The sequence below is a fragment of the Ambystoma mexicanum genome, chromosome 2q (assembly GCF_040938575.1).
Source record: "Ambystoma mexicanum isolate Mex_15411 chromosome 2q, UKY_AmexF1_1, whole genome shotgun sequence".
Classification (NCBI taxonomy): domain Eukaryota; kingdom Metazoa; phylum Chordata; class Amphibia; order Caudata; family Ambystomatidae; genus Ambystoma; species Ambystoma mexicanum.
In genome coordinates, this window is record NC_090924.1 from 1,214,819,889 (window position 1) to 1,214,891,977 (window position 72,089).

The following is a 72,089-nucleotide window of genomic DNA, read 5'->3' on the forward strand; positions in this document are numbered from 1 at the left end:
GAAAAGTCTCGCCTCTCCTATCTTAACCTCATAGGGGTCAGGGCACTGATTATGTAAGTTAACCTTGATTAACTTTGATTTTCCCTCTATAATCAGGATCTACCATCCCTGCTGCTACATCCAGGGAATATCGCCAGAAAAATTCAGGTTTGAGAGGTGTGCAAACTGTAAATGAAAGTGAACATTATAAATCTGACAGCAGTCTGCCACCATGGTCAATAAAGTGTTGCTGGGAGGGATGTTTGCCTGTAATGTGAGAAGGAGTTTTAGCTGGTGTATGATGGACAGCCTGGTTTCTGAACATTGAATGAACCTGTGAATTGAATATAAGTGTAAACTATAAAATCTGTGGCAGGTCTTGCGAGGAGAGACAGCTTTTGGGGACTGCGAAAAACATCTTTAACTCGAGGTATCTGGAAGCTATACTCATAGCAGGAATGGTCAGCACTGAATGCTTAGACGAGTGGAGTGTGTTGGGCTCCTAGTGATATACTGGCCTTTTTTGGTGCCACTTCTACCTACGGCATTCGAGGAGAAACATAAGGACATAGCTCCTGTATAGACATCACTGACTGTGATGTAGGGATGGAATACATCATCGTGCTGTGGGAGGGGCATTATTTCGGCACCTCTTGCTGGGTATTGAGGAAGCCTAAACATCTTTTGTACATGCTTTATCTGCACAATATTTCTCCATTATATTGTATGCACTGGACCTAAAACAATCAGTGCAGGTTTTCATCGTGACATGCTTTAGTTGAATGCTTTTGGGTCCCATGTGTTTTCACAGTACCTGCCTCCATTCATTTTCCCCCTTTCATTGGTTTCTTCCTCTTCTGCTGCCGCCCACCTTGTGCTTTGTCCAAAGCCATAGCCTGCGACCGCTGGCACAGAACACCCTTTGGTCTGCTGTGAAATACTCACATTTTATTTTCTCAAAACACAGGTGATTACTAATTACATTTCCTTTTTGCTGAAAAGTTTATTTCATTTTTTTGAGGGCTAGAAATGTATTTATGAATGCTTTGTTTTCCTCTAAATGTACTTTATCTTTAATAAACTTCAGCACATGTGGTTATGTTTCTTTTGCGTTCTACTAACTGTACTTTATCCAGTATTGAAGTTATTGTACACACATTTCCATCCAGGACACACATTCCTACATCTATACCATTTCAGAGAGTTCATGTATATTTGTTTGTCTGTAAAGCTCAGTGAAATGTGGACACTACAGACCTTCTAGAAAGTGCAAGTTTCTTTTTCATTCAAATTATTCACCAGCCACCAAGACATGGGTAACAGACCCCAAGCATCAGCAGACTCCCTTCCTCTGCTGATCCTAACCACTCTCTGGAATGATCTCTCCTAGTTTGTATCCAAACATCACCTCACACATAAACTCAGGGTCCATTCCAGGTTCTACAGAAGGGATTCTCCCCTGGAACGTGGAATGCACACACATTACAGCATTGTACATGTAACACTTAAGGGCCTGATCACGACTTTGGCGGTAACCCTTAAATCCGGCGGTAGTGCTAATACCGCCGGATTGTTAAGTGACTTCAATTCAGCACTCCAACTAAGTCAATGCCTGGTCTGGGATGCCCAAGGGAAGCCCTTATTTATATATTTTTATGACATGTTCATAGATCTGGATGATAAAACCTTGTATAACGCCTCTCTCTTTGAATCCCCTTCACCTCACTGAGCCAAGAAGTAGGTTTGTTTTGCAAATTAAAAGATTTATTTTACAAATTAAACAATATATATATATTTCACACTTTTATAAATAAATTAGTATTTGAAAGCACACTTATGACTATGACAGTGATCAACAATGGATAATATTACACTAGCACACTTGTATTTAATCACTTAGGAGTTGGTATAGAAAGGATAAGGTAGCTGAGAATACTTTATGGTTTCAACGAAATGCAATGATGGAAAAGAATGCAGCACATGGATAAACTGATATGGTTTCAACAAGAGATAATATAATCACTTTTCCCCTTGTGGCAATTCGCTCCCCCCTATGCAATATAAAGAGATGGAAGGGGAGCACACCATTTTCAGGAATATAATCAAATGCAATACAAATTCTAGTTCCCCCCTAGCAAGCTTAGAGCAACCGGTATGCTTTTAAAACATGCAGAAATACTTGTAATGTGATTTGCAATGAAGTGAAAATATGCTAAAAATGATTTTAATTCCCTATAGGAGATTCAGGGTAGGTGATAGCTACTTAAATTGGTTCAAGTCAACACTAGCAATGATTCATGAGGGATTATCAGGTTGAAAACGAATTTCAGCAATGGAAGCAGAAGACAGCTATTTTTGACAGGTGAAGAAGTTGAGTCAAATTGCAATTCGCGGCTTAGGTTCTTAGCTTTAAAATGAAAGTTAAATCTCGTTCCTAGCACGTATGGTTCAAAAGATACAGACGATTTAGTGGAGGTAGATTCTCAGAAATAAAGTAAGATTCAAATGACAAATGACACTTTCACAGGTTTGAAATCACAGAATGTACACACGATTTCTATGCAGTTCTAAATAGGTTGAAATGGATGGGATGAGATTATTTTAGACTAAGGTTCTGCACAGTTCTGGCTGGATACTCACACTATAAATTTGAAATAGGCCGTCAAGATCGGGTCAACATGTTTAGACTGGACTTCTAGCGGGTGGTTCTGAAGTCACAGCTATCTGGGTCAGCTCTGCTCTGCTGGTCTGGATCTCTGGTTCTGTCAAAAGTTCTGGCACTGCACAGCGGTCTGGTCTGGGTCTGGTCTGCGGTTTGGTTACAGCTCTGCTTTCTGGGTTCTGGCACAGGGTTCTAGCCAGAATCAAACAACACAGCCCGGCTGTTTTATTCTGATGTGCCCCTTCTGACTCATCACGCTCGCACTGGTGGGTGGCAGGTCAGGCGACCATTTTGGTGTGCACAAAAACTGCGCGGTTTTCCTGGATTCTAGCGCAAATGTGGGCTTTTCAGCCATCTTGGATTATCTAAGCCCACAGCACCAAATGTTGCAGCATAATAACTTGAACGTGGGTCGATACACCTGACAGGATTTAAGGGTCCGCTAAATCAGGACTTCGGCAGATTTCGCCCCAGCTCCTAGCTGGGGCGAAATCCGCCTAAAATTCACGCTATTACCGCTCAATGGGGAATGGGGAATTACATTACCGCCGAACTCATGATCCGGCGCTATTAGCGCCGGGGAGTTCGGGGGTAGGGCTAATACTGCCAGCGGTACCGCCAAAGTTGTGATCAGGCCCTTAATCTTATGCAGCTTTAACATTCCACATGCCTTATCAATTCAGACTTTGGGCCTGATCACGACTTTGGCGGTAATGTAAAAGTGGTATTAGCCCTACCACCGAACTCGCTGAGTTCAGCGGTAATGTAATTCCCCATTCCCCATTGAGCCCATTTGGGAATGCCCATTTGGGAATGCCCCATTCCCCATTGGGCTCAATGGGGAAAATCTGCGCTCTTACCGCCGGAGGATTTCCCGGAGAATTTCCCACGAATTTTCGGCGGATTTCCCCCCCAGCTAAGAGCTGGGGGGCGAAATCTGCCGAAGTCCTGATTTGGCAGACCCTTAAATCCGGCAGTATTAGCGCTACCGCCGGATTTAAGGGTTACTGCAAAAGTCGTGATCAGGCCCTTTCTGTAACCGAAAGGCTTTTTGTTGCAGTAACAGAGAACGCTATCCCCTATCGTGAGGCCTGTCAATGAGAATTTGAAATCCTGGGGGGAAAGGTTCTGATCATTAGATAACCCTCCCTATTTCATGAGACTCTCTAGAGGGTTGTAGCTACTTGTGCCCAGTCATTCAGTTTATGCCAAGTACACAACCAGTAGGAACTGAGGCAGAGCCAGAGTGGGGTAGGGGTCTAGGTCACCTCTACTGGCTCCACGCTGGTGCCCAATATGCCCCCTCCATGCTGCCCTCAGGGCTGGCGCTCAGTCAGGACTGGCACTGATTGAGCACCAGCCCTGATTAAAAAAGACCCTGTCTGTGACACGCTGAGGTGTGCAGCACAGCACGCCACTCATTTTTTTTTTAAATATCAGGGCTGGCATCCAGTCAGTTGCTGCACAGCCCCGGTGCATCCTGGGGATTCAAGTCGTTCCAGGGAGCATCAGAGCCATGTGCCTGCATTTGCCTGGTTGTACCCCTGCCCCCCTGAAGAGAAGATCTAAGGAAAGCGTGTGCGTGTGTATGTACCTATGTCTGCATGTGTGTTTGAATGTAATGTATTGTATGTGTGTGCATGTGCATGAATGACTAGTTGAGTGAGTCTGTAGCTGTGCATGTGTATATGCATGTGTATGTTTGGATCAGAGTGTGTCTGCGCATGTGCGGATGCATGTGTTTGTATCATCTCTGCGAGGGACCCTATAAGTGTGTCAGAAATGTGATTAAGCAAGCAAAAGAACATGGCCTTTGATACTAAAATATCAATTTGAAATGTATTAAAATCAAGTCAATTATATTGTAATTTTGTTGGATTTTGCCATGTTTTCCAAAGAAGCACTTGTTTGCTGCACATGAAGAAATGGCGAAAAAGCAGATTCTAAACTTTGTAGCAGGGAAACTATGTTTACAAAATTATATGATATTTAATTTAAAGGGACGATTGTGGATGTATTAAGAGTTACACATACATTATTGTCATATTTACAAGACACATTATGGTTTGTACTGCCTTGGACAACATTTGTTGTCTTCTAAGCCCTATAGTGAGCTTGACAAAATAGCTGAACAAGATTTCAACACAGGGTGGCAGGGTGGTTGTTGATGGGGGAAGGCTCATATATCACATTACAAAGATCCATCAAAACTGATGAACAAAGAGTCACCTAAAACAGGCTTTGGGAGTCGGGGGTTGAGAAGGGGACCAGACCTACACTCATTAGCCTAGTTTAAGGATACATACCTGAAAATACATTTATTTGAATTCCAGCAAACCTAAATTCTGAATGGCCCACATGTGATACACTTACAGTGTCACCTTTCAACTGTCTCCCCATAAACCATACAGGATGGTCATCCTAGTGGAAGGAGAAAAAATGACCCCTGTCATATTACTCAAATCAATCATTGACGCAAGGCAGTAGAGTGAAATGTTTACATAACCCATGTGTTGAACACAAGGTCCCATGCCCACAGTTCACAGTTCAGACTGAGGGCATTATTTAAATATTCCTTTATTTGGTGCAATTCATAAATGGTTTTTAAGATAAATTCCCAATGATGTTTATTTATTTATTTATTACATTTGTATAGCGTACATACAGCCCAAAGGCATTGTGGCACTGTTACTTGTGGCATATGTAGTTACATAAAGGTTACATACATGTCCTGGAGGAAGGTTACAGATAATCAGATAACGGGTACATTAAGAATTTGTTGTATATTGATAATTTGTTAAACAGTCATTCAGAAATGAGCTATGTTTAGGGCATGTTGATGTGTTCCAGGTGAGGGTAGGGTATAGGTTAGGTTTAGTTGAAGAGCATGGTTTTCATCGCTTTTCGGAATGCTAGGTGAGAAACTTCTGCTCGCAGGGGTGGAGGTAGGGCATTCCATTGTAGTGCAGCTAGGTGTGGGAAGCTGGTATCACAAGGTTCCGAAATGTCCTCTTCCTCTGAGGAAAACTCTGTCTCCCCTTCTTCCCCTTCCTCCTCACCTTTAATCTGTGGCTTGGGATCTCTCTTCTTCTTTCCTCTCAGGGTTGGTTTCTCCTTTTTTTTAAGAACGTAAGGACAGCCACGGAAGGATGCCACAGTGCCACTAGAACAGTGGGCTGTGGTTGATTCCCCGTGACTGTCAGGAATGGGGAAAAAGCCAGAGGCATAAAAAACCCCAACCACAAGGATGGAAGACCGCTGTTGATCGACTCCACGGAAGGCAGAATGGTATGAAGGATCCAATGGCGGGAAGCACTCAGAACGGGAGGTAACAGCAAATGATGGAACAATAAGTGCACCAGCAGACAGGCGGGAAGAAGCACGGAAAAAAAAAAGAAGTCTGGAGGACCGAAGAAGAAGGAGGAGCCAGGCGGCAGACAAGAGCAGGAGTATCGGAGGTAAGCGGGGAAGAATCCACACGAAAGCAGCTGAAGACAGAAAGCGGGCGTGTATCGCAAGGGAAAACTCACAGAGCGTAACAACAAAGGGAAACCAAAAGCTGCAACGCGTCTGAAACCCGGAAGAGATGGGCTAAATACTTCCGGCAGGACGCGAAGACGAACAACTGGACCGGCAAAGCACGTAGGGAAAACACGTGCTGGCACAACTTAATGGCGGCCCCGTTTCTAGCGATCCCATATCCTCCAGGGCATGACAGCTAGTCCCACCTGCTCTGGCTCTCTTGACTCTGGGGGTCGTGAGCAAGTTTGTGTATGGAGTTCTGGTAGGCCTGGTGGATCTGGTAAGGTGCATCCTATCAGGGAGATAGGGTGGGCAAGTGAGATGGATGCATTTGTGGGTGATGGCAAGTGCTTTAAATACAACTCTTTCTCTTACTGGGAGCCAGTGTGCCTATTTTCGAGCCTGAGTGATGTGCTCTTTCTTGGGTATTCCAGTGGCTGCTCTGAGAGCGCTGTTTTGTATCGTTTGAAGTTCAGATATGTTCTTGGAAGAAGTGCCCAGGAACAGAGCATTACAATAGTCACAATAGTCAAGTCTTGACAATGCTATGGCTCTGGCAATTGTGATGCAATTATCCTTCAATAGAAAGGGTCTGGCTGCTGTGAGGAGTTTGGCATGATAGGCTGCTGTTGAGGCAATGACGTTTACTTGTCTGGTCATTGTTAGATTTGAGTCTAGATAGACACCTAGTGTCTTTACTGCGTTTGCCACTGGGATTTTTATGCTGTCAATTGTAAAGTGAGTGAATTGGGAATCAAGGTTCTTGAGTGTCTCTTTAGAGCCCACTATGAGAAGTTCAGTTTTGTCTGAATTGAGGCATAAGCCATTGGCTGCCATACATGCTTGAATTATGTTATAGATGTAGTTAAGGGTCTTTGAGTCGGTATCTTTTTTTTAATTATTGATTTAGTTGAATTTAATCAACCTTACAATATCATAAAAAATATACAAATTCATAATCTAAAACAAAGAATTTCAAATATAATATTCCAAACAAAGACATTAATTATCTTATAAACAAATTCATTATTTTATAACCATGTGTACATGTACACTTTTTTACAATGTCAATTAACCATTAGTGATTCACAATTCGCCATCTCCGGCCCCCTCATTCTATAGCATGAGACTAAATGTGAAATCCATATTAATGCATTTCTAAGGTGGACCTCACTGGTTGCTAATGTCAGTTACAGAGACGGTATTACATCAGAGACAGCAGACATTGTATGACAACATATTCCGACATACTATGTACTAGAGTCTGTCACCAGTTGTAGACTTGTTAAAAAAATCACTATAACTAATTGAATCTTCAATTGTGAACAGTTCAAAATGGTAGACCAACATGTTTACATGTTTGAAAAATGGGTTAGCAGAGGTTTTAATGTCTCTGGTACCCCTCTTATGGTACAACAGCGACAGAAATGATCGATAGGTGACATTAAATGCCATTTAGTTAGCACCTCTCATGTGTGCCATAGATTAAATCGTAAATGTATAATAGCTGATCAATAAGCTGGTGTAGGGGCTCTCAACATGTAAGGGGGACAAATTCACATTTTTTTGGTGGAAATCTGACATTATCACCACCTTGATATTGCATGCATTTATCACAAGTGTTAATCCAGTCAGCCCGGTATAACTTCTCTTTGATTTTATCTGGGTTTGAAACCAACAATTCGATAGTTAGATCAGCCATGTCCATAATTTGACAGACCTTGTTTACCCAGGTTGTGATGAACCTATCTTTTGTACTAAACATGTAATCCGACACTGATTGTAAAGTGACATCATCATTAGAAGACAAAAGACATTTCCTAAGCAAAGAAAAAAGTCTCCAATTATGGAGTGCTTGAAGTGCTTGAAGGGAAACAAGACCCAGATCATACCTAATCCAGGCAGGCGGAACACATACTGGCAGAAATAAAATATTTTTCCAGAATTTGGCTTCCCAACAATTGAATTGAAACAGGGTGGTACTTGGAAGAGTTTCTAACCCATATAACATTGCCGGAACCGCCTTCTGGTTCCAGTAGACCCAGGCTGGCTTAATGGAAAACTTTCCATATTTAGACATGATTAACTTTGTTTGTGCTATTTCTGAGTCAAATTTCCTCTCCACCCACTCCACCTGGGTACTCACATGATTCACACCCTCAAAGCACATTCCCAGATAAGTATAGTATGACACTCTTTGTAATTCGACATGATTAATTGACCAAAGAAATTGTTTGGAACTGCCCTTGTTGGAGAGTATATGACAATCTGCGTTTTCTTGGTTGTGACTCTGAGTTGATTCAGATGGATATAGGTCTCAAAGGCTGTCAGGAGATTTTGAAGGCCCATTTGAGTCTTCGAGATCAGCACCAGATCATCGGCATACATCAAAGCCTTGATAGTATGCATACCCAACTTCGGTGAGTCTGAAACAGTCTTTACAAACACATTCTTCAGATCATAAATTAAGTAGTTAAAAATCAATGAAGCCAACAAACATCCCTTTTTGAGTCCGCAAGCTGTTTTAATCGCGGTAGACAACATTCCACCTAAAGATAAACAAACACGGATAAATGTGTCTGAATTTAATGCATGGATAATTTTAAATAGTGTGGATGGGCACTGATCTCTGACTATTTTTTCCAATAATAGCACTCTTGAGATGGAATCAAATGCGGGTGTAAGTCAACGAAAGCAAAGTAAGCTGGTTGTTTCATAGCATGGCACTGAGCTTTAATGGAATTCAGGCAAAACAAGTTGATGTGTGTTCCGATACCCGGGACAAAGCCCGTTTGACATGGGTCACGTAAATGGTTTGCCTTGGTCCATGAATGAAAGTCCTGCAGCACAAGTTTAGTAAAAATCTTGCCTGGGGCGTCCAGTAAAGCAATGGGCCTATAGTTTTGAGGCTGGGTACGATCCCCCTTTTTGAAGATGGGGATGATGATTGAGGTTTTCCACAATGCCGGTACCTTGCACGTTCTCATTATTAATTGGAAAATCTGATCTAATATGATCACCCATTCATGGATATTTGATTTAAGTGTCATATTGGTGATACCATCGGGACCAGCCACTCTGGAGGTGCTTGCTTGTTGGATCAGTACTTCAATGCTTGATGGCAAAAACTCTTAAGGACCAGCCTGCTGCACTAGGACAGACTGGTTGCATTTCCACAAAGTCCTGATCCCCATACAGATCAGCAAAATACTCAACCCATTTGTCCTCTCGGACAGCTATTAATTGTTCATCAGCTTGTGAAGATCCAGCATGATTATTCCGCATCAACCACATTTGGGCTGAGTTTTTATTTGCCATCGCGACGGCCATATGTTCGCTATCATGTTGGTACATTGTATGTTTCCTTGACTTAACCCAATTTTTGTACACACATTTGGCATGCTTCAGATCTTTCTGACATGATGCAGTACCTGATGCTAAGATAAGTTTTCTTTCCTTCCGATATGCCGCACATACAGATTGCATATCACCGTCAAAAACATGCTGGTGCTTTATACGTGATTTAGGGGGCCCACAGAATGTATTAATAAACAGTTTCAATAGCTCTGTGTAATGTAATGGAGCAGCTGTTCTTGCATTATTTACCACAGAGGTTCTGTATGCCACCACCCTTGTATCAGACCATTTCAATCGAGTCTTTGTAGCATTAATGGCCACTGGTTGATGTACATATAGGGCCTCATTACGACCCAGGCGGTAACCATGACGCTATTTGCGCCATGGTTGCCTCCAAAACCTTACCGATTCCGCCATAGTGAATGGAGCAATTATCGCCCTATTCCAAGTTTGGCGGGGGCGGTGATTCCCCATTCACCATGGCCCTTCCCCATTCCCATTTGAGCCCACGTAGGGCTCAATGGGAATGGGGAATGCGCTAATAACGGTACTGCTAATTGCGGTACTGTTTTAGCTCCAAAGTCCCTTTGCGGGTCCTGTAAGGGAGGACCAGCAAAGGGACCTCGGAATAGGGCGGTAAGGGATTACCGGCACCAGTGCCCTTACCGGTACCAGTATTCCCTTACTGCCCGGGTCGTAATGAGGCCCATAGTCTTTTATCCAGGATGCAATTTCCTGTTATAGTTAGTGACAACAGTTTATGGTCACTGTTTGATGTTTCATAAAGCATCAAACTCTTGACCTGCTGAAAGAGTCGAGAGTTTACATAGATATAGTCAATCGTGCTAGTACTATTGTTTCTGAACCAGGTGGTGTGTGCAGGAACATCGGCATTTACAGCTCCATTAACCATCAGAAATTGTCTTTCTTTCATGAAGGACATCCATTTACGGACGTCTTTAGTTTGACGGTTCAGAGCCCAGCAGTCTAGGTTTAGATCTCTTAGGATGATCGTGTATGGTATATTATTTGTGGTGTTAATTAGATGGAAAATTCCATTTAAAGCCTTATAGAAAACTTCATCTGACATTGCCATTGGGTTCCGATATAAATTAACCAAAGCTATGTTCTAGACTCCAACTTTGATTTTTACCAGCTGTACAGAAGCACCTTCTGAGGCCCATTCATGGATAGTCAATCCCAGTTTCAAGTTCACTGCGACCAACAAACCTGATGAAGGGTAACCTCCTGAAAACAAAGCAGGGAGCAAGATGATATCAAAACCATCCCAAATTCGGGTCGAGGCCAACCAGGTTTCTTGAAGCGCAATGATATGAAAAGCCACCGGAAACTGTTGAAGAGAGAATTGCAAATGAGAGTGACCTCTGGAGTTCCAGCTTGCAAGGTTTAAGGTCTGAGGGACTTGCTATGTTTGTGGTTAATTTTGACCCCCCATTTGGTGCCACACCTCATTACGAACAATATTATGAGTACTTTGGTAGATGTTGGGTTTCTGGACTGCTCTTTGGGGATCATTGGTCATTTGCTCGGGATCTTCAGCCAGTACGAAGCCCATATCAAACAATCTCATTTTTTCTTGCCAGATTAAATTAGCCGCTAATCCTGATGGAATCCATAATCTTATGACTGAATTAGTAAACTCAGAAATAAATTCAATCTGTTCAATGTCATTCGATGATACATCTTGGAGAGTACTCACGTAGCTAAAGATGTTCAACACGCTTTTTCAGTTCAACACATAGGACGGAAAAAAATCTCCTTGTCGACATTTCATAATAAAGCAGTGTGAATTACCTCTATTTTGGTGTCGTGACTTTGGAGCGAGCAGGAATGAGGCAGTTTAAGGGGTGTTATGCACAGACGGTAGATGCATATGAGGCACCCTCAGGTGGTGCAAATTTTCATGGGTGGTTGTACCAGCAACCAGTGGAAGCGAGAGCTGTGTATTAGCGTCCTTCTTCCCTTGTTTTGGAATATTATCTCGCTCCACTTGGGAAAGGTGTGTCATATTCGCAGCTGCACGGTCATATAGATACATGTCTATCATATGTTTGATGGAGGCAGCCATGGTCTGAGGTTGGGTATCGCTGAGATTTGGAATCGCGTTGGATTCTGCCTGCTTCACAGCCGGAACATTAGACAACGAAGCACTTGATGAAGTCTGTTTATCAAGTTTTACCAACCTCAGCAAGTCCACAAGTTGATTCAGGGGCGAGTGAGCTGGAGGGCAGACAAAAGGGACAGCTGTCTTCCCTAAGGTATTATCAACCTTGTTGGGCATGCTGTAATCTTTCTCCCCAGGCATATATAGATCTGAATCAATTGTACCAGTTTGAGTTGGTGCTATGGATGAAGATGGAGGAGGGATAGTGCCACCAATGGCCTGAAAAAAGGCGCTCAAAGTATGCTTCGGTCCCTTAATGTTTGGCATATTTTTTGATTTCTTTGCAATGGCTCTTGGCCCTTTCAGTTTCGTACACTTAATATTTTTCTTTTGAGAAATATTGCTCGACTGTTGGTTAGGTCCAGTCGGGGGCACATTAGCTCAATTTCATCTGACGAGAGATCAATGTAGGAGGAATCCTTAGCTCAGTCACTACAGAAATCCCCATGGGTCGTATGATATCTGCTATGACCGGCAGAGCCGGGACATGCACCTCATCTTGTACAACAATGTCTGCAACGTCCCTGCTTAGGACATAGGCCAAGTTAGGCTCCACACTGCCCGTGTGACAGCAAACCACATGAAAGTTCTTCCAAGAGCAAAGCATGTTTGCCAAGCCTATTGTCTAAGGTTTCAAAAAGTCTAAAGAGACTTTGAACAGAAGTGTTGATTGCAGACAAAGCCAATTCCATCATGGCGGCATTAGGTGAGGGATTAGGTTGATTTTCACTAAACTGTGACATAATCCGATGCACCCTAGGAGTGGGTTGTACAAATGACGCGGAGAGGGACCGCGATAGCGAAATAGAAGAAATGGATTCTATCACGCTCCTGCAAGCCTCAATCTCCTCCATGATGGAAATGGGAGACTCACATTGGGAGGCATACATTGAAATAGCAGAGCTATTGCTCACATCAATTGGAAATGGTATTGGTGACAGGACAGTTGGTGTACCGTGAGTATTAGGCACACGATCTAGCTTGACCGATGCTAAGATTGTTTGGTTAGATAGAGGACCACTCTTGTGAGACTTTATACCTAAGATCCCTTTATTCTGAGCAGAATTATCTTGAGGAAGGGCTCGTTGGCTGTATCCAGCGAGTTCCGGGAGCCACATTGTGGGAAATTGACAAATGTACTAGCGAGGGTCGCCCCCGCCGCCCTAGCTACGGGTCTCCTGTTGTTGTATGGGGTAAGCATGATTGCTGTATGGGACGAGTGCGATGGGAGTGTTAAGACAGCTTCAGCCATCCTTAAGGGACGGGAGAATGGCAACAGCATATCTGTTTTCAAAGTATACATTTGCATACTATAAAGGGACAAATACGCAATACCGCACTCAGACTTAAACAGTACAAAGATAGATCTGCCCCTTTTCAAAAGGAGCACTCAGGTTGAAAACAACAACAACAAATCAAACCTCCAAACTGTGACTTCCACCTTATAATCGGGCCCTGCAAGCCCTGAGGCCACAAGCCGCAAACGCTGTGGCGAATCGGGAATCCAGTACTTGTGCCGGTACTTGTGCGCTGTGCGCGTGAGCTGTGTGCGAGCATGCACAATATATTGCCAGAGTCGGAGGTGAGGCAGAAGCTAATCCCTGCTGTACCAAGGCGGGACAAAGCAAATGTCACTCACAATGTCTCTCTAGATGAAAAGGGAAGGAGAAAGCACGGCGTCAGTAGGCCTCAGCAGCTGCTCCAGTCAGTCAAACAAACACACGCAGAGTCGGCCTTGCAATAAAGATAGCCTTCAGAGTCACCTTTTCCTTCAATTTGCAGGCAGCCAATCCAATTCTGCACCTAGCAATACAGCAGCAAAATGCAGTGGGATGCAGTGGGAAAGTGGTACTTGTGCCGGTACTTGCGTGCTGTGTGCGAGCATGCACAATATATGGGCAGAGTCGGAGGTGAGGCAGGAGCCAATCCCTGCTGATCCAAGGCAGGAAAAAGCAAATGTCACTCACAATGTCTCGCTTTTCCTTCAATTTGCAGGCAGCCAATCCAATTCTGCACGTAGCAAGACATGTAGCAGGACAGCAGCGAAATGCAGCGGGATGCAGCGAGAGAGCGGTACTTGTGCTGATACTTGCCCGTGTGCGCCGGTATCATAGTCTCCTGTTAGGGTGAGGATTATCTGGGTATCATCAGCGTAGTTCATGTATGAGATACCCAGGGAGTCGAGGATGAGGAATGAGGGTCGAGTGAAAATGTTGTAGAGGGTGGGCGAGATGCATGAGCCTTGCGGAACACCACATAAAATAATACTGGGCGAGGCTGAGGCAAGGTCTGAGAAAACTTGTATGGTCCTCCCGTGTAGGAAGGAGGCGATCCATGCTGTGGCATTGGGGGAGAGGTTGGCTGTAGTGGAGAGGTGGTGGCATAGAACATGGTGGTCGATGAGGTCAAAAGCTGCCGATAGATCTAGGAGGAGGAAGAGAGCAGGTTTCCCTTTGTCTCTTGCGTCGTCCATTTGGTTGTTTAGGTCAAGTAATGCTGACTCAGTCCCATGACCTGGGCAGAAACATGATTGGCGTAGTCCAAGAAGTCTGTTTTCCTCAATGAATTGTTGTACCTGTATGTATGCCGCCTTGTCCAATATTTTAAGAAGGAAAGAAGGCTGTGGTAATATGTCGGTAGTTGTTAGGTATGCGTGGGTCGAGGGAAGGTTTCTTTATGAGAGGGCGGATCTAGGCTTCCTTCAGGCAAGAAGAGACTTAGCTTGTGGCAAAGGAGGCCTTTACAAAGGCTGTGAGGAAGGGGGCGAGATCGCTGGTGCAGTCCTTGATGAGTGTAGCTGGGCATATGTCTCCTTTGCAAATAGATGGTTTGATGGTTTTCATATTGCTGATTAGATAAGATTCTTTGATTTCCTTAAAGGAGTAGGAATTTGATGCCATAGGTGGAGGTGGCGGTGTGATGTTGGAGGTCGGGATGTTGAGTGTTTGCCTGGTTGTTTGAATTTTAGCTTGGAGGGTATTGAGCTTACTGTTCACAGCTGATTGGATTTCATCGCACCAAGTTTTATCCTTGGTGAAGTTCTGTGGTGTTGGTGTGGGAGTCTCTAGGTCTCTGAAAATCAAAAAGATTTCTTTGGTATTGGATTGTGGCTCTAGGATTCTAGCTTAGAAGGAAATGGCTTTAGCCGTGATTACAGCTTTTTTTACACTCTTTTATTTTCGATTTGAAATTGAGTTTTGCTTCATCTGTGCACGTGGTTTGCCAGAGGGTCAATGCTGACCGCTTCTCCGAGCGGAGTACGAGAAGGTCTGGGGTAAACCATGCATTGGTGTGGCTTGTGGGTTTGCCTTGCGTGATTTAAGTGGTACAATGGCCGTGACAGCTGCCTTGATGGCTGTGTTGTAGGATCTAGCTAGGACCTCAGGATCAGCTGAGAAAGGGGGTCTGAATGCCGGCCCGGCTAGGAATGGGATAAGGTTATCCTTGGTGAGATGCCTAGAGATTCTGGTGAGTGCTTTGGGCAAAGGTGGCTCAGGTGTTTTGTTGTTCCTGGTAGTGGGGATGTTGAAGTGAATAGCATGGTGGTCTGACCATGGGATGGGCGTGTTAGCAGTATGGGCGTGTTAGCAGTGATGGAGATAGGACAGTTATGCTGAGCTATCCAGTCTAGGGATCGACCTTGTATGTGCGTGGGTGTGGTGATGGTGTTTGTAAACCCGAGGGTTTCGAGTGCTGCGTTGAGTGTTTTGGCTGCATGATCGTTGGCATCATTGAGACCTAGGTTGACGTCGCCTAGTAATATGGCTTTGGTGGGGTGTTTCAGGTTATCGGAGAGGAGGTCAGTGAGGGTGGTCTGGAAATCACCTATGGGACAAGGTGGTCGGTAGACGAGGTGCAGTGCGATGGTGCAGTGGTCTGATAGTTTAGTGAGCAGGTAGTCACTGTTTTCGATGTTGCCTTTGTCTATTTTTTCTGATTGCAAGGGAGTTTTTGGTTATAATAGCTACTCCATCGCCTAGGGTGGTGCAATCTTGTCTGATGATGGTGTATCCTGGTGGTAGGGCTAGAGATAGTGCAGTGCCTGAGGCTTCATGAAGCCATGATTCAGTTCTCATGAGGATATCAAGGACTTGTGTAGATATGAGGTTGTGGATGTCTAGGGCATGGGCATTAATGGAGTGTGTGTTAATCAGTGAGCATTTAAGGTGTGTGCTGTTGGGTGGATTCTTGGTTTTGGAGATCGCAGAGGGTATCTGTGAAGCCTCTGTAGTATTGGAGTCTTGGCGTTTGCTGGCTGCAGTGCATGCCTTATAACTGGGTTCCTGTATGGTGTGCGCGACAGAAGGAGTGTGGGCAGAATGAGCAACATTCGTAATATCATGGGGATGGCTAGGTTTGCTGACAGTGGTACAAATATCAACATTGGGGTAACATGTGGTAGTATCAGCAGTGCATACAGCAGTACTAGTTTGCTGGCAGTGGTACAGATATCAACATTGGGGTAAAAAGAAGCATTATCAGTGGTACAAATATAAACATTGGGGTAAAAAGCGGCATTATCAGCAGTGCATACAGCAGTACTAGGTTTGCTGGCAGTGGTACAGATATCAACATTGGGGTAAAATGCGGCAGTATCAGCAGTGCATACAATAATATTGGGTGGCATTATAGAATGAACAGGAGCAGTCGAGTCATGGGATTGACTTACTTTCGTGGGAGCGACTTCTGAGGTAGTACTCAGCAGGACTGTGGCTCTAGTTGCCGCGTGACTGGTAGCGGGGGGGGAGCACCCATAGTGTGTCTCCTTGTGAGTCTTGGGCTGATAGGTCATGCTGGATATTTAGTTGGGGTGGTAGGAAGTCCTGGTGCCTATATGCCCATTGCGGTATGATAAGGAGGCGGGAATGCTAGTTTGTAATATGGAATAGCAGCGCGATATTAGGCACTTATGCCTGGTGTCTAGGGATGGCTGATATACACGTGGGCGCTCACCTTGGTATTGATTCTCAGGATCAGCTATGAATAGTAGGCTGGGGTAGGACATTTCGCTGGCAGAATGTAGTCAACTCGAGTACCGGAGCGAACAGGGGCAAACGATTCCATGTGATAAAATCGCGGCAAAAAATGCTGTGGTAACAAAATATTGCGTCAAAAATGCCGCTGTTTTTGCGCCGCAATCCATGTTAAAGATGCGGGGGACACCCCTGCGACCCCCGCTCCCCTTAAATGGTATAATGGGGCACACTTTTTCCGGGTCAAACCACAGCATTTTTGCCGTGATATTTTTTTACTGCAACATTTTTGCCGCAATATTATTACCTCATACCGGGCAAACAGGGGGCGATGGCCTTTATCCTGGCCTTGTTCCGCTGCCGGCTTCTGCCTTTAGAAACAAATGAAAAATGGTGTTATGACCTTGACGACCCCCTTTAATAAATGAATCAAAGCATGATATTTTTAGGTTTATTGATAAAATGATACATATAACTAACTTAATGAAAATGTATCCTGCAAATTCATGCCATATATCCAGACATCCATCTAGACTAGGAGATCCCAGAAATCCTTACTTCATCAAGGTTGCATTTTGCTATGAGGAAATAGGAATAAGAATTATTTCTGCATTCAAACATATAGGACCAAGCAGCCCCCACCTTCTGCTTTCTTTCACATGTATAGCAATTATGATCAACCTATAAGAATTGGGATGTGTATGCTGTAGGAGTGTCTGACTATGAAGCAAGCCAAAGGAAATATTTGACCAATCAAAAAGTGCGACATATGCCTGGAAATTTGATCCATAAGAACACAAGAAACACACTGGAAATGGGGATCTGATACTGGGATCAAAAGCTACACAAAAGGGATACCACCTGTTCCAAATGGATGAGTGTTGAACCTGGATGTTATCTGTAGAATTGGGCCTTATCCATGAGGAGTATATTACCTAGAGAGGAACTGTTTTCCAAAAGGGAGGAGAGGCTGACGGAGAGTTCTTCGAAAAACTATGTGGGCACATTCTGATCAAGTGTTTTAAGGAAGTTTTCAAGGAGAGGATGAAGCAATTAGAAAAGTCCTCTGTAATCATTGCCCTGCTATGTCCTTGAGTCGGGGAAGGGCGATTGGGGAGGTGATTTCCACTAGGGGGCACTCATTCTAAACAGAATATCTTTGTACATTTGTATGAAATGCAACATTGTTTTCTCACTATATTTAAGGCCAAGTGAGATAAGAAACGTGTAGAAACAGAATTTTTGAGCGCACAGAGAATAGGGACTGATGAATTGTTATACACAGGATGAGCATAGGACATTGTAGTAAGTTAGTGTGAAATATATTGTGCTTTCATTATACTAAAACTGAGGGAGATAACATTTAACTAAGAACCAACATGCTTTTCCTGTGCTGAATGCACTGTGTAAAACACAGAACACCTACAGTGCAACATTTTCTAAATGATAGTTAAAATAAACTAACTCCTTTGGTATTTACAGGTATATTCAAACACTTTGGGTGATGAATCGGTGGCCACACTTCATAGCCTATATACAGAATTGCTTGACAATTTTCAACCTGTGAAAGACATAGGGCATCATTACAAGGTTGGCAGTCCGGTAATAACGATGCCGGTAAGGGAACACCGGCATCGTTTACCGGACTGGATAATTACGACCCTGTAGGGAGTCGTTACCGGCACCGGCACTGGCCCCTTCGTGAGCGGCATCCCTGATACCAGCAGGAGCCTTGACAGACGCCTGCCGTGCCCTTGACACCGGCATGTCGTATAGCAGTGCACATTCCGAGGTGGACGGACATGCAAATACCGGCATGGACATACCGGTAATAAGGCCACACATGATGCCTTAAATACCGGCATCGCGGGACTGGCGTTAACAGGGATTAGGTGAGCAGAAACTAGCCACAGGAGCACATAATCAGCACAGGTGGACACCATTGAAACCTAGGCACTGCATAAAGGCAGCACACCCACACACCACACCCCTCTCAAAGGAAAATGCTACCACTAGCACTGCTGGAGCAGGAGTACATGCAGGAACAGCTACTCTATGAGAAGGCAGTGGGGCAGGCCATGCAACAAAAGCGCAGGAGACGGATGGCAAGAAGGGCACAGCACATGCCCAATGTGCAGGCCATTGTGCCCTGCAGGCAGCCAACAATACCCCGGCAACGTGTGAGCCCATTTACCCTAACCCCAGCACAAATCCACACCCTCTACCGGCTGGACAGGGACAGCATCATGGCAATAGTGGACCTCATACACGATGACCTCATGAGTGTCATCAACATACGCACAGCCATCCCCCCCTTGCTGAAGGTAGTGTGTGTGCTCCACTTTTTGGTGACAGGAAGCTATCAGCATACAGTGGGCCAACTGCACGGGATATCACAGCCCTGCTTCTCCCGTGTGCTGATGCAGGTACTTCAGGCACTCCTCAAACATGTACTTGACCACATCAGCATGCCACGGACTGCAGCAGAGGTAAACGCTACCAAAGTTGCATTCCATGCGATAGTAGGCATGCCGAACGTAATTGGTGTGATAGACTGCACACATGTGGAGCTAGTTGTGCGGCATGCCGTTGAGGCCGTATACCGCAAAAGGAAGAAGTACCATTCGCTAAACGTCCAGAAGGTGTGTGATTCCAGCCAAATAATAACACACTGCTGTGCCAGGTACCCAGGCTCCACACATGACGCAATAGTCCTGCGGAACTCAACGCTGCCCCTCTACATGGAACAACATGCTGGACCCCATACCTGGCTGTTGGGTGAGCCTGACCACAGTGCCACAAGCATTGACGAGGGGGGTATTTTTCCAGTGCTGGGAACCTGCCTGCTGGGTGGGCCATGTGGGGGTAATGATTGGGGGGGGGGTTTGTTGCCAGTGCTGAGAACCTGCCTGCTGGGTGGGCCATGTGGGGTAATGATTGGGGGGGTATGTTACCAGTGCTGGGTTACCGCCTGCTGGGTGGGCCATGTGGGGTAATGATTGGGGGGTATGTTGCCAGTGCTGGGAACCTGCCTGCTGGGTGGGCCATGTGGGGTAATGATTGGGGGGGTATGTTGCCAGTGCTGGGAACCTGCCTGCTGGGTGGGCCATGTGGGGTAATGATTGGGAGGTTGTGTTGCCAGAGCTGGGAACCTGCCTGCTAGGTGGGCCATGTTGGGCATGTCTACATATCGCATCATTGCACCATCCTGGGGTACAGGTGCACACTGCACAATTGGAAACCCTGTGCATCCTGGCAATACACAATTGTCACAACCATGTTGGTCAAAAGATGCAAACCATCACAGCTACCCTTTCTCATGCCAACATGCAGGTGATGCTGGGTATCCACTGATGTAACAAAAGGGATAGCCTGTGGTCGGACAAGACGGAAAGGCTCGACTAATATCTTGTACAGAGCGGTGGTCCTGTCCTCAAACATTTAGACTATAACTGATTAATGTAGTAACAATTCTGACATCTTCAAATTAGTGTAAATACATCTACAACAGTATGCGTCATTGGAGGAAAGTTCAGATCCAAGTACTGGGAAAGCAATTGTAGTGTCCTTTATTAATTAGGCCACATGTAAGCACATTGGTAATTGAATGTCGGAAACTGAAAGTTTATTTACACCTCTGAACTATCCTGTGCAGATGGAGATATTGACAGCTTCCTTGATTCTCATGTTCTCTCTCATCTGACGGCGGATGAGGCGGCAGGTTTGGAAGGGAAAGTGGAAATGGATGATGTTCAACATGCAATTTCAAGAATGTCAGTGGGTAAATCACCTGGCACTGATGGTCTCCCTAATGAATTTTATAAAGCCCTCCCTGATTCCGCACTACAGCTTCTGTGTGATGTTCTTAATGATGCCTTTGAGTCTGGTTCACTACCAGATACAATGAGACATGCATTGATTACGGTGCTGAGAAAGAAAGACAGATCTGCTACAAGGTGCGAGAATTATCGGCCGATCAGTCTGATCAAATGTGACTGCAAAATATTGGCCAAAATCCTGGCTGTTCGCCTGAATAAGGTCATTTCAACTCTGGTGCATGGGAACCAGGTAGGTTTTGTCTCTGGTAGGGCAGTGGCGGATAACATGAGACGCCTGCTATTGACAATTGAGAAGGGCCATAGTCAACCAGTTGCCAGTGCGGTCATCTCCCTAGATGCTGAAAACGCATTTGATCGTGTTGAATGGAACTTTTTGTTCGCATGCTTGGGGAAAATGAACTTTGGACACGATTTCCAGCGTTGGGTTAAACTGTTATACAATAATACCTCTGCAAGTGTGCTGACGAATGGACTTATCTCTGATCCATTTGAGCTTCATCGTGGTACAAGGCAGGGTTGCCCTCTTTCACCTCTCTTATTTATTTTATCTATGGAACCACTTGCAGTGAGCTTGCGGGCAGACGTACGTCTTCTACCTGTTATTGGAAATGGTCGGGATAATTTGGTTTGGTTGTATGCTGACGATTTGCTGATTGCCCTGCAAGACCCAGCTGTTGGTATTTCGTATTTAATGCAAGATATTCAATCCTTTTCCTTGGTGTCAGGATATAAGATTAATTGGAGCAAATCAGAGATCTTGCCTGTCAATGGGTTGTGTCAAAGACATACATGTGTTCAGTTTCAATTGAGGTGGTGTGCTGAAAAGTTGAAGTATCTTGGAATATGGATTGGAGCGGATATAGTGAAGTTGCCAGCCATTAATTTTTCTTGGATCCTTCCGATTCTTAGATCGGATTTGGTAAGGTGGAGTCTTTTGAAATTGTCGACCTGGGGCAGAATCAACTGTTTGAAAATGAACCTGGCACCTCGGATAAATTATTTGTTAAGCATGCTCCCAATTAAGATACCTGGAAACATCTTTAAAGAGATCAATAGGATTATGCAGAACTTTATTTGGAATCGGAAACCTCCGAGGCTCGCAATTTGAAAGCTTCAACTTCCATTGAAATTGGGTGGAATGAACTTGCCTAATTTCTCAGACTACCATTTGTCGTTTTCCACTCGTCATTTGTGCAGAGTTATTGACTCTGGAGATGTACAGTCTGAACATTCTGACCTCTTATCCTGGGAATGCAGTGCTGTTTCCCAATTGAACCCGAAAGCGTTGCTGACTACTCAGAAGAACAAATCAAAAAAAGTCAGCTCTCTTACTTCTACTTCATTCTTGCGAGACTGCTGGTGTGAGCTTTCGAATCGTGTGAGTGCTGACCCATATTTACACCCAGATGCCTCCATATGGAATAATCCAGCCTTGAAATATCAGGGTAAACCTCTGTTTTGGGTGGAATGGTTTGTGGCTGGCATCAAATATATTGGAGATTTGTTTGAGGGGGACAACTGGTTGACGTACGCTCAGCTTGGCCAGATGTATGACATGTCAGAATGCTCGTTTGCTGAATATAGGTAACTGAAGATTATTATTTCAGCTTGTGTTGAGATGCCACAATTGACTGGTCAGAGTCCTGCTTGGACAGCTCTATCTGTATGCTTGAGTGCCTCACACCCTTCTCCTACCATGTATGGAATTATAAAAGCTACTCGGAAGGGTGATCCGAGATTGCCTGCAATTTGGGCGGAGGAATTGGGGGAAGATGTTAACTTCAGATGTTGGCGGATGTTCTGTGAAAACACTCGTTTGGTAAGTTTGGATTGGTCCCTCAGAGCTTCTCAAACTAAGTTGTTGTTCAGGGCCTATTGGACGCCGGAGAAACTATTCAGGAGACGACTTTTAGACAACAATCTTTGCTGGAAGTGTAAATGTTCGAGAGGATCTCTGAGTCATTTGATTTGGTCCTGTCCCAAGACGATGCAATTCTGGGATAAGGTTCGGGAGAGGTTGAGTCTGGTCTTAGATGTCACAATCCCCATGAATGCTTCATTACTGATTTTGGGTGATGACTCTTCTCTGGAGGAAATTGACTTTGGTAAGAGAGTTTGGTTGCTTCGTGCATGCATGGTTGCTAAAAAATTCATATTGAGGTCATGGAAATCAAGTACTTCATTTAACATTGATGACTGGGTGGAGGAGCTACTTACTGTTTCAACATATGAAAAAGCCATTTACAAACTCACTGGTGACATTGAAAAATTTTGGGACATTTGGAGCTGCTTTCTTGATGCATATGGATAAACCTGATCTTTGATCTGGGGTATTATGTACTTACCCTTGAACACTCATAATCTGTATAATACCTATAGTTTGTGTGATGGTTTTTGTAATGCCCTTTTGTCTGAGGTATAGTATTTTGCATTGAAATTTTTGGTTTATGTCTTCTACTCCTACGCTCTTATTCTCTTTCTTCCTTATCTTTTTCTTTTTCTTCTTTTCCTTTCTTCCTTCTTGTTCTATTTTTGATGTTTATATGTTTGGATTGTTTATGGCGAATTGATTACTTTGCTTTCACTTGGTTGATATGTGTGAATTTCATGGACTGCTGTTCATTTATTTATGCTTGCTTACTGTGAAAATAAAAATTTAAATTTAAAAAGAATTGTTACTACATTAATCAGTTGCAGTCTAAATGTTTGAGGACAGGACCACCCCTCTGTACATGGTATCCACTGATGGGCTGGCTGCTGACCCCAATCAGGCGTCCACGTAACCGACATGAAGAGGCATACAATCGAACCCATACAAAGACTTGCGTGACTATAGAACAGACATTTGGATTACTGAGGAGTCGTTTCCGCTGCTTAAGCAGTTCTGGGGGTGCACTCATATATGGTCCCGAGAGGGTGGGCCATATCGTGATGGTCTGTGCAATGTTGCACAACATGTGCATCCGTCGCAATGTACCCTTGCCACCCCTGAAAATGGACATGTTGCCACAGGATGATGATGATGATGATGAGGATGCTGGGGTCCCTGCACATCACCATGGCCATGATGGACAGGCTACACGACAAGCATTGGTTGCAAATTATTTCTGATGAATTCATCACACATGGAAATGGAGGTGGTCACACTGGGTGATGTGCACTGTGTAACATTACATACTTCAACACTCCAGAAAAGAATGGCCAGACAACTGTATTTTTTTGCCTACACAAGTGTATTCATGTAAAGTGAACTATGTACATTATGAAACAAGTTGAACATGCACATCTGTCCAATCGTGACCAGGTGAACTACCAACACTAAAAGGACCTCTCAATTTCCCCAAAACACCCTTTCCCTGTGTAACACATTTGCACCCACACACCCACACACCCTATATACTACACCCCACAGTCCAACTCACAAACAAACATTGCCCCAACATCCCTTCCCCAGCAGATTCCCCCCACACACTGTAGACCAAGGCCTACTTCCACCCCCTCTTTTTCGCAGGTGGATGGGCCCCCATTTGACGTTTCAACCTAAGTGAGCGCCGCACGGGGCTCCCATGTGTAAATGGGCTAGCTGTGGCACTGGCAGAATATACCGAGGCGTGATGATGTGCCTTTGTTCTGAGATGGCAGTCCGAAGGAGGTTTATTGATTCGGCCATGGAGGACATGACCTTGTATCTCTCACGCACCCCCCTAGCCAGTTGATAGACTGCCTCAGTTGCCCGCCCTAGCATCCGTGATGTGTTCCTGGTGATGTCCTGCATGGTCTGCCTCGTTTGTTCTGCCACGGTGGTGTATCGCTCTAGTAGGGCATGCGTCGCCTCCTTGCGCTGCTCGGTGCGGGTGAGGCGGGCCTCAATTTCAAGGATGTGCCGTATTCCGGCAAGGGGCATGGGTGGTGGGCTGCAGGGGCCAGGTGGGGTGAATACAGGGTCCGGTTCCTGGTGGTCATCTGCATCATCTGCGTGAGCAGTGTTCTCTGCGGTGCCACGTTCAGATGTTGCATGCTCTGTACTCCACCTGTCTGGAGTATGTGTGGGTGTATCTGATTCCTCCAGCTCAGGCATCCTATGTATTGGCGATAGTGGGTCGGGGGCATGCTTACTGATGGTGATTGTGGCAGATCCGCAATGTCCATTTGCAGTGATGCCACTTCAGCGTCTTCTGTCGCTTGCCCCATGCATGGTGTACTGGCCCCGCATAGCAGGTCTGCCACTGAAGTATGGCCGTGCTGCTGGCACTTGCCTGCAGGTGTTGTGCCTTCTTCTTGAAGCTGGCAGGTGTGCGGGAGTGGATGGGGGTACGTGATGTGGGGGCCTTGGACCCATGTCTGCTGTCGCTGTGTCCAGGTTCCTGGATGCTGGGGGTCTTCTTCTGGGTGTTGCGCCATGCAGTGGTGGTTGGTGTAGTGGCAAGCTCGCTCTCGCTGTCTGATGCGGTACCTGTGGGCGACAATGCAGGGGTACATTATTGTTGAGTCATCAGCCATGTGATGGCCATCGCACTATGTACAATTTTCTATCATGTTCATCTTCATGCTCATGGTGGGGCCCCTATCCTGTGGCACACATGTGTGGGGGGAAGCAGAGTTGGTACATCCTGATGTGTGTGCACGTTGTGGGATGTGCATGTCGGTTGTGTAGCAATTGGGTTTTGCAATGGATGTCATGTATATGCTGCCCTGGATTGTGGACGTGTGTGGGCTGCCTGTGAGGGGGAAGTGGTATGCTTGTGTAGGTGTGGTAATTGGTGTGTTGTCAGCGGGAAGGAGTAAGGGGGGGCCTTTGTGGATGGTGGCAATGGTACATGGTTCTTGCACTGGTGTTGATTGTCCCATGCACAGGGGACATGTGGGACTCGCTGATGTTTGTTGACGCATGCTGATGGTGTGTCTGTCTGCATTGCACGGGACATGCGGTGTGTACCTTTGTCGATTGTTGGCATTCTTCATGGTAGGAATTGGTTTCTGTTGGAGGGTCAGGTCGGTGTGTTGCAGGGCGGCAGGTGTCTGGGGACAGTCATGCAAGAGGCACTATTGGCCATGAGGGGACAAATGGAGTACATGGGATGTTAGTTATGGTCACTCACCTGCTTCTCCAGAGGTTGTGGCACCATGCTCTGCATCTCCAACACCCTCTATGCTGTCCATGTTTATGATGGAGGCACATTTTTATTCCCATGTGTGCAGTTTCAGTGTTGAACATCGTCAGGCTCAGGTGGCCTGTGCCTGGCTGCGCTCTGCTGACAATAGGTTGGAAACTCTGAGACGCAGGTCATCCCATTGTTTCTGACAGTCCCTCACAGTCCTCAGTGTCGTGCCCACTGCTGAGACTTTGTTGGCCACTTCAGTCCATATGTCTTGCGCATGTCCCCTCCAAAGACTTCCTCCGCATTTTCCACAAGACTATCGGCGAGCATGTTTAGTTCAGGCTCACTGAACTTTGGTTTGCACCATCGGATGTTTCCACGTGCTGCAGACATGTTTCTTGGTGCTCCTTCACTGGACAACTCCTGTGTGTGGAGGATGGCAATGGATTGTGTTTTTAAAGATGGCCGCCGGTGAGTTTCCCGTTCCGGCATGATGACGTTATTTCTGGTTCCGGTGTTGACGGTACCGTTGTTTACAGGTTGTTGATGCTGGTGTTGTTGTTAACGGCATCGATGGTGCCGTTAAGTGGGTTTCTGGCAGCTTTACCGGTATGCCGATGCTACCGTTACCGGCATGCCGATTTGTGCAGCATTGCATGCTCTGAATGACCCGTCGTATCCACACACAGAGCATGCCGGTATCGGTGGCTACGGCATACCGGTATTTTTGGATTTTTACCGGCAATCTCGTAATGAGGCCCATAAATATAAAATGGTACCAATATAAATATATCTTCCTTTCTCTTGAAATTGCCCATTAGGGGAAAGGCTCTGCAATTGTAGGACTTTGTGTGTGAAGTCGAGTGGGAGGGGTACTCATCCTTGTATTAGGAAATCATAACACCATATTGCTATATTGGGTGGGTGAACCAAGATCCTGTAACGCTCACCTGATTCCCGTAGAGGCGCCGGTCTTGACTGGGCGTATACCGTATCTTCAAAGGTGATGTGTAACACACGGCTGGCTCTTTGGGCTGGACCTCTGTGCACTGTATGTCTGACTCGAAGGGTAAGATGTCTGCAGATAGAAAATATGGGATTAAGGAACTGGGTTATTGAATGTCTCTCTCTTCTTCCCTTTCTCTTCTCCTGTAGAACCCCAAAGGTTAACGCTCTCACCTTAGGTAAGTGAACGCTGTGCTCTCCATCTGCCTCGGGGCAGGGTGCTGTAACCAGTTTCTTCACTGGATAAGGGGAGCAGGCCTCTTGACTTCAGAGGACTGCTGTCCGTCGTTTACTGCACGAACGGTAAGTTTCGAGTAATTCTAATGTCTTTAAAGTCTTTAGTAATGATGTTTCTTGTTTTGCAGGGTTCCGGCGATGGCGGATGACGGGCTGAAGTGAGTTGAAGATGGAGCCCGTGTGATGAATAGAAGCACCTGGAAGCACGTAAGTAAGCGCTTGTTGCCTGCTTCACGATGCGCTCTAACTGTCTTTTTATTTTGCAGGTACAAGTTCGGAGCGGCTGCAGGGTGCCGGAATACCCACTGGGTTAGATGTGGAAAGGAGTAATGGCACGTGAGTATTAAAGTTCCCCAATGTCTTTAAACGCACCTTGTTTTGTCTTTCAGATGCGGGATGCAGCGCCGAAGGCCTCCGGAGCGTGCAAAGAGTTGGTAAGCTTTTGTCTTTCAGATGCCCGAATGCAGTGTGAAGACCTCCAGAGCGCACGAGGAGTAGGTAAGCCTTTGTCTTTCAGATGCCGGAATGCAGCGCGAGGCGTTGGTGACAGCCGATGGACCAGGTAATTGAAGAGCTGTCACTGAAGACCGTAATGCTAACCTGTTCTTTCTTGTCTTTATAGGTGTTGCTGAAGACTGGATTCAGGATGGTAAGCCTTTTTCCTTAGGCCCAGGATCAGATGCAGAAGACACGATGAGCGTTCTGCTGCAGAGGATGCAGAATAACGCAAAGCAAGATTCATCCATCGGGTGTGGTTTAAATAGCCTCCTGTAGTGCTTAGGTGTCTCCTTCCACAGCCACGCCTAGGTAAGAAAAGAGTTCCTGCTTTCCAGAAGAGTTCCAGTGTTCTGAATCTAGGGAGTGGCTCCTGCCCCACCCAACAGGAAAAGTAGTTCCAAACAAAAGAGGATCAGAGGCTCAACTGGCAGGCAAGTAAGCAGCATGGTCTGCTGCAGGTAAGTCCACCCAAGCATTATGAGCCCGGCGCTTCCAGCGCTGGGACTGGGCATATTTATGAGCCTGGTGCCACTGGCGCCAGGACTGGGTCCAAAAGGTCCCAATTGGGACTGGTTGGCACTCGGAACCTGGGTTATGGATCTGCTTCCAAGGGAGTTGGGAAAACCCTGACCTTTTGGAAGCAGAGATCATGACAGTACCCCCCCTCAAGGCCCCTCCCAAACCGGGCTTCTCCGGGGGTTTTGGCTTGTCAGGAAATGTTCGGTGAAATCTTTTGATTAGGCGAGGAGCGTGGACATATTCAGCAGGTTCCCAGGATCTCTCTTGGGGGCTGTAGCCTTTCCAGTCAATTAGGTAAAATAGTTTAGATTTGGAGATCTTGGAGTCCAGAATGCTTTTGACTTCAAACTCGAGTTCTCCATCAACTAGGATAGGTTTTGGAGATTTAGTTAGTCGGGTTTGAGGTTGCACGGGTTTTAATAGAGAGACGTGGAAGACCGGATGTATCTTCATGTGCGGGGGCAAGTCCAACTTGACCGCTACTGGGTTTACTATGGTAGTGATGGAATAGGGACCAAGGTATCTTGGGTTGAATGTGCATGGCCCTTTTAGAGGTAGATATTTGGTGGATAACCAGACTTGATCCCCTACTTGATATTGAGGGGCTTCCTTCCGATGTTGATCTGCTCCTTTCTTGTATTGTTCTTTAGCCCTTTGAAGGTGAGAAACAGCTTCCTTAAAGGCTTGGGTGATTGTAGAATGCAGGTAGTCTATGGTGTTTCAAGATCTTGGAGGGGATCCAACTCCGAGGTTCGAGGGTGACTGCCGTACAAAAGAAAAAACGGGATTTTCCCAGTTCCCGAATGGACAAAGTTATTGTAGGCATATTCGGCTATCCAAAGGATGTCTTTCCAAGTTTTTTCAGTTTGTTGCAGCATGCAGGGTAAATACTGTTCCAGAGTTTGATTGGTCCTCTCGGTTTGTCCGTCGGTCTGAGGGTGGTGACTGGTCGATAGTCTCACATCAATTTGAGCCGACCGACAGCAACTTCGCCAAAAATGATAAATAAATTGACTACCTCGATCCGAAATTAGAACCGAAGGAAAACCGTGCAGTCGGACGATGTTTTCGAGAAATTCTCGGGCCAGAGTTGCTGCTGTTGGCAAGCCTTTGAGCGGAATGAAATGCGCCATCTTGGAGAATAAGTCCACGATTACTAGAATCGTATTGTATCCGGAGCATGGAGGTAGATCGGTGATGAAGTCCATAGAAAGCGTATGCCAAGGGCGAGGTGGGATGTCAATAGGGCGTAAGAGGCCTGCTGGTCTTTCCTTTTGACTCTTGTTTTGGGCGCATACTCCACAGGACATTATAAAGTCTCTGATATCTTTTTTCCAAGACGGCCACCAGAAGTAGCGCTTGATCTTTTCTGAGGTCTTGGCCATACCGGGATGTCCTTCCATTAAAGAATCGTGATAACAAGAGATTACTTTTTTCTGTAAATCTGTGCTGGGTAGGTATAATCGTTCTTGGAAATACAATAAGTTGTCCTTTACTGCAAAGTCCTTTCCCTGCAGATGCCAATTCTGCATGTCTGCTGGAGTTACAAGTTGCCTGGCTTTATCCTTAACTTCCTCTATGGATTCTGTGGCGATTACACCCAGAATTCTTTGTTCGGGAATGATTGGTACAGGTTTAGGGTTGATCAAGTGTTCTTCCACTCCCATCCGAGAAAGGGCATCAGCTTTACCGTTCTTTGTACCAGGTCGATAGGTAATTATGAAGTCAAATTCGGCAAAGAATAATGCCCAACGGAGTTGTCTAGAGGATTGGGCTTTTGCGGTTTTCAAATATTGCAGGTTTCGGTGATCCGTAATCACAGTAACGGTGTGTCGGGCCCCCAGCAGATAATGCCGCCAAGCCTTAAAGGCAGACTTGATAGCCAGAAGTTCCTTGTCAGTAATCGTGTAATTGATTTCAGGAGGCGAGAATTTGCGGGACCAAAATGCCACGGGATGCAACTGATTGGTTACCGGGTCCTTTTGTGATACAACTGCCCCCATGGCAAGGCTTGAAGCATCAGTTTCCACGATGTAGGGGAGTTCGGGGCGAGGGTGTTTTAAGATTGGTGCAGAGATAAATTTAGTCTTCAAATCCTGGAAAGCTTGTTCCGCCTCGGTAGACCATTCAAAACGTTTGTTTTTCTTTAACAAGGCAGTGATGGGCTGGACTATTCGAGAGAATTCTGGGATAAACCTGCGGTAAAAGTTAGCGAAGCCTAACATGCTTTGCACACCTTTTACGGAGGATGGTGATGGCCATTTGAGAACTGCATCGACCTTCTTTGAATCCATACGCACTCCGCCAGGTGATAATATGAATCCCAAGAATTCAACTTCAGTCACGTTGAAAACACATTTTTCCAACTTAGCGAAAAGTTTGTGTTGACGCAATCTTTCGAGGACCATTTTCACGTGTTTCCGATGTTCAGATTCCGATGAAGAATAAACGAGGATGTCGTCAATGTAAACAACAACACACACATCTATGAGCTCTCTGAGGACATCGTTCATAAAATATTGAAAGGCGGCCGGGGCATTGCAAAGTCCGAAGGGCATGACCTGATATTCAAATAGCCCATACTTGGTGCGGAAGGCCGTCTTCCATTCATCGCCCTCTTTTACTTGTACCAAGTGGTAAGCTCCTCTAAGATCCAGCTTTGTATATATGCATGCTTTTCTGACTTGGTCCAGGAGTTCAGGGATCAAAGGTAACGGATATCTATTCTTAACGGTGATCTGGTTCAGGGAGCGATAATCTATACAAGTTCTAAGGTCTCCTTCCTTTTTTGGAATGAAGAACAAAGCTGAAGAAGCAGGGGACTTGGAAGGACGAATAAACCCATTTGCCAGGTATTGATCCAGGTATTGTCGAAGGTGAAGGTTCTCAGGCTCGGTGAGGGCATAAATTCTACTACAAGGAGGAGTAGATCCAGGTATCAGGTCTATCTGGCAGTCATAAGACCTATGAGGAGGTAGAGAGTTAGCCTGATCCTTCCGGAAAACATCTTGGTATTCTAGGTATTCGGGAGGTAACTGGGGAGTCTCTGAAGAAATTGCTTCCAGTTCCAAACCAGGTGGAGGGTGACAAGTAGAGACACATTCTGGAAACTGGACCGTTCTTGCTCGCCAATCGATCAGAGGATTGTGTTTCTCTAACCAAGGTATTCCTAGAATAATCTGAAACTGAGGGGCCTTGATCACATCGAACACGATCTTCTCATGGTGTCCATCTTGACTTACTAGCGTCACCTCTTGAGTGGTATGCGTTACTGGCCCGGAGGCTATCTCCGTACCATCCACCGTAGTAATTACGTCCTTTACAGCCTTGGGACAAAGAGTTAGATTCATCCTCAAAACCATTTCATGATCCACATAATTGCCGATGGCACCGCTGTCGACGTAAGCTTCAATTGCATGTAATCGATCCGGATTATCAGGGCTAATGAGGACCATAGGTATCACGAAATGCGAGGTCACGGAACTGGTTTTCACGCTCGGCAAGAGGACCTCTATTCTTGTCGGGTGAGGTCGTTTCCCTGCTCAGAGTTTGTAACTTTGGTAACTGCAGCTCCTACTGCCTTCTTGGCAGGTTTCACCGGACAGTCTCGAAGAAAGTGCCCTGAGTTTCTGCAATAGAGGCATAATTGCAACTGTTTTCTCCTTTCCCGCTCCTTTTGTGTTAGAGGACCTTTCAGACACCCTATTTGCATGGGTTCCCCGGAGTCTACTCCTTTGGAAGGAGTTGGCGGTTTGGAAAATACTCGAGCATCAAACTTGGAACGATCGGCCTTCCTGTTCTGCAGTCTGTGATCTATTTGAACGACTAAGTCTATATAGTCCGAACAATCTTGTGGGGGATTCACTACTTGGGCTAACACATCTTTGAGCTCTCCACGTAGACCTCTATAAAACAGCGTAATCCTTTTGTCCTCAGGCCATTGAGTTTCCACTATCAGTCTGTTGAAAGACGCAATATAAGCCAAAAGGTCTTGATTACCTTGTCGCAACGAAAGAAGCTCATTGTCCAAGGCCTGCCCCTGTGAATGTCTTGCAAACAGTTTTTCCATACTGAGCTGAAAAGCTTGAAAATCATGGAGGACCGGATCATCTTGATTTACTAGAGGGATCGACCAGTCTGCCGCATTGCCACTAAGGTACGAAAGCACGAAAGCTACTTTAGCTTGATCAGTTGGAAAGGCTGCTGGCCGGCATAAGAAATGCAACCGGCACTGATTAATAAATACTGCAAACCTCTTTGGGTCACCAGAAAATCGTTCGGGCGGAGCCAGAGGTACATTCCCAGGTAGGTTGATCTGCACTGGATTCATAGAGGATGTAGAAGGAAGATTTCCCCCAGATGCGGGTAACGGGGTCTGTCCGGCTTGTGACTGTAGCAATTGTCTAGCGAGATCATCTGTTCGCTCCTTGGAAATAATCAGTTCCCTTCTTAGAGCGTTCATTTCCTGACGGGCTGCATGCACTTCTGCCCTTAGTTCCCTAAGTAACTGGGCTAGCTAGTCGGTATCCGAGGTTTCCATAGCGCCTGGACGGGAGTTTTGTGGAAGGCTTTGCGTACCTGATTCCCGTAGAGGCGCCGGTCTTGACTGGGCGTATACCGTATCTTCAAAGGTGATGTGTAACACACGGCTGGCTCTTTGGGCTGGACCTCTGTGCACTGTATGTCTGACTCGAAGGGTAAGATGTCTGCAGATAGAAAATATGGGATTAAGGAACTGGGTTATTGAATGTCTCTCTCTTCTTCCCTTTCTCTTCTCCTGTAGAACCCCAAAGGTTAACGCTCTCACCTTAGGTAAGTGAACGCCGTGCTCTCCATCTGCCTCGGGGCAGGGTGCTGTAACCAGTTTCTTCACTGGATAAGGGGAGCAGGCCTCTTGACTTCAGAAGACTGCTGTCCGTCGTTTACTGCACGAACGGTAAGTTTCGAGTAATTCTAATGTCTTTAAAGTCTTTAGTAATGATGTTTCTTGTTTTGCAGGGTTCCGGCGATGGCGGATGACGGGCTGAAGTGAGTTGAAGATGGAGCCCGTGTGATGAATAGAAGCGCCTGGAAGCACGTAAGTAAGCGCTTGTTGCCTGCTTCACGATGCGCTCTAACTGTCTTTTTATTTTGCAGGTACAAGTTCGGAGCGGCTGCAGGGTGCCGGAATACCCACTGGGTTAGATGTGGAAAGGAGTAATGGCACGTGAGTATTAAAGTTCCCCAATGTCTTTAAACGCACCTTGTTTTGTCTTTCAGATGCGGGATGCAGCGCCGAAGGCCTCCGGAGCGTGCGAAGAGTTGGTAAGCTTTTGTCTTTCAGATGCCGGAATGCAGTGTGAAGACCTCCGGAGTGCATGAGGAGTAGGTAAGCCTTTGTCTTTCAGATGCCGGAATGCAGCGCGAGGCGTTGGTGACAGCCGATGGACCAGGTAAGTGAAGAGCTGTCACTGAACACCGTAATGCTAACCTGTTCTTTCTTGTCTCTATAGGTGTTGCTGAAGACTGGATTCAGGATGGTAAGCCTTTTTCCTTAGTCCCAGGATCAGATGCAGAAGACACGATGAGCGTTCTGCTGCAGAGGATGCAGAATAACGCAAAGCAAGATTCATCCATCGGGTGTGGTTTAAATAGCCTCCTGTAGTGCTTAGGTGTCTCCTTCCACAGCCACGCCTAGGTAAGAAAAGAGTTCCTGCTTTCCAGAAGAGTTCCAGTGTTCTGAATCTAGGGAGTTGCTCCTGCCCCACCCAACAGGAAAAGTAGTTCCAAACAGAAGAGGATCAGAGGCTCAACTGGCAGGCAAGTAAGCAGCATGGTCTGCTGCAGGTAAGTCCACCCAAGCATTATGAGCCCGGCGCTTCCAGCGCTGGGACTGGGCATATTTATGAGCCTGGTGCCACTGGCGCCAGGACTGGGTCCAAAAGGTCCCAATTGGGACTGGTTGGCACTCGGAACCTGGGTTATGGATCTGCTTCCAAGGGAGTTGGGAAAACCCTGACCTTTTGGAAGCAGAGATCATGACAGATCCTGTGTGTTCTACTTTGATAGCACTATGTTTCCAACCCAAACCTGCAGAATTAGATAAAACTTTTTATGGTCTACATTAAAATTGAATGCACATGCTAGACATCTACATCTACAACCCCACAATCACACAATATGGTGGGGCAGGGGTGGATTGACGTTAATATATGTACATGGGTGTCAATTGTCTATGCAACCCTTCTTTTAATACCAATTATTGTTTTTGATATTGCAGAAAATAAAAGTTGAAATCTACTACTGATTAACAGAAAGTTATTTAGTATAAATGATAATTAAAGAGAGTTATAATATATTGACCGATGAGTGGCATGGTTGCCATAGAATTGAGAATTCTTCTTCGAGGTGGCCTTGCAATGTTTAGGATTAGAAATATTAGAATTATATTAATTTGCCATTATGGTGATTGAAAGTGTGTGCCACCTCCTAGTGGTATTCTCACAGGCAGGCCATGTCTAATTATGTAAACTACCCCATGTGAATGTACATCTGATATCTTGTGGTTACTATTCTTGCATAAAGTAATGGGACCACTTTTGGGTTTCTGTTTATTTAAATAAATTTGAATTTCCATGATACACACAGCCTGTTTTTTTATCGGACTTGTGGGGTGATAGTGTATATCTGGCAGTCACAGATGGTGAATGTTTTAATTGTAGGCGTATGTGCTAATGGCAGGTCTTACCTTCTGCGTCTTTACTTTGGTGAAAATGGGTTTGCCCTCTGAAGAAGCCACCCTGCTGGCACTAATAGGCAGCCACCCAGATGACCCCCAAAGGAGGTGGCTAGACTTAGGGATGAACCTGTGAAAGGGAAAACCCTTTCAGATGTTGCAAAAGATGGAGTTCAGGTAAATCGCTGTTGTCTCTGCAAAGGATGGTAGTGGTCGAGTAGCAGCGAAAGACAGGCCAGACCAATAGGAGAAGAGCACAGCAATGAGGAATCCTGCCCAAAAGGGCAGACCAGGCAGAGGTAGGAAAAGACAAGGACGTTTCAACTGGAAAAAAACGATGAAAGCCACAGGAACAAGATGAACTGAAGAAGGGCCGGGATTCACAAAAAGAAAGAAAACTAAGGGACAACAAATGAGAAGAAGACAAGCAGTTTCCATCAAGAATGACAGAAAGCGGCATACATATGCGCATTGAGGCATTTAGTTCTGGTGGTTGGTACATCTTTAATCCCTGCAAAGCTGCTCTTCCCCTGACGCACCCGTCCCGGATGCAGAAAACGCCCATCTTGGAAGTGGCGGTCCGAAGCATTGCGTCTGCCATACTGGAGGAGGCGGTGGGTTGTACGGTCTAGCAACTGCTATTGAGACCGCAAGACATCCTGCAATCCTAAAATCCTCCTTAGCCGCCAAGAAAGCAGGCAAGATGTAACAGCGTAGCGAGGAAGCCCAAACCAACCAAAGGGGATTTGGTGTGGTTCCCTCCCGAGAAGGTTTTTAGAATAATGGGCTAATATAGTGCATTTTACCGCATACTTTCTATATTAAATTCGGTCTAAAGTCACACAGTTGCATTTGGTTTTGTAGGGTTACACATGAAAAAATCCAGTAGATGCAAGTCATCAAAAGTGCACAGAGCATTTTTCAACTCGTTTTCATGATCATTTTGACCACAATATAAACCAGTATAAAAACGATTTTATGATGGCTGTACCAATACATGTCTATGCAGGATGCACCAGTCACTACATGCCAGAAAACCATATAAGAACACCATCCTGTTTGCTTTGCCAGTAGAAAATGCCATAAAGCAGTTAGAAAATATATCCTAACTACCTGCACCAGTGTAGGTCAGTCTAGCCAAGTAATAACACTCATAATGTTTTGTTTACCCTAGATGACCAGTAAAAATGCAATGTCACGGGAAGAAAATGTAGCCAGACTGGCTGCAGCAATCTAGTCCCATCTAGCCACATAACAACGCTTATAATTTTTGCTTTAACCTTGATGCCCAGTAATAAATGCCATGAAAATAAACCGGATTGACTGCATCAACGTAGTCCAGTCTAGCTGTGTAACAACAGCTGTCCAGGCTGGCTGCAACAAGGTAGGCCTGTCTAGCCACATAACTACACTTATTATCTTTGCTTTAACCTTGATGCCCAGTAAATAAATGCCATGCCAGTGTCACTGCGAGAACATCTAACAAGTCTGGCTCCAGCAATACCTTGATGCCCAGTAGAAAATGCCACGAAAACAAAACAGATTGGCTGCAGCAACACAGTCAAGTTCTGCTATTTAACAACAGTTGTGATGTTTCCTATAACATTGACGCCCAGTAATAAATGCCATGCCATTAGCAGAAAACGTCACCTTACTGGCTGCAGCAATGCAGTCCAGACCAGCCATCTAACAACGCTTATCACGTTTGCCTTAACATTAATGCCCAGAATAAATGCACCCTCTCTCCAGCTCCCCCAAATAAGAGTACCTCTCACAAGCACTTATGTCAGGGATGGCACTCTATTAAGAGTAGCACAAGACACCCAGAAAGGGTTTGGGTGGTTGTGCCAAAATAAAGTGGACAGATAAGTACACACACAGCAGAGAGGAAAGAGAACAAAGAGTAGGCCAGAGTAGCAAGGGAAAAAGGTACAGAATGAATTCCCTCTTGGGGTGTATGCAGATCTAGGAAAAGGGTATTCCACGAACCTTAGGAAATACTCTAGCCTTCTACACAGTTTGCTATAACAGAGGCCCACGCTGTTTGTTAATGGCTTGGAATAGCAGCTATGGGTGTCTGTAATGTAGAAACGAAACAAGGGAAGGGGCAGAGGTGGACTGATGGGAACCAACAGACAAGCTCTGTACAAAAGGGTCTACAAACAGTACAAGAGAAGATACTACAGACAAATCCAGGAAAGTAGGTGATAGCAAACTAGCAGAAGGAAATGTAGGGGAAGTCGTGTAACAGGATAGGATAGCAGAGGACAGTAAGGAACAAGGTTGAGAGCTCAGAGGAGCAGGAAAGCAAATGAGCAAGCCCACAGGAGCAGGGCTGTAAGTTAGAGAGCCCAGATGAAAAGGGTTTAGGGCAGCAGAGTAAAGCAGGCTGCACGGTAAGGAACCCAGAAGGGCCGGGCGGCAAGGAGTGGGCCCTGAGGGGCAGGGCCGCTGACTGTAGAAGGTAGCAGAGGACTGTAGCGGGCTGCTAGGCCGAGAACCCAGCGGAAAAAGATAGGTAGTAGGCAGCGGAGCGTGATAAGCTGCAAAGTAGGAGGACAAGGGCCATAGGCAACCGGAGTGAGGTAGGCTGCAGAGCAGGGAGCCCAAAGGACAAAGGCTGAAGGCAGCCGGAGTGAGGCAGGCTGCAGAGCAGGGAGCCCAGAGGACAAGGGCTGAAGGCAGCCGGAGTGAGGCAGGCTGCAGAGCAGGGAGCCCAGAGGACAAGGGCTGAGGCTGGAAAGCAGCAGAGCGTGATCAGCTGAAATGTAGAGAGCCCGCAGGGCAAGGGCGGAGGCTGGAAGGCAGCAGAGCATGTTCGGCTGCAATGTGGAGAGCCCGGCAGGGCAAGGGCGGAAGCTGGAAGGCAGCAGAGCGTGATCAGCTGCAATGTGGAGAGCCCAAAGGAGCAGGGCTGTGAGGCAGGGAGCCTGGAAGGCAATGGCAGGAGGCAGCGAAGTGTAACAGGCTGCAAGGCAGGAAGCCCAGAGGAGCTGGACTTAGGTAGGGAGCCCAGAAGGCTAGGGCTGTAGGCAGCAGGGTGTAGCAAGCTGCAAGGCAGGAAGCCCAGAGGAGCTGGACTGAGGCAGGGAGCCCAGAAGGCTAGGGCTGTAGGCAGCAGGGTGTAGCAAGCTGCAAGGCAGGATCCAAGCAGGAGAGATGGTAAACAGCAAACAAAGATCCGTAGAAAGACGCGAAAGGTGGAGGAAGGACTCTCAGATGCAAGAGGCTGAGCCACTGCAGGCAGCAGCCTTTATACTGCCTAGCCCAGCACAGAGGCAGGCTAATTGGTTGCACCTGGCTAAGCATACCTGCAGGCAATCGGCCACCTCCCTTTCTGTTCCTGGGCTGGTGGAAGCAGGGCAAGTCCCTAGGGCTTCTGGGGGGGTGTAGTTCCTTTGATAACCAATAGGAACAGCCAGGAATCGATGCTTGTAGCCAGGTGCATTGTGGTATACGTAGTTTGTAGGAAAAAATAATAAAGCACCAGTCTCGCAAATGGGAAATAAAGTTCCCAAAGTAAATATAGATGGATCCAAGAGTCTGTTGTAAATAAATGATAAACAAATAGTCCATATTGAGCGTAAATGGATGCGCCCGTGGCACAGGCGTGACAACTTATGCCATCATCCACACTCATTCATTCAGCATTCATAATGCAGAAAGCAGAAAGTAGTGAATCACAGACGGAGAGGAGGGTGGTCTCCATGGAATGACAATGCGGAACTTAGATTGGAAACAGGGGAGGACAGATTTAGTGATAATAAAAGGGGAGACTTAAGAATAGACAAGATGTTCAAGGAGTTTGGAAAGGTAAGGGAGAAGTGATATAAGGCAGAAACTGGAAGGGTGGGAAGTGTCAAGTGAAAGTTTTAAGGATAGGGAGAATAGTGGCATGCAAGGAAAAGATGGATTTAATTAAAATCTGAAAACTTGGAGAACCAAGATAAGGATGTATTTTGCTGAAATGTTTTTATATCAAACTAATCTGCAAATGTAAAATAAATTTAAAAAAGAACAGATTAATTTAAGAGAGAAACATTAAACAGTACCGTAAGAAAGGGTAATAGAGATAGGTAAACTTTGGAGATGAGACAAGAAGGAATAGGGTCAGAAGGGGCAGAAGTGGGATAGGCTCTAGATAGACTAAGGGTAGTGTCAGAGTTAGAGAATGAAATGAGGACATGCAAGCGGAATGAGAGGGGGAGAGGAGACAAAGGTAGGAGATGAAGAGGTAATAGAAGAGCGCAGAAGAGCGACCTTAGAGGAGAAGTAAGAGGACCGATCAGTGGCCAAATGGGAAGAGACAAGCGTGGGATCAGGAGGCGATGGGAAAGGAATACGAGTCACTGTTTGAAAAAAGGCAGTGGAATAGGAGTTGAGAAGATTGGAGTAATAAGATTACTTAGCAGAGAGGAGGGCATTGTCCAATGAAGAGTGATAGGCTGACAGAATAGAGGAATAAGAATCAGAGTGGGATTTGAGCCAGTGAAGTTCAGCGCGGTAAAGAGTATGTCGCAAAGAGCGAAGTTTGGGTGTGAGCCAAGGTTGAGGAGGTTTACAAATCATGTAGTTTCTCCACACACTCAGAATATAAGAATCTGGCGCATCTCTTATATTCTGAGTGTGTGGAGAAACTATTAATTGCAAGGTGGTTTAACAGACTTTTTAACCACCAAACTCGGATAAGACGCGACAGAACAAACAGAATAACGACATTCTAAACCAAATATATAATCACTATATCAAATTGCGAGGAAAACAAAGTAAAGTGTCGCCTGACAGACTAGCCTCTCAAAAAAAGTCTATCTGTCTACAAACTACAAATCAGGTAGAACTCTCCTGCGGCTACTCGGCTATCTTAAATTGCTGTGTCTACAAATTGCCCAAACTGCATTGTGAATCCTGAGTTATGCATTGTGTTTTTAATGACGCTCAATGTCTTTTTCCTCCCTCTTAGGTCTTGTGATCTTTTGTACTCCACTCCATCTGCGGCTTGTGGCTTTGTTTGCACGGTTTTACATTATTAGTATTCAGGTGAGAGTAGATGGAAGCTCAGGAAAAGCAGTGAACGCATTCCAAGCAGAGACCAGTCTTCAACTCCCAAGAAAGGTCCCTGCCTTCATCAAGTTTCTAAACCAGGCCCATGCCAGAAATGCGAAAAGAGATGTTGAGTTCAACTCCACCCCCCCCTTTCTGGAGTAGATAACTCAACTGTAGGATCAGCTTCCCTGATCTAGTGCTGTGAATGGGCCTCTCATGCAACGAAGCACCCTTCCACTTGGCGCTTCATGGAACAGTTCAGGGAGTGTTGAATTCAATGTTTGTAATAAAAAGATCTTCTGGCTGGAGTCAGATTGAAAAGGAACCCTGCAAAACGTGCATTCAGAAGGAGACTATAAAGATTAGGAATTAAACCTGCTGCAATGAATCCTGTGCATTTGCTTTTAGCAGAAGCCGAGACATTTTAGCAATATATAAACTAACCCAAGAGGGTTCTCAGTAGTTTCCTGCAAAAAGTAAGGGTGTCAAGCGAGAACGTAACGGGGTGTTCTGCACAAACAACAACAGGGGCAGTAACTGTATTTCCATTCTCAATTTGTCATGATTGAATTTGTGAATTTGCGAATGCAGGTGTTGGGGCCACATGCCGTCTAAGATTTAAGACTATAGAACTAGCTGGCGGTAGATTTACTATGGGCTATGGCGTTAACAAGTAGTTAAAGCTGAGTTTGCCCACGGACACCTGTGCTAAGACGGTCGCACGCCACTCTCTGCCAACAACGCATTGTACATTCTGAAACACGTTTCACCTGTGCTCTTCCGCACAGGACAAAGCCCTTTCATGTCTTCTTGTCCTAAAGACCTTCTTCGATTGAGCTTTATAAATTCTGCAGCAATATCCCTGCTCACAACGGACGGCTTGTCTCCCCTCCACAGACACGGACGTGGACATGAGCACCGCGAACAAGCATTCCTTTGTCGCTAGTGAGACTTAAATATCGGAATCCCGACGTAATTAAGAGAACGATGCTTCAAAGATCAACTGTTCCTCGGAGGCTGTTAATTAACCTTTGCAGAGTCATCAGATCCTATTTCAAACTCATCAGATCGCGTGCGCTGGTTTTCCCTTGGAGTGCCCCTCCCCGGCCTTTCCTCTTCCCCTGGCTCCCGCTCGTGCTCTTGTCCGTTCACGGGAGTATTTCAGACTTCACTTTAAATTCGTTGTGGGTTCTGGAGCATTTCTCTTCAGTCCTCGCCTTCTTGGTGTTCCCATGCTTTTATCAAACATCAGGTCGCAAGTGTTTCAAAGAGAGTCAGGAAAACCCAATGAGCACACATGTTTCCAGTAACATCTGTCAACAAAAGTAACGACAACAGGAACAAAGCATCCGGGAAGTTGCCTGTCTCCGCACATGACGTTATTGCAACGCTAACAAGAGGAAAGAGGCTGGAATATAACGTTGTTTTGCAAGCAGGGAATAAGACGTGCATTGTTAGCCATGTTGTGGGACGGTGCGTGGGCACACGGGCCGTCCCAGTCAGTGCTGGGGGCACCCAGCATAACATCCAGGTGCCATTGTTGTGGGTTGGCTCGTGGACACAGAGTGCAACCTGACTAGTGCTGGGGGCATCCAGCAGGTTCTCCAGTTGCCGTGGTCAGACGGCTGGTATCATTTGGCACTGTTCTAACGCCTGAGCCAGCTGAGACTCCTTGTATTGGGAGCCTGTCAAGAGGAGCATATTTAATGAAGCCATCACCACTTTCCTCCTTTTTCATAACAAACTAATTGAAAACAAAAATCTATCGACAATCAACAGCCACGAACAGTACTTGGTCCCCTTGGGAACTGTAGGGTAAAACAATAACCACATACATAAAGACTAAGTTATAAACATTAAAATACCCACAACTACTTTTACACCTCTCTCTGCATAGTTTCGGGGAGACGATCCGAGTTGGGGGACTGTGGGTGGCATATCGGCAGTTCTAACAAATCATAAGGAAATCTTAATTCAGCGGTTCGACAACACCATTGTCAGTTGCTGAAACCATATAGAGCATGCCGACAATCTGTGAGATCACAGCTTCACACACACCTAATTATTGGGACCACTTTAAGCACATCAGTGGCATGCAGGCTCACACCCTCAAAAGTACATGTTTACTGAGTCCTCTTTGAGCATTTGTGGGGCTGCAGGAAACCAGTTCGACTTCACAAACGTTTGTTAGTCCAGGATAGTTGAGAGCACCTTTAATCTGCCGGCAAAGTCGCATTCGGAGGCACAGGGGCCACATCGGCTGCAGTCCTGATGGAGCAGGTAGCAGCGAGACACCGGTGGCAGGGTGTCTGGCCCGCGACACCTATGCGCTCCCCCAGGTGGGAGTACTCTTGGACCATCTCCAGGCACCTGGTTCAGCGCCCCTCGATGGGGAAAGGCTAACATCAGCAGGAAACGGTCCGCACCCCTTGCAGGTTCTCTCTCCACAGGCGGGAGTGCCTCTGGCTGTCGGTGGGGCATTGGGAGAAAGTGTCCCTCAAGCACCCAGGCCCTGCTGCACAAGCAACCACGCGGCAGAGGGCCATGGCCAGGTCAGTACCTGCTTGATCATGTGCCGGCATAGGAGAGGCAGCACCATGCAGCAACAAAGCCCCCCCAGGCAGAGGTCACATCCTTGCGGTGGCAGGGTCTGGGGGCTCTGGGTAACAACAAGTATTGAGCTTAGAGCCCTTTGGCTAGCACGCATGCAATGGATGGGATGCAGAATAACTCGGATGCCAAATAATCAAACCAACTCAGGAAGATGCCAAAATTGGCTGTTTTATTATCAATTGTCTAAAACAGGGAGTTACAACGGACATCAACGGACGTTCGCTCGAGCTCTCGTTAAAATTCACATAAAAACACATTTATATACAAAGAATTCATCATAGGTGACATCATACTACGTAGCAAATGAGAAAAATCTATGAGGGGTTGTGATAGGTTCAAGGGGAACATCTAAGTATACTTTCTATAAGGGGTGGGATTGTGATTGGACATCTACTGTCAATTGAACAACTTATGCCTAACTCTAAAACATGTCATCTTCAACACTCTTAAGTACACAGTATATCATTGGCTCTCAAACTATAAGGCCCTTCGTTATACAGCCCTCTACAATTGGTTGGCACGCTCGTGCCATGTCTGGAATATTCGGTTCACTTAGCAGCATGTAAGCTCATACAAAGGTGCTGTCATGATGCCCGCTCCCGGGGAGCCGGTTCAAGCCCTGCGTACCCGAAAGCGGACATCCAGTCCCCAAGGAAGGACCCAGCAACCCCATATAGGGGCCCTTTGGACAGTGTCCTGGCGCCTATGGCGCCAGGCTCATAAAAGACATCAATCCTGGCGCCATAGGCGCTAGGCTCATTATGGGAGTGCTTGGGTGCACTTACCTGATGCAGACCATGCTGCAGGATCCCGGCCTCCTTGAGGCCTGAAAGAAACTACTTTACCTGTGGGACTAATTTACCATCCGGGCGTGGTCGGGGAAGGATGCATACCTGATTGGAGGAAGGATACATACCTGGAACTTCTTCCAAGGCTATTTAAACCCCACCCGAACAGCCACACGTGCTTCGCGTTGTTCTGCATCTAGCAGCTGGACGCTCACCGTGTCTGCTCCTGCATCCTGACTTCTGCCACGCCTGCCAGCATCCTGGATCACCTGCAAAGGAAGAGAAGAAGAGAAGAAGAGAACAGAAGAAGCTCATTGCGTCGATCGCTGCAGCGCCGCATTCCACTCACCTTTACAGGGCGCCTCCATGTTCAGCAGCGATCATCCGGATTCGCAGTCACGTCCCAGCGCCTAGGGAGAAAAAGACCAGAACAAAAGGTGAGAGAGAGAAGGGAATAAGGAAAGCTAAATCTCCATGTTAAGACTTACCTGTTGATTCATTCCCTCTCCATTTCGGGTCCGTGCCACATCCTGGCATTTCCGGACCCCAGCCCCTAAGGGGAAAAAGAGACATCAGCGTTAATGAGCGAATGAAAAGACATTACCAAAAAACGCTCATTAAAGACTTACCTGATTTCAACAAGGATTTCACCTCTCATCTGTTCCCCGGCATTCCGTACCCCGGCCCCTATGGGGAAAAAGACACTAGCATTAGTACATTAATGCATGGACACAAGGGGAACCTCTTATCAAAAAACTTACCTGGAAGCCAAGCAAGTTTGGTTCTCACCAATCCGAAAATCCAATGAAGTAACTGGATACCAACGCGCCCCTGCATCAGAAGCAGGATGGAGAGCTCGTCCTTCCAGACCCTAAGGTGAGACACTCCGAGGAATCACAGAAGGGTTTTGAGGAGGGTGAGAGGGGAAAGTGGGAGGCCGATTGCATTACCCCGCAGACAGTTAATTCCATATTTTCGCCTACAGAAGGATACTTCTGCGAGCCAGACAAGCCAGATTTGGGGGCCCGGTCCAGTCCGTCTTCCGAACCCTGCGCATCACCTTAGAAGAGGTCACAGCAGCGCGAACCAGGCCAGCGCCTCCGTGGGAGTCAGGTGAGCGTTACAGAACGCGAAGCCTTCCTACAAATTCCCACCCAGGCTCTATGGAAAGTTCTGAGACTGATCATTTGGCCCAATTACTGGGGGAATTACGGGCCGAAGTACATGCCGCTCGTCAAGAGACTAATGCCCTCAGGAGGGAATTAATAATATCAAAGGAAAGAACTGATGACCTGGCCAGACAGCTTTTGCAAGGTCAAGCTGGGCAAACTCCTCTACCCGGTTCCGGAGGGAACCCCGCTCCTGTGGTTTCCAGTAACCCTGTGCAGATTAATCTACCTGGAAACATGCCGCTGGCCCCACCCGAACGCTTTGCTGGGGACCCCAAACGATTCGCCGTATTCATGAATCAGTGTCGTTTGCACTTCCTATGCAGACCTGGGGCCTTCCCTAATGATCAGACCAAGGTAGCCTTTGTATTGTCATATCTCAGCGGCTGCGCTGCCGATTGGTCAGTTCCACTGGTTACTCAAGATGACCCGATTCTCCGTGATTTTCAAAAGTTTCAAGCACGCATGGAAAGGTTATTTGCTCGACACTCTCAGGGGCAGGCTCTGGATGACGAACTTCTATCCCTGCGACAGGGCAATCAGGACCTCCTATCCTATATTGCAACCTTTAATAGACTAATTGTGGAAACGGGATGGCCAGAGGATAAAAGAGTCACGTTGTTTTATCGAGGCCTACGCGGAGAACTTAAAGATGTCGTGGCCCAAGTTGTAAATCCGCCCCAAGAATGCACAGAGTATATAGACTTAGTGGTCCAATTGGATCACAGACTTCAAAACAGAAAAGCAGATCGGTCCAGGTTTGAGACCCGGGTGTTGGTCAAGACCCATGCTAATCCCAAGAGAGTTGATGTCTCTGAGCCTATGCAAATTGGAGGGGTTAAAGGACCCTTAACTCAAAAGAAACGTGAAAGGAGGCGGCAGTTAAAATTATGTCTTTATTGTGGGAATTCTGGACACTTTCTACGAGATTGCCCGGCAAAACCGCCCCGAAAGGCGGTAGGAGCCGCTGATAAAAACCATGAAGACTCTGTTTCGGGAAACGACTCCGCCCGACAAGTGTAGGGGTCCGCTTGCCGAGCTTGAAAACTAACTCTCAGACCTCGCATTTCATTGTGCCAATGGTTCTCGTAGATCCAGAACAGCCTAAGCGGTTGCATGCAATAAAGGCATACATCGATAGTGGGGCTATTGGAAACTATGTGGATTGTGAATTGGTATCTAGGATTAACCTCCCTCTCCGTCCTAAAACCAGCAAAGATGTCATCACCACAGTCGATGGAACTGAAATTGCCTCTGGACCGGTAACACATTCCACTACTGAGGTGACTCTTATTGGTCCCGACGGCCATCGGGAGGGTGTTGTGTTTGATGTAATCAAGGCTCCACAGTTTCAGGTTATTCTTGGAATCCCTTGGTTAGAGACACATAATCCTCGAATTGATTGGCGAGCTAAGAGAATAACCTTCCCGGATTGTACACAAACCTGCTACCCAGAAAACCTGAAGATTAATCTAGCATCTGTAACCTCTGCCTCCATGCAACTACCCCCGGAATACCAAGACTTTCAGGACGTCTTCCAAAAGGAACAGGCCAACACGTTACCTCCTCACAGATCGTACGATTGCCAAATCGATCTGGTGCCCGGTGCACAACCCCCTTGTAGCAGGATTTATGCCCTTACCGAACCTGAGAATCTGCATTTGAGACAATATTTGGATCAATACCTAGCTAATGGTTTTATTCGCCTGTCAAAGTCCCCGGCATCCTCGGCTTTGTTCTTCGTGCCCAAAAAAGAAGGCGACCTTAGAACTTGTATCGATTACCGCACATTGAACCAGATAACGGTTAAAAACCGTTATCCTCTGCCTCTGATCCCTGAACTCCTTGACCAGGTGAAGGACGCTTGCATATACACCAAGTTAGATCTCCGGGGGGCTTATCATCTGGCACGAGTTAAAGAAGGCGACGAATGGAAAACTGCCTTCCGTACTAAATACGGATTATTTGAGTACAAGGTGATGCCTTTCGGATTGTGTAACGCGCCGGCTGCCTTCCAATACTTCATGAATGATGTCCTTCGGGAACTCATCGATGTTTGTGTTGTCGTATATATCGATGACATTCTGGTGTACTCCTCTTCGGAATCTGATCACAGAAAACACGTCAGGGCAGTACTTGAAAAACTGCGCCAACACAAACTATTTGCTAAATTGGAGAAATGTGTTTTCCATACCACAGAAGTCGAGTTTCTAGGTTTCATCCTGACACCCAAAGGAGTCCGAATGGACTCAAGAAAAGTGGATGCCATCCTCAAATGGCCATCACCTAGCTCTGTAAAAGGGGTTCAAAGCATGCTCGGCTTTGCCAATTTCTATCGCAGGTTTATCCCGGAATTTTCACGCGTGGTACAACCCATTACTGCACTCTTGAGGAAAAATAAACATTTTGAATGGTCTGAAGAAGCCGAGCAGGCATTTCAGGATTTAAAAGCTAAGTTTACCTCCGCACCTATATTGAAACACCCGCGTCCAGATCTCCCTTATGTCGTCGAGACTGACACATCCAGCCTAGCCATGGGAGCTGTCCTGTCCCAAAGAGATCCCGAAACCAACCAACTGCATCCCGTAGCTTTTTGGTCCAGAAAATTCTCGGCACCCGAGGTTAATTTTGCAATCACGGACAAAGAACTGTTAGCCATTAAGTCCGCTTTTAAAGCCTGGCGGCATTATCTGCTTGGCGCTCGACATACCATCACAGTGATCACTGATCACCGGAATTTACAGTATTTGAAAACCGCCAAGGCTCAGTCATCACGGCAGCTCCGATGGGCTTTGTTTTTTGCTGAATTTGATTTTGTGATTACCTATCGACCTGGCTACAAGAATGGCAAAGCAGACGCATTATCCCGAATTGGAATGGGAGAATCTGATACAAACTCAGAACCAGTACCAATAATTCCCGAACAGAGGATTCTAGGCATGACTTTGTTACAGACTCTTGAAGACATTCAAGCCAGAGTGAAACAACTCCTGGACCCTACAACCTTACAGGATTGGATACAAAAGGGATCAGACTTTACCATAGATAATGGTTTCCTTGATTTCCAAGGACGCTTATTCCTGCCACATAAGGAATTACACGAACCAGTTATTTCCGGTTATCATGATACATTAATAGAGGGACACCCCAGTATTGCCAAGACAGAGGAAAAGGTGAAACGACAATTTTGGTGGCCCTCTTGGCGAAAAGATGATAAATCTTTTGTGATGTCCTGTGGTGTTTGCGCCCAAAATAAAAGTCAAAAGAAAAGACCAGCCGGTCTCCTTCAACCTCTAGACATACCGCCAGCACCCTGGCACACCCTATCAATGGATTTTATTACGGACCTGCCTCCTTGTTCGGGGTACAATACTATTCTGGTAATTGTGAATTTGTTTTCCAAAATGGCCCACTTTATTCCTTTGAAAGGTTTACCTTCAGCTTCTGTCCTAGCCAAAGAATTCCTCGAAAATATTGTTCGGCTACATGGATTCCCATCTATACTAATCTCTGACCAGGGAAGCCAATTCATTTCCCACTTCTGGCGCAAATGTTGTCAAATGGCGCAGATCGACGTAAGATTATCGACCAGTCACCACCCTCAGACCGATGGTCAGACCGAGAGGACAAATCAGACCCTTGAGCAGTACTTACGGTGTATGTTACAGCAATCTGAAAGCAACTGGAAAGACATTCTTTGGATAGCCGAATACGCATATAATAATTCGGTACACTCTGGAACTGGCCACAGTCCTTTTTATACTTTGTTTGGGCATCACCCTCAAACCTCAAACCTTGACTCACCTCAGAACCTCGGAATGTCTGCAGTAGAACATCTGCATTATACAATTACCCAAGCCTTTAAAGAGGCAACTACACATTTACAACAAGCCAAGAGAAAATACAAGGAGAATGCTGATCTACATCGGAGTGAAGCACCTCCGTATCAGATTGGGGATCAAGTGTGGTTAGCTACCAGACATTTACCACTCAAAGGGCCTCGAACTTTTAACCCAAAATATCTGGGACCTTATTCTATTACGGCAATAATTAACCCAGTGGCTGTTAAACTTGACTTACCAGCTAGTATGCGAATTCACCCTGTTTTTCATGTGTCACTTCTGAAACCAGTGGTACCCGGAACCCGACTACTCAAACCTCCAGAACCTATTCTAATAGATGGGGAGCCCGAATTCAAAGTGAAGAACATTTTAGACTCAAAAATGTTTAGGTCAAAACTGTTCTACCTAATTGATTGGAAGGGGTACGGACCTCAGGAGAGGTCGTGGGAACCCAGCGACCATGTGCATGCACCTCGATTAGTCAGGAAATTCCACCGACTCTTCCCAGACAAACCAAAACCCCCGGAGGGAACAACCTTGGGAGGGGTCTTGGGGGGGAGTGCTGTCATGATGCCCGCTCCCGGGGAGCCGGTTCAAGCCCTGCGTCCCCGAAAGCGGACATCCAGTCCTCAAGGAAGGACCCAGCAACCCCTATGGCGCCAGGCTCATAAAAGACATCAATCCTGGCGCCATAGGCGCCAGGCTCATTATGGGAGTGCTTGGGTGCACTTACCTGATGCAGACCATGCTGCAGGATCCCTTGAGGCCTGAAAGGAACTACTTTACCTGTGGGACTAATTTACCATCCGGGCGTGGTCGGGGAAGGATACATACCTGATTGGAGGAAGGATACATACCTGGAACGTCTTCCAAGGCTATTTAAACCCCACCCGAACAGCCACACGTGCTTCGCGTTGTTCTGCATCTAGCAGCTGGACGCTCACCGAAGCATCCTGACTTCTGCCACGCCTGCCAGCATCCTGGATCACCTGCAAAGGAAGAGAAGAAGAGAACAGAAGAAGGAAAAGTCCTTACCTGCTAAATCCGCATCCCGGAGACATCTCGCCGACAATCCTGAAAAGGAAAACTTTTATTTAAAAGCTCATCGCGTCGATCGCTGCAGCGCCGCATTCCACTCACCTTTACAGGGCGCCTCCATGTTCAGCAGCGATCATCCGGATTCGCAGTCACGCCCCAGCGCCTAGGGAGAAAAAGACCAGAACAAAAGGTGAGAGAGAGAAGGGAATAAGAAAAGCTGAATCTCCATGTTAAGACTTACCTGTTGATTCATTCCCTCTCCATTTTGGGTCCGCGCCGCATCCTGGCATTTCCGGACCCCGGCCCCTAAGGGGAAAAAGAGACATCAGCGTTAATGAGCGAATGAAAAGACATTACCAAAAAACGCTCATTAAAGACTTACCTGATTTCTACAAGGATTTCACCTCTCATCTCTGGTCGGTGCCTGTTCCCCGGCATTCCGTACCCCGGCCCCTATGGGGAAAAAGACACTAGCATTAGTACATTGATGCATGGACACAAGGGGAACCTCTTATCAAAAAACTTACCTGGAAGCCAAGCAAGTTTGGTTCTCACCAAACCGAAAAACCAGTGAAGTAACTGGATACCAACGCGCCCCTGCATCAGAAGCAGGATGGAGAGCTCGTCCTTCCAAACCCTAAGGTGAGACGCTACGAGGAATCACAGAAGGGTTTCGAGGAGGGTGAGAGGGGAAAGTGGGAGGCCGATTGCATTACCCCGCAGACAGTTAATCCCCTATTTTTGCCTACAGAAGGATACTTCTGCGAGCCAGACAAGCCAGATTTGGGGGCTCGGTCCAGTCCGTCTTCCGAACCCTGTGCATCACCTTAGAAGAGGTCACAGCAGCGCGAACCAGGCCAGCGCCTCCGTGAGAGTCAGGTGAGCGTAACAGGTGCTAGGAGGTGGACTTGACTTTACCTCCCCACCCAATTAGCCCAACATCTCTCATCACCCATGCCTTCTGCCATGAAGATTGTCTGAACTTGGCCTTGCAGAGTATTCTTGTCTCTGGGAATACATGGGAGTGCAAGCACGCACTATTGTTCTTCTAGGACTCCAAGCTCAACTCTATTTCTATCCTTAGCTCACGTGACAGGATACCACGATTTGGACCTTTTTTGCAGCATTTAAATGTCTTCAATGAATAAAACTTGGGAAGTTTGGTGTTCTTTCTTTGCACACTAACAAGGGATGATTCAGCTTCTCACGTTCACTGCCTTTGAGAATAGATAACCGGCCTTGGCTTGCTTCAGCTTTGGTACCAGGTCAGACAGCCTCGCCATTCGTATCGATGATCTCAACTAATTCATTGCTGTGACACAGTTCTCGGCCTTTCCGTCTTCATGGGTCCGGGCCTACTAAATTTATGATACCGATGTCCAGCTTCTATACAATGGCGGCTCTGCCTGTTGTCTATTCACCACATATAGCCAGCTTCTAAGATCAATTAGTTTACTTGCGTTACAGCATCTGTGCAGTTATTGAATGACTTGCATTTTCTGCAGTGCGTCACACATGTGCAATCTTCTTCTCGCATATGAAAATGTACTCGATTCTTAACTCTGTCATGAGATTCTATATGGTCCATGTATTCTCCTGAGCCAGTCTTCTCAGGGCGTCACATTCATCTTTCGTGACATCAGCAGCTCCTCTTTCGCTCTTTTCATATTCCTTCGGGGAGTTCCTCCCTCAGATTGTTGGCTCTTCGGGAATACATATGGTAGGGCTTTCTCAGAGGGTACCTTCTTACGAATATTCGCTGTGGTACGGTCACAACTGCTGGTGTCAAGCATGATACAATCTCAGGCTCCCAGCATACAGCAGATAGGGGGCGGCAGTTCCTGCAGAGGCATTCAGCTGCTCCTCTACACTCCCCTCTCTGGTCGATTCATCGACCACCTCTTCCCCGGTTTCCACGTCTTGGTATTTACTCATGTAAAAGTGCTTCTTTGGAGTCCAAATCTTCATCACCCCCCTCAGGGTTCCAGCTGATTTAACATGTTCATTCACACTCTAGGTCATATAGCTGCACTGTCCATTTGGATTACAATAGACTCAGCGTCCCACTTACTGCTTATGATTCTTTGGATACAGGAACTTTGTTCCTTCAGGTGCTACAATACTGGCCTCTATGTATTTCTTGACACCTTCATCAGTCAATTCCTTGGCCCCAAACCCAGATTCGACATCGATCATAATCCTCATTGCTACTGCTTTCTTTGCTGTCTTCTTAAACTGTGTAATTATTATCCTGATCACACAGAATCCAAACATTACCATCACCAGTATTGCTCCAAGAAACCTAAAGATGTTTGCCGACCACTGCGGAATCCATGAGAATATGGAAGCAAACCAACTGTCATCCGTAATATCCTCTGTCTCGTTTTACATCTGGTTATGCAGGTTTGTCAATAGCGTTATGGCCTCTGTGAAGGTCCTATTCTCGTCATCGTGAGAAGGCATGAATGTGCAACATGATGGCTCGATTTTGGTGCAAACTCCTCCTTCCGTCGCTGTGATCATGTCAAGGACATATCTGTTCTGTAGGGTCATCAGTCGTATGACCCTTAACTCTTCCTTGAAAGAATTGAATCCCTTTATGGTGGTGTTGATTGTCTGAAGAAGCTCCCATATGGTAATTTACAACCATTTGGCATTGGCCATCATCTGGATCCCAGGCATGAAGATAGTCAAAAATATTTAAGCAGTCTTGCTGAACAACCCGTGCTCATAGAGAATGGATTCAAATGCTTTTATGGACTTGGCTGAAAAGTACTTCTCTCTTCTGATTTGATTGAGAAATTCAAGTGATCTTCTCCTTCTCAAATAGGCATCCGCTTTTGGAAATCCCCCAATGTTCAGATCACTCTGTGGAATCACTAATGCTGGAACATGCATGAGAACTGTCCAATCCTTGGGCAGCTTCATGTAGGTCCTAGGCCCACAAGCCCAAAATCGATACATCAGAACGGTTGTCCCTGCTCCCATTCTGGAAACATCAACTGTAGTTTTGCAGCCTGCATTATCTCCTACACTCTTCTTTCCTTCTCTTCGGTAGCACAATGGCACATTTGCCAATGGGTTCATAACCATTGGACCTGATTCATCTTCGGCAATGTCAGCAGTTTGGCATACATAGCCCATGACTTCCTACACCCATCTTTTACTCTTGCACATATTCTGACCTCATTACTGGTGGTTTCCAACTATAAATACCTAGGGCTTCCCTTCTCAGGCTCTGTGAAATCTCAGATCTATGATGACACTCTGAAGGCCAAAATTACGACTTTAATATCGCAAGCAAAGATAATTTTGCATAAGTATGGCAAATTTACTTCAACTCATGTTGTTACCTTCTTTAATCAGAAAGCAGCACCTATTCTCTCCTATGGAACGGATACTACTTTACCGAAATCAAGAACATTTTGGGATCGCTTAGAAGGGAAATTTTGGAAAGCTGTTTTTCGTTTACCCTCCTGTACTCCTATTTGCTTTCTTAGATACGAATTGGGCCTAATTTCTTTGTTTGGACGGGTTCTCTGGAAACAGTGTAACTTTTATCGTAAATGTCTATTAGGACGTAATACTCCGAACATCTTAGGCTCAGTAGCGATGTACATCTACTCTTCTAAAGATTCGTCTCCTAAGAAGTGGGTCAAAGTTATTTTGATTGTGCTTGTTGATGCTGATATCACAATTGATGTATTACTTAATAAGCCTGAAAAAGCTAAGAAACAAATGTCATGATTGACATGATTGGATTCTGACACAACAAATTTGCACAAACTATGTAGATTTTGATTTAAACCTGTTCCCACACAAGAAATTTAAACAAATGGGTCATTATCTCATAAAGTGTCCATCACATTTTGTGCGTGCTGAAATGCTAAGGTTACGCCTGAATCTTTGCCCGATGAATCAGATCCTGGCAAGACGTGGCTTAATCTCTAAAAATGAAAACATTTGCCGATTCTGTAAAAATGTAAAGCAGTTAGAGACATTATCTCATTTAGTAGTTGATTGTCCTGCATTGTGTGGACTACGTGAACATTACTTGCGCAATTTATTGCAATTTTTTTCTGATCATTCTTCCTATGAAATATGGAGTTTATTAATCACGAGCAACCGAACCACTATTCATATTGCGCTTACGCAGTTCATAAAAACAATACTGCCGCGTGATCCCATTTTTAATGAAAATTGAAAACTGTATTGTTGTATGTTCTGCAACAGATCGTGTTCAATTTAAAAGTGCTGCAAATATTTTATGAAACTGGGAGTTTTCCTTTATACTAAAAACTTGTGTATTATTATATGTAAATGAACTCTTGAACACATTTGCGGTGTTTTCAAAGAATTGTGTATAATAGTGGTTACTATTGTAAAATTGTAAAATTATGGAAGAAAAATATGATGTTTTGTTGCTAATTAATTGTTTAATTATGTTGTAGTTATGTTGTAACAAAGAAATTTTGAAAGGTTGAATTCTTCAGCCAAACAAATAAAAAATAAAAATAAAAAAAATAAAAAATTCTGACTTCAGTTGATGAGATGCACAGGACATCAGTTCTCCTTCCCATCCCTTCTTGGACTTCACTTGTCCATAGACTAAGATTGAGTTTGTTCCCAACATCCAGGTGATCCAGCTATCTCAGTTATATCTGGGCATTCCATTCTCTTCATGTCTTTCATGACCACCTCTTCCTGTCCTTCTGCAGGATACACAAGCATCTTGCTCTCCAATCCAGGTTGCTTTTCCATCTGTGAAGTCTTGATAGAATCATCCTGGAACGGAAACGACCATTTCAATCTCCCTCGCAAAGTGGCCCAACATCCCTGAGATTGTCCTCTGGTCATGCATGCTGCAAGCTGAACGAGACACTTGGCATTGTGTTCTGGAATTTCTCTGGAGATTAAAGTTTGTACTGTATTCATGGCATAGGGTATGAGAGCGCAGACTTAGCAACTCTCCTTAGATGTTCTCTCTCCCAGCTTTGTCATGTGTTGATACTATATGTTGTTACCAAAGTGTGCTGCATTGTCTAGATAGGTATTTATCCCCTTAATATCTTTCTCTACATTTCTCTTACGTCTCCCTTATGCAAAGGTCGCATAATACTCATGAGCAAATCAAAAACAGTTCTCACAGTGGGGTGAACTATAGGGACCTCTACCTTAGTGAAAGCAAGCAAATCAAAAGCATCTCCATAGTGGGGAGAACTATAGAGGCCTCTGCCTCCGAGGGATTACTAGCATGAAAGAGACTGTGAAAAAGAAGGAATAAAAATACAAAGAGTGTAATTGTGCAGGCATATAGTATGCATCAAAACATAGGCAACCACCTTTTGCGCCATCTTGATACTTGTTGTTCATTCTCTGGAACCGTGCCAGCTTCCAAATTTCTCATCTTTAATACAATTTATCAACTTTATTTACACATTTAGGCATATATTTGATGCTTCAATGTGTTTCTAAAGTTCATTTTTAGCCTACTAAAATTTGCTGCAAGTATTTGTACTCCTGCAAAAATATCTATAAGGAGTATCACCAGAATTTTCGTCCAAGCTAAAGCTGTCTTATTCACTGGTTGTTGCTTTATCTTCCTTCTTCTTTTTCATCGATCGAGTCTGCACACACTGACATTCTTCTTCTTGTATTGCTTCTAGATCAGCAACAGTGGGAGGGAAGGTCTCACCTTTATAGGCGTTTACATCACCCATATAAAGCCAGGCTGGTCTTACTTGGACCTTTACAGCTGAAGGGGTTATATTTTCAATGCAAAAAGGGCCATTAAAGCATGGCTCATGGCACTTCGTAGTGAAGTTTTTAATCAGGATTAGATCACCAACATATAACTTTGGGGACGATAGAAGTTCAGTTGTGCTGGTTGTTGAATTGTCTTCATCTGTGTTCTGAGACCGACACCCCTGGTGCTTGAGTTGATCTGAAATGAGAGAGATGCTAGAGGTCATATATGTCAAATAGTCATGCAATTCATCACCTCAAGTTTTAGCTACACTCTGGGCAGCACTTCTACTCCTAGACTGAGGTATAAGAGGCACTCTCATCCACCGTTCTGTCACTAACCCATGAGGGGTGAGGTGATGGTCTGAAGCAGGCTGATTCTGAAAGGCATACAAACCTAAGGGTAGGCAATATAGCCACCCATTCTTCAAAGTCAATTTAATCTTGGCAATCCTTTCTTTAAGGAGGCCATTGAGTGTCTCACATACCCAGCTCACTTGCAGTTGATAAGCAGAAGAAAACTTGTGTTTAATATTCAACAGAAGCCCTATATTTTCAAATACCTCATTAACAAAATGTGGCCCACTGTCAGATCTCAGCACTTCACACACCCCATTGTGGGAAAACTTTGCGTACTAAAAACTTTACTGTGCAAGTGGCATCAGGGTGTGTACAAAGACCTGCCTCGATCCACCTGGAAAAGGGGCACACCACCAATAATAGATACCTACATCCACTACATACCTACAGCATATCGACAATATCGACATAGTCAATGTGTACATTCTGAAACAGACCATTCGGTCAAGGTATTATTACCCCTCTAACAGTTCTCAGTGTATACCCAGCAGTAAACATTTGACAGACAATGCAGTTTACCATAAAGAGTGAAATGTGTTCCAACAAATTCTGAATGAACCAGTCTTCTGCAATTGTTGCAGCAAGACTCTTCCTATTTACATGTGCGGGGTAATGCAGCTGTTCAAGTGCAACCTTTAATAATACTACTGGCTTCACCGGATTTCCAGTGCTGTCTTGTCGCCATGATGCTTTAGTAGGGATAAAGAACACCCCCTTTGCTTCCATAATTCCTGCTCTTCCTGTGGTGCACTCCCTTCAATCTCCATTAGTTGGGTTATTGATAATGTATTAAACCCTTTTTGCACTACCATGGTTGTGACTACTTTCTCTTTAGTTTTCTCAGTATCAAAATTCAAAATATCTGGGGAATATGCAACCCGTTTGGCTTCTACATGTGTGGCTTCGTTCCCGCAAGGGATAACATTTGTTTGCTTAGTATGATCTGCGCATTTAATGACCGCTATGGCCACTGGGAGTTGTAGTGTCTTAATGAGCCTATACAATAAGAATCCGTGCTGCACTGGAGTGCCATCCGCTTAGGGGTAGCCCCTCCTTTTCCAATGTGACAACCCTGCATGCACGGTTGACATCACGTAGGCGGAGTCACTTCCTGCCCTTTGTGTTTTTCGAGCGCAACAATAAGCGCTACTAATTCTGCTGCTTGCGATGAAAAGTGAAATAGTAGTCTTGCAATAGAGAGTTTTCCCTCCTGCTAAAGCACTCTCTTTCACATGGGGTATATCACCATAAAATTCAACATAATTTGCATAGTCATGCACATGCTCACCTTGTGTTATCGGCTCAGCTATAAACGTGGCAGGATTCACTATTTTACATCTCACAATTTTAATCGTTGGGTTCGAAATCACTACCTCATGAGCTGAAGCTCTTTGGGATGTAAATGTACCCTTGAGTTTCTCTAAAATGCAAATAGAGCATGTTCCACGAAAAGAGTCATAGAGCAGCCCATGACAATATTTGTAGACTTCTCAATTGCTAATGTTGCAACTTCCAATGACTGTTTGCAAGGAAAATGTCCTCTCATAACAGGGTCTAAACTCCCACTGTAATACGCTAAAGGCTTGTACCCCAATGTAGTTCTCTGTGTGAACACTGCTGTCATGACTGTCCCATTTGTGTGCGAAAAACAGATAAAATTCCTCTGCATAATTGGGAATTCCCAAAACAGGGGCCGTACAAATTGCTTTTTTCAATTCCTCAAACCCTTGCTCAGTTTCCTGAGTCCACTCTATTTTTACTTGATAACTTGTGCTTTCTTTAAAGCTTGAAAAAGAGGTCTCATATATGAACTTTAATCAAACATTCAGGCTCTAACATAGTTGCATGGCCCAAAAAACTGTTGCATCTGTTTCACTGTATTTGATTCTGAGGTTTTCATAATCACCTCAGCTCTTTCATGTGTCACCTTCTTTCCTTCATGTGAATTCAACTGCCCTATATAGAACACCTCTTCTTGGCAATATTGCAACTTCTCTTTGTCTACCTTATATCCCTTGTCTGCTAGAATAGTCATCAACTGACTAGAATCTTGCCAGCACTCATCTTCCGTGGTGGTACAAATTAAAATGTCATCTACATATTGTATCACCACACTCTTAAGATCAATATTGCCTAGATCCATTTGTAAGACTCTGTTAAAGATCGATGGGGACTCACAGTATCCCTGGGGCAAATGAGTATGTTTCAGTTGAGTTTGGCGAAACGTAAAGGAAGTCAAGTCGTGGGAGTCTTTTTGCAACGGGATCGAGAAAAATGCATTTTTCAAATAGATCACCGTGAAATATCGAGCTTCCACCGGTATACTGCATAGTATCATCGCCAGCTTAGGAACTAAAGGAAACTCTGCCTCTACAATCTGGTTAATCGGTCTCATATCTTGTATAAATCTCCACAACCCTCCTTTAGATTCTTTGATCGGATACACTGTGGTGTTACACGATGATTCTGAAATATACCCTCATCAGTCTCTGGAGACATGGGGTACCGTAAACTCACTCCAGGCTTCAGTTTTATTTTATCTTACCCTCTTCCCTTTAATAGACCTACGTCATAAGGGCCTGCGCTCCAAAGGACGCTTGGCACCTTTTCCAAGTCTTTCTGAAAAAATGCTGGACGCTGCTACATTATCATCATTCGCTGTGAAACTTCCCTCTTCTCTATTCTTATCTAGTATTTGATGCTCATAAAGAACACCAGTTCATCATCTGTTTGGTCTTCCCTGAACATGTCATCATCAGTGATGTCAGTCAATCTGTACCCTTCCTCGAGAGCGATTACTGTTCTCCATGGTCTGCCCTCATCGTCTACTCTTTCAAGCATTGCCATTTCCCTTTGTACTATGGCTGCTTCAAATTCTATAGGGATAGTCTGTCCCCCCTCTTCATCCATAGATATTTGTGGTCTAAACAAAAACTCACCAGGTGTCCTCAAAATATTTCCCACTAAGCCAGGTAGCCATGTCAATAGAATGCTCACCCCATACAGAAAAACCTCTGGATCTACTAGAACACTTTGCAGCGCCACTTGCCCTGTGAATGCCAGTATAAATTTGCCCACGTTTAAATAGTGTATTCCTGGAGTGGAGCACACTATTCCTTGATCAGTGAATGAAATCTTCATGTTAAGTTTCGTCATCAACTCTCTTCCCAAAATGTTAACCAGTATCTGTCGTGAATATAACAAAGGAACAGACATGTCACACTCTCCTATAGAGACTGATAATTCATCACTAAAAGAAACTTGACTCGTAGCTCCAGAGAACTCTTGAGCATTCATGTCAATTCCCGACATTGGATATTTTCCCTCTCGTATACATGAGCAAGTAGCCCCTGTATCTACTAGAAAAGAAAGGATTTGCCTCCTATGGTTACATCGACCCTTGGTTCTTCATGGGGGTCTGATGTCACTGATAGTACTAAACACATCAGGTCAACCTGTGAGCTGTCCTGTGTGGGTACAAGCTCATTCCCGTCCCTTTGAAAGGATTTCCTCCTATCACAGTGACACCTCCTATTCTGGGTGTCAATTACATATAATATGAAATCTTTCCTAATGCTCGCCTCTCCCAGACTAAGGACAGGGGGAACTAATCCACCCCTGGATGAGTTTCTTGTTTAGGTCGGTTAAACATTCTGGACAACCCATCAGCATTGTTATGTTGGACACCTGGCCTATGCTCAATAGTGAAGTCAAAGCCTTGTAGATTTATGGACCACCTAAGCAACTTTGGATTCTCTCCCTTCATGTTCATCAGCCACTTTAAGGACTTATGGTCAGTTTGCACAGTGAAGTGGGTCCCATAGAGGTAGGGCCTCAGCTTCCGTAGGGCCCACACAACAGAGAAACATTCTTTCTCTACTGTGGACCATCTGAGCTCTCTGTCCTTAAGCTGGCGACTAATGAAACCAATAGGGTGTTCCTTCCCCTTCTTATCTACTTGTGATAGTACAGCTCCTATCCCAGTGTCAGAGGCATCTGTCTGCACAATAAAAGGTCTTTGGTAATCAGGGGCCCTGAGGACAGGGGCCTGGTACAAGGAGTCTTTTAAGCCATTGAAGGCCTTCTCACACTCTTCAGTCCAAGTTACCTTCTTGGGCTTCTTCGGAGTGGTGAGAGCAGTCAGAGGGGCAGCTATGGTGCCATAGTCTGCCTGAAATTTCGGGAATACCCCGTGAGTCCTAAGAAGGCTCTCACTTGGGTCTGTGTAGTGGGGGTAGGCCAGTCTTGTACTGCTTGTACTTTACTGGGTAGAGGCTGTATCCTCCCTCCACCTACTTCATGTCCAAGGTAAACCACTGAGCCTTGTCCAATCTGGTTTAACGCTCACCTGACTCCCACGGAGGCGCTGGCCTGGTTCGCGCTGCTGTGACCTCTTCTAAGGTGATGCGCAGGGTTCGGAAGACGGACTGGACCGGGCCCCCAAATCTGGCTTGTCTGGCTCGCAGAAGTATCCTTCTGTAGGCGAAAATAGGGAATTAACTGTCTGCGGGGTAATGCAATCGGCCTCCCACTTTCCCCTCTCACCCTCCTCAAAACTCTTCTGTGATTCCTCGTAGCGTCTCACCTTAGGGTCTGGAAGGACGAGCTCTCCATCCTGCTTCTGATGCAGGGGCGCGTTGGTATCCAGTTACTTCACTGGATTTTCGGATTGGTGAGAACCAAACTTGCTTGGCTTCCAGGTAAGTTTTTTGATAAGAGGTTCCCCTTGTGTCCATGCATTAATGTACTAATGCTAGTGTCTTTTTCCCCATAGGGGCCGGGGTACGGGATACCGGGGAACAAGCACCGACCCGAGATGAGAGGTGAAATCCTTGTAGAAATCAGGTAAGTCTTTAATGAGCGTTTTTTGGTAATGTCTTTTCATTCGCTCATTAACGCTGATGACTCTTTTTCCCCTTAGGGGCCGGGGTCCGGAAATGCCAGGATGCGGCGCGGACCCGAAATGGAGAGGGAATTAATCAGCAGGTAAGTCTTAACATGGAGATTTAGCTTTCCTTATTCCCTTCTCTCTCTCACCTTTTGTTCTGGTCTTTTTCTCCCTAGGCGCTGGGGCGTGACTGCGAATCCGGATGATCGCTGCTGAACATGGAGGCGCCCTGTAAAGGTGAGTGGAATGTGGCGCTGCAGCGATCGACGCGATGAGCTTTTAAATAAAAGTCTTCCTTTTCAGGATTGTCGGCAAGATGTCTCCGGGATGCGGTTTTAGCAAGTGAGGACTTTTCCTTCTTCTGTTCTCTTCTTCTCTTCCTTTGCAGGTGATTTAGGATGCTGGCAGGCGTGGCAGAAGTCAGGATGCAGGAGCAGACACGGTGAGCGTCCAGCTGCTAGATGCAGAACAATGCGAAGCACGTGTGGCTGTTCGGGTGGGTTTAAATAGCCTTGGAAGAAGTTCCAGGTATGTATCCTTCCTCCAATCAGGTATGTATCCTACCCCGACCACGCCCGGATGGTAAATTAGTCCCACAGGTAAAGTAGTTCCTTTCAGGCCTCAAGGAGGCCGGGATCCTGCAGCATGGTCTGCATTAGGTAAGTGCACCCAAGCACTCCCATAATGAGCCTGGTGCCTATGGCGCCAGGACTGATGTCTTTTATGAGCCTGGCGCCATAGGCGCCAGGACACTATCCAAATGGCCCCTATATGGGGTTGCTGGGTCCTTCCTTGGGGACTGGATGTCCGCTTTCGGGGACGCAGGGCTTGAACCGGCTCCCCGGGAGTGGGCATCATGACAGCTGGCATTTACTGGCCTTTATGGTCAAGTGGGCTTTCTGAAGAGCCTGTAACACAATCCCAAGGTGTTTCACATGGTCTTCCCAGGTGGCACTGAAAACTGCTATATCGTCCAGATATGCAAGACAGAGATTCATCCAACCCATTCAACACATGATTCACAAGCCTCTGGAAAGTGGCAGGTGCATTCTTCAACCCAAAAGGCATTACCCTGAACTGGTAAAGACCTTCAAGAGTTGAGAATGCAGTCTTCTCCTTGGCATGTTCTGCAAAGGCTATTTGCCAATAGCCTGCAGTGAGGTCAAACGTGCTGAGGTACTTAGAGGCACCCAAGGTATCCACCAGCTCATCTGTTCGAGGCAAGGGGTGTGCATCTGTTTTGGTGACAGCATTCAGAGCCCTGTAATCCACGCAGAACCTCAATTCAGAAGTGCCTGCTTTTGGAACCAAAACCACAGGGCTGTACCAAGGACTACTGGAGGGTTCAATCACTCCAAGATCTAACATTTTGTTGACCTCCGTCTTAATGTAAGATCGTACTTTGTCTGACATCCTGTATCCCCTTCTTTTAGAAGGTACACTGTCTCCTGTGTCTATGTTATGTTTGCACCAAGGTGTCAAACCAGGGGACTGTGAAAACAGGGGAGGAAATTGCCTTAGCAAACTCTTCACCTCAGCCTGCTGATCAGAATTCAGGTGAGGGGCCACTCAGACACCCTCAAAGCAGCTATCTGAAGGACTGATATGATATGATATGATATGGCATTTGTAACGCGCCTATACACAAGTGTTTCAAGGCGCGACGAGGCGGGGAGGGGAACAAAGGGAGACAGACAACGATCCTACTAGGCCAGGTATCATTCAGATCGCGACTGCTTTGAAACAGGTCAGGGAGAGGTTCAGACTCCTCTTCCTCAACATCTGAAGCCAATAGCAGTGCTGCGATTTCAACTCTTGGGATGAAAGCCTTCAGCCTATTTACGTGGAACACTTTTGGAGCCTGTCCAGGCCTTCCAAGGTCCACTAAATAGTTGACCTCACCCAGGGGCTCCACCACTGTGTAAGGGCCTGACCACTTATCCTGTAAAGCTCTAGGCCTTATGTGATTCATGATCAGGACTTGCTGACCAGGTGTGAAGTTGATGAGGGAAGCTTAATGGTCATACCAATGTTTCACCAGGGCGTGTCCTGCCTTCAACCTATCACTAGCCAGACCCATCAGGAGCACCATCCTTTTTCTGAGCCCTACCACATAGTCTACTAAGTTGGTAGTAATAGGGGGAGTGGGCATCTCCCATCCCTCCTTGACTATGGCTAAGGGTCCCCGCACAGGGTGACTAAACAGAAGTTCAAAGGGGCTGAAGCCAACACCCTCCTGTGGTACCACTCTGTAGGCAAACAGTAAGCATGGTAAAAGAAGATCCCATTTTCTTCTCTGAGGCTCCTCCAGAGCCCCAATCATACTTTTTAAGGACCTGTTAAACCGTTCCACCAGACCATTGGTCTGGGGGTGGTATGCGAAAGAAAACTTGTAGGTGACCCCACATTCTTTCCACATAGCCTCCATATACTTCGACATAAAGTTGCTGCTTGTTTCAGACACAACTTCTTTAGGGAAGCCAATCCTACTAAAGATGCTGAGTAAAGATTTTGCGACTGACTTGGCAGTCACAGTTTTCAATGGGATGGCCTCAGGATATCTGGTGGCATGGTCGACCAATACCAGGATAAACCTATTGCCTGAGGATGTTTGGGGGTCAAGGGGACCAACTATGTCGATCCCTACCCTCTCGAATGGTACACCCACAACTGGGAGTGGTACCAATGGAGCTTGGATTGTTGAACCACTCTTACCGGATAACTGGCAGGAGGCACAACTCCTGCAGCGACTTTCTACTTGCACCCCCATCTTGGGCCAGTAGAATGCATGGATAACCTTTGCTTGGTCCTCTTAATACCAAGGTGACCAGCAAGAGGCACTTCATGCGCCAGCTGCAGGAGGAAGGGTCTTACAGCAAGGGGAACCACCAACCTCCTATGGTCTCCTTCTGTAGACTCTGTGGGCTCACTATACAGGAGTCCACCTTCCCAATAAATCTGATGCTTCCCAGGAGGTTCACCCTCAAACTGGGAGCAGGCCTGTCTCCTTAGGCCTTCCAGAGATGGGCACTCACGTTGGCCTTTACTGAATTCGTTCCTGTCAGGACCACCTTCTACTAACAAATCGTTTATTTCAGGGTGGTCATTGGGGTCAAATACTTCAGGCATCACCACCTCCTCGTCAGGTCCGGGTGATTGACCAACTACCTCCACCGCAGTGATAGGCGAGTTAGGGGGAATATTATCTTTCCCTCTTTTTGGTTTTCTGACTCCTTTAGCCTTGGGTTTCCCCTTTGGCTGGGGCAGGGCATTGGTCTTGGCCAATGCTGCCCTCGTTTGAGATCTTGTACAAGGTCTGTCAGCAGTATCTCCCAGAAGCCCTAAAGCTCTGAGATCATTGCCCAACAAGACCTTTCCTGGGACACTCCTCTGAATGCTCACTGGAATCCTGACTGCTGTACTATTGTAATGCTCACCTGGTATCCACGGGGACGTCACTCAGCCTGTTCTGACCTCTTACGACCTCAAACCCTTCCCTGGAGGCTATTCGACTGAAGACTGGGCCTGAAACACAGGATTGGTAGAGTTTAACTCCCTATTGTCTCTGTGTGCTTGAACCCCTTCTTCCCCGGGGTCCAACCCTTCCCTTTGATTCATAGCTCACCTTGTTTTCTTGGATAGTGTGCTCTCGTCCTGCTTTCAGTGCAGGGGCGCGTTGATTGATGCAGGCTCATTGCTGCCTTGTTACTTCACTGGCAAGAGTCTGACAGGTAAGTATAATGAGTCTTTTGAACAGTTCTGTAACTTCGTTCCTTTCCTTCCTTAGATGATGGCCGGCGTCCGCGGATGGCGGCGTGCTGCTGAGATGAGTAGCGCTGAAGGTGAGTGAGAGTGTGATGCTCGATGCACCCCTTTCGTATTTGCATTGAACTGAGTTATTTTTCTATATCTTTTAGGTGCCGCAACGTTTTCAGCGTGGATGCCGGTTATGAAGAACAAATGCGGTGGGTAAGCGCGGTATGCGGCGCCTCTAGGTGTTTCCACGCTAACCTGGAGTGTCTTTTCCCTCTTGCAGATGGATGAGAAGTTCCAGAGACAGAGTTCCCCCAGAGCAGCTGGGATTCAGGTAAGCGTTTGAAGCTCGTACAGTATTTAAAAATAAGCAAAGATTTGCAGAATGCTTACTAATGCCTTTTTTCTGTTCTTTTCCCTTTTCCTTAGGAAGCGGCATGCTGGGATGGGAATGACACCGCCGAAGATGCCCGCAGAACAGATGGAGCGATGAATGATGGGCAGAAGCGCCGCAAGGTAAGGCTGTTCCTAACAGTGTTCTTGTTCTTTCAGGAGCTGAGCGCAGAAGAAAGATGCAGAGACCGATCCGAACACGGTGAGTCTCATGCTGCAGGTGCAGAAAACGCAAAGCATGTTTCTCAGCCTGGGTGTGGCTTAAATAGTCTCTGGGTATCCCAGGTGTCTCTGGGCTGAAGCACACCCCAAAGACTAGACCGCACATGCAGTTCTGGGAACCGAAATATGTGGGGGCATCCATCTTGTCCCCATCAATGCACTACAAGTCCAATCCCCAATGTTATCCTATGGGAGTGAGTGAATCTGGTGCCACAAACGCCAAGTCTGACTCCAAGTGGGCCTTTGGAGGGATGGAGAGGCCCTTGAGGGCTATGTAGGTGATCGTGGCCTGGCTCCAGCCTGACATCTTGGAGGGCTGGGGACATGAGGGGCAGGAATCATGACAACCATAGATAGTAAGATTTACAGGTATTACTGGGAACATGAGAGGTGGGCCCTCAGCCAACTTAGTGGGCATCAGAGTAGCTCTGGCAACTTCCTCTGGGTCTACCCAGGTAGAATGCACTACAGTTCGACTGCACCCACTATCCCTAAGAGCTGGAGTATCTACTCCATTGATCAGCACACTGTCTTTAAAGTAGTGCTTGGTGTTATCTGGAATCCTAGCGTAAGCCTTTGTGACTTTAGGCTCCAAGGAACCCAGGGAAACTAAAACTACCTCAGCTTCTATCCCACTGGGGAAGGATTCTGAGGAGAAGGATGCTCCGGTAATCTCTTCTTCCTCGTAGGAGGAGAAGGCCAGATTAGCAGAGTGGACCCCCAAGGTTTTGACCTTACATCTGGAATCCCCCTTCATGTGGTCAGTTGCTCCACAAGCAAAACAAGATCCATTGGGTCTGTTTACATAGGGAGGCTTATTATAACCAGAGTTCGGTTCTGGAGGCTGACCTCCACCACCCTGTGAGTTCTCTTGTGTTTTACCCTTATTTTTATTTTTGTGGCCCTTTTGGGAAGAAGATTTATCAGTTTCCCCACCCTCCTTATCTTTGGACTTTTTCCCTTCCTCCTGCTTACCAGGATGAGTCTTGTCCTTATGGGACACTCAATGTGACACCCATAAATCTGCTGCAATGGCAAGTTTCTTAGGATCTATCTCCTTTGAATCTGCCAAATGCTGCTTAAGCTCAGGGGAAGAAGATGCAAAAATATGTTCCAGCATGACAAGACTTATCATACCTTCAAAGGTAGAAACCTTATAACCTTCGACCCAGCCAGTCAGGTTTTTTAAGGATTCAGTTACATAAGATACCCAAATACCACCTTCTTTTTTATTATACTCTCTGAATCTTTCTAAGTATTGGGCAGGAGTCTTTCCAAACTTTAAAATGAGAGTCTGCTTCAAAATTGCAAAATCTGCTCTCTCAGCTTTCGACATTTCCATAATGGCACTGCAGCCAGAATGGGGCAGTCTGATAAGTCACAAGCCAATATTATCAGCATTGTCAATGTCATGAATAAAGCTTCAGGCTCAAGAAGATTTGTGGCCCCCTTTGTTGTTCGCAAGAGAAGCCGTGCTCCGACAGGTGCTGGCCCTTTAAGACGAGGATTACCAGGCGCATGGAAGTTGGCTTGGCAACGCTGGCGTCCTGTCATTTCTTCATTGCCCCGCCTCCGGCGTGCTGCTAGCGTGTTCACTATGCGCTCACGTGATTGTTTAAATAGCGCCGCCGGGAATCACTCGGTGCTTCTGAACTCCCTGGTTTCCAGTGCCGTTACTTTGTATCATTGAATCTTGTGTACCTTCCCTCCCTTTCCCCGCCCATCTTGGAACTGCCTTCCTGTGTATCGGATTTCGGACTGTCCCTGGATATTGCCTGTCTCCTGCCTCCTTGGTGTTTGAACTTTGTTTGACCTATTCATTGTACTGCTCTGACCTCGGAACGTCCACGGATTTCGAACTAGCCTACGTTTGTTTGCCTTCTGGATTGCTACGGACTGCCTTTGAACTGCCTTGGTTTACGGATACTTTGGATTTTGGTTCTGGATCTTCCTTTTGGATCTGAAACTTTGTGTGTACTTCGAACTTAAGACTGCCAGTGAGTCCTGCTTAGGCGTCCTCGTTCCGTCGGGGTAGTTTCTGTTTGGATTCTCTGCATTCCTCTACGGACCCTCGAATCATCATTACCTCAACTGCTCCAGTACAGCTTCCTTCACGGTAAGGGTGTCTATTGAGTTTCCCTTTTTGTAATCATTAGCCTGTCAATTCCAGTAGCTAGCATTTATTGTTTCATTTTCTTATCCACAAGGGTAAACTGGTAGATTGTCCGGTTCATTTCTTTGGGTTTGACAGTGTTTAACTCAAAGGTCAGTGTTCCGTTATTCTTTGTTCACACTGTATTACTGTTACGGATTGTGGATAACTTACGTCACTTTCCTTACAGTCGCTTCCAGTCTACCTATACTCCTGTGTCGGCGCACCTTATCCTGAGTACTGCAGCCATCCTGGGCTTCGTTTGGCATCCTATCTTTTGGCTACTAGATCGCACTGGTTGTTCACTTTCAGCCAGCGGGGTATAATAGAAGAATTCTTCGGCTACGAGGGCAATATTCCCCTGGCAGTCAACTTGTTGAACTTCACATGCATACTTAAATGTATTCAGCCAGTCCATAATGTAATTCTTTTCCTCATACCCGCTGAGCAGATTTTTTGGAAACCTTGGATGAGAGGAGGCCCCAGACCCATGTCCAAGACCCTTGGATCCATTGGCAACTTGAAGCTTGGCCAGTTCCAACTGGTGATCCCTGTCTTTCTGTTTTTCTTCCTGTTCGATTTTTAGTTTGGCCATATTGAAATCAAGCTCCTTCTGCCTAAACAGCAGTTCTTGCTCCTTGAATTCAAGTATGGCCTCCCCATCAGCACTGGCAGAGGAAACATTGGACATTTCATCCTCCCTGTCCTCATGGTCGCTGTGGACAAGTGCAGCGGCAGAACTGTCAGTTCTACCAGTGAGAGCAGCCCCACCTCCTTCTGCACTGTCCTCTGAAGCTATAGCGCTAAACTGAGCTTCTTGCCACGCCATGATGCTTTGGATCATTTCCATTTTGGTGCCTTTAGAGGAGACACCTCTCTCAGCACACATTTTTTTCAATGTTTCGGATTTACAAGCATTTAAAGTTAACAAGGTATTTGTTTCCATACTGTTAGATAGGACTATGGCTTTTAAAAAGTTATACCACGATAATTCACTATGTGTCCTGGTAGGAATAACTTGAAATGCCTTCGCTCGTTCGCAACACTGGATACCTTCAGTCCTATCCCACCGCTGTACACCAATTTGTTAAGATGGATTTCTGAACTCTGACCTGGAGGGGCAGACGTTCAGAAGGCCAGCCTAGTTCCTTGGAACAGGGTAACCTCTGGACAAGCCAGACCAATCAGGGTAGCGATGACGGCTGTCAAGACTAAGTCTCAGGAGGGGTGAGGGTGACTGAAAGACCTCAATGAGCACACAAAGCAAGGACACTTACAAATTACTCCAGACAGGTGTTACATTAAAAATATAGACACATTTATTACAAGGCCTTTGTAACATCGACCATAGCAAAGAATCACAATAATACGAGAGTAAACCAACACATCACAATCAATACACTATATATACAAGACCAAGGGGTCTAAGGAGTTATGAGCACGTAATATGTAGACCACCTAGATGGGGAGGAAAACAGGCAGTGCAAGTAATCATTAGACCCAGTTCAACATCAGAAATACACCTAACTAGGAGGAAGTCCGAGCCCTACGAAGAGAGGAGCCTTATGCTCAAAAGTACCTGCACGCGCTGGTGCCAGTGGATAAAGTAGGGTCTCGTCAAGGGTCTCAGGCAGTTCAGGAAGGTGAATGAAGCGATGCAGAACAAGTCCCCACTACTCAAGCCAGGCCTCCACGTGTGGGCAGAGGCAGGGTGAGAGTGCGAGATAGAGTTGCTATTTCGCAACAGCGGCAGAAAAGAAACGGGCTCCTGCGCGAGGTGCCACCGGTTGGTGTATGGACTACTCACTGGTCCCCGACGCAGGCAGACCTAGACTTCTCCAGTTCAGTTCACATTGCTGGCAGGTTCAGCTGCGATGATCAGGATGTCTTGACACTGTGTAGATTCTGTGTAGCAGGATGCAGGGCCGAGAGTGTCCCAAGTGCAGCGGACGTGCACAGGTTGTTACCACAGCAGGGCAACACGGCAACCACGTTTACTCGTCTCACCTCAGACCTGGGAATGCCAAGTGTACGGAATTCGGTGTGAGGGTGCCGGGGCACAGAGTAAACCAAGTTTCAAGGACTTCCCCGAAACGGCAGCGGTGACAGAGCAAAGCGTCCTGCGTAAGCTGGTCAGCCCACTGGGTGGCCCAGGGACACTACCAAAGAGGCTTACTTGCAGGGTTTGATGAAGGTGCCAGGAATAGTTGGTCTCACTATTCCAATGGGTTGAAGCGCCTTCGCAGACCTTCTAGGACGATCAGATGCAGAGGGGTCTCGCAGGACGACAGCGGGCTCAGGGTGCCAAACCTTCCAGCGGGTCACCAGCGGTTCCTCGACTCAGCTTCTTGTTGCAGGATACTTGGCTCCTTATCCCTTGTTCAGTGTGAACTCAGGAGATCGACATGGTAGTGGCGTTTTCAGCCTCCTCTTATCCAAAGTTCCCTTCGTGCCAAAACGGAGAGGACCCAATGGGAGATCTGCTCACAAACACTCACACCATACGTTGACCTATCACGGACCACGGTGGTCCCAGGCATTCAGGACACTCCAGACTCTCTGGCACCCAGGATGTGTATTGGGAACAGACATCCCACCCCACATCCTGGAGGCACACACAAGGAATGCAGAAGCCTGCGAAAGCGTTGGGTTTTGCGGGAAAGTGCATGACCAAATAAGGATGGACCCGGGTCGGCTCGACCTGGGGAAGGTGAACGGGCAAGACAATCAGCGGACAGAACAAAGAACCTCGTGGCATGGCCATTTTGGAGCCAGGCCACTTATTTGTGCCAAACGCGGTAAGCGCGGGTTACATGGCAAAAAAAGGGTTCAAAACAAAAGAGAAACGATAGCTGCCACCAGTCCTGTCCGTGACACACTTGCACAGTTCATAATAAGTCCAGCGAGAGGTTCTAGGGCCTCTGGAATGACTAGAGACCCAAGAGCGCAGTAAAGTAAGTTACAGTGCACTGTTGTTTCATGTTGCACAAAAGCTGCAACATGAGGAAAGGACTAAGGGAAACAAAGTCTCCCAGTACTGACTGTCTTAAGGGCATGTCAGTTTCCCCATAAGAATTGAGCGAAAGCCCAGAGGAGTGTGGCGGAAGTCTGCGCTTCTCTGGCAAAGTCTAAATCAGGGTGTAAAACAGCAGCAAAAAGTTTGGGGGTTGCCACAAGGAGGGAAAATTACATATAAAATGAAATCTTTCCTAACACTCGCCTGACAAGTCCCCCTTGGTTAAATTCTACCTGGGTGCTCTGATTCTCATTCTGTGTGTTCAGAAACCCACCTTGATTATTTTGGAATCCTCCTCCTCTTCTTCTATAGCCCAAACCTCTACCTTGTGGCATGAACTCATATCCACCTTGGTCCATCCAGCAATGATTATTCCCCTGTGATGTACCCATTACTTCCTGCATTCCCAATCCTCTCCCCTTGTCAATACCGCCCCTTCTATGTTTCTCTTGCAATAGCCAACAATGATGCACTATAGTCAGCTGTATCTCAGGCCAGGGCTTCGCTTCCATCCCCACTGGTTTCTTCATCTTTCTCTGTACTGGCTCAGGCAACCCCTGACATGAAATGTGGTAAACATAATGCCACTGTTTTTTCACAAGGCTCACAGTTTCAAGTTGCCATTTCTCATGAATGTCCTGAATGTAAGCAATAGGGTCTTCATCTTCCTTCATCTTACGTGTCATAATTGCACCCATATATGATGGGTCAGGATACTGTACCCTGAGAGCCCTCCATACATCTGCTCTGCAATTATTAAACAGCGCTCCACCATGCCCTGTGTTTTGGGCAGTCACACTTGAATATCCTGCTCTCCTCCATATGTCATCAGCTCCATCCCCAAGAATAGCTGCCAGGAAACTCTTAATGTGCCCTATGGCCAACGTGTTTCCTCCTGTCATTTTTGCTAACTCATAGATCCATTTCCCAGTGCCCGAAGTGAAACTCGGGAGCTTACACCTTAAAGTATCCTTGTCTATCTGCGGCCATAGAATATACTCTGGTCTTGCACCCCTTTTTCCAATAATGGAAACTGCGTAAACCATAACCCACAGTTGGCTCCCATCGTTAGTCTATTCATGGCAGGGACGATTGTTCCTGCCCGTCTCCTTGACAGTAGTGATATTAACCTGCTCACATATGGCGGCGATTCTCCCTTCTCAGTGTACGATCATTCTTGGGGACGTTCTGGATATGCTATGGGATCTAATGTCTTGTCCTTAGGTTGTTCCAGATCCGACCATCTTACTTCTTCATCAATTTGCAGGCTTCTCTCGGGGGTGTATGCGCACCCTTCTCCTACACCGAGGATGGAGTCTCATTCCTTGTCTGACATGTCTTGTACCCAACTAGTGTGACTATCATCCCCTTCCTCTAGGTAGAGTCTGCTTAAGGACAATGCTCTATGTTCAATACTGAACGAAATGTCTTCTTTGCTTTGTAACTGAAATGCTAGGGATTGATCCCTCTTCCCTCGACTTCCATAGTTGCTGCCTTCCTTTAATTCTTGACCTTATTGATCCTTTCTACGATGCTTCCTGCATCAAAGTTTTCTTCTTCCAATACTAATCTAGATGCGCCTAACATTGCTTCCTTTATCAGAAGGAACTCTTCTGTTCTATCCCATCATATTGCTGGGCATGGCCTTACTGGTTCTTTACGAACAACACTTGCATCGAGACCCTGCTGTCTTCTGCCTTGTTCTATTTCTTCATGTAGTTCTCTTTGTTTTCTCGCCTCCCTTCTAATTCTGTCTTCCTCTTACCTTCGTTCTTCCCTCCTTACTCCTCCCCTATCCTTCCTCTTCTTCCCTTTGTCTCTGTATTCTTTTGTCCCTTAATTTTTGCACTTCTTCCTCTTCTCTTCCTTTCTCTTCTATCCTTGTCTTCTATTGTTCTCTGTCTATTGTCATACTTTCTTTGCTCTTCTGCGCATTCTTCTTTTTTCTCTTGCTCCTTCTGATACATCTGTTCTTGTCACTCCCTGTAATTCCTTTTCTGCTCATCTTCTTTCAATCTCTTCTCTCATTCTATATCCCTACTTTCTTGTTCATCTTTATTTTCTCTTTGCCTAACTTCCTCAATACTTTTCCCATCGATTTTAAGTAATATCTATCCAGCCATCCATTAGTTCAGCACGAGCGCTATCTCATCAGCATTATTCTTCTCTCCTTTCCATCTCTTAATCTCTCTTTCTATTTCTGTCAATATATTGGACTGTCCATTCTTTTCTTCTTTGTCTTGCAAAATCTTACAGAGCTCTTCTTTTCTCTTAGTCTCCTCTATCATCGCTGCTATAAGCGGCCGGTGCGTATATTGGATTACTATACCCCGTCGATGCTTTCAACTCCTTTAATGGATACAACCCCACTTCTTCCGTACTTGCGCTTTTACTACAGGGGAGGTAAGGGGAAATGAGGGCTCCACACCTTCCTCCTTACGCTGACTAAACACCCACTCCTCAGGTGGTGGATTCTC